The sequence below is a fragment of the Vigna unguiculata genome, chromosome 3, assembly GCF_037176805.1.
Source record: "Vigna unguiculata cultivar grain cowpea cultivar isolate G323 ecotype 2 chromosome 3, ASM3717680v1, whole genome shotgun sequence".
In the NCBI taxonomy this organism is placed as follows: Eukaryota; Viridiplantae; Streptophyta; class Magnoliopsida; order Fabales; family Fabaceae; genus Vigna; species Vigna unguiculata.
In genome coordinates this window covers 47,155,236-47,226,358 of record NC_140794.1, presented here as the reverse complement: position 1 = coordinate 47,226,358, position 71,123 = coordinate 47,155,236, and the positions used below count along the sequence as shown (strand labels likewise).

Here is a 71,123-nt window from a genome sequence, read left to right as displayed (position 1 = left end):
TACCAATTTACCTTGGGTCTTTATTTATAGTTTTTGATATGTGCCTGTGATTAGAGTTTCTTAATCATGACCCAATTGTTTTTTAAATTTGATTAGTGACTTGTATTATTTTAATTCATTTTTAACTTACTCATTCAGTCTTGGTGAGGCCGCCTGACCAGAGGATCGTGCGTCCTGGCATAAATGAGGATGTCTTCACAGAGGTGGAGACAAAGTTCAATTGAAAATGAACGTGGAGGTCGTTTAGTTGCAAGCTCCCTTAAAGAACTCCGGAGAGATTGCCACCTCAATATCTCAAGGAAAGGTCCACTTGTAGCGGGCGGCCTACGACCGCTTGTCCTTAGTCCGCCTGACCGATGATCTGGTGATAGACCATCTGATACACTTATATTTATAATTTTTTTAACAAATAATATTCCCAATAAAAAGTGCTACATACGGGTGTGACAAATTAATTGCACAAATTATAGATTTAAATAAGTTCCTTCATCAAACTAATCAACTTTTAATGATGCCGATTGATTGTTTTATTTTCATTAATTCCATTAGCCTTATATATAGTGTAAAAAAATAGAATAAGTTTTTTTTTCACTTTCTTTTATATGTCTACTTATGTTTATAAATATATATATATATATATATATATATATATATATATATTAAAAGGTATCACTTAGTTAATTTTGTCTCGTTAAAAAATGTTTCTCTTAATGATATCTATTTTTCTTTTCGTTTTTATAACAAAAGGTTAACATTTTTATTCAATCAAATAAAAAAATACTTTAAACTAATTTAGTGACGCAACGAAATAAAATTTTACTTTGACTTCGTCCTGTTTACTAGGTCTCTGAATCTTACTTAGTCTTTAATTTAGTCTAAAGTTACAAGAAACTTAATTTTTATTATAATATCCATGCTTCTCTCACTCTTCTTTGCACTTTAAAAGAGTTTGTCAATTCCGTTGTTGTAAAGTCTTATTATTTATTAAATTTGTTAGCGATCCTCGTGTAATCATAGTTATTAATTAAATGACCAATTTCAAGATATAGTATTTAATCATGATTTAAATCAAGGAGCAATGTTTTAAAAATTGAAAGGCGTGTTAAACAATCCATATGTATTTATTTTATTTCTTACTTGGTAGATAAATTTAGGATTAAAATATAAGGAACTCAGAAAACCTTATATATGTTGTGCTGCAAATCACATTTAGAACCTTCTCTTAACCCTCCCACTTCTCAGAAACAATAAAGAATAAACAACATGCACATATAAATATATAATGGTAGATGCACAAGCAATTTAAACTTTATATCATAAAAAAATCTTCCTAAGAAACCAAATTGACACAGATTTCTTTTTATGAAATAAAAAAAGAAAAAACAAATTGACGAAGACATGGGTTCTCAATAAAGCAAACTTAGAAAGGCAATAAACTATATCCTTTTGCTTAATGTGTTATTAAAAAGAAAACCCAACAACCCAACATTGAATAAAATACAATGCACATGTATGGGTTGCACTTATAAATTTAACAATTATAATTAATCCTTTGGTAAGATTAGAGAAACCTGAATTAGCTTCAACTTTTGAATATGGATGAGAGTCTTTAACTCTTTATAAGTAACCACCATCGCTTTGTTCATCATTGTGTTTGACTTGTCAACTATTGTGATCCATCCACAGTGCAAAGTTCCTACAAAGGCCTTCCCACTTGCATTCTTGAAGACAGTGCCTCACTAAATAAAGGTTATGGCATAATCTTCGCATTTAAAATGTTGGAGTTATGAAGATTTAAAAGTATAATGACATTGACAGTGACCTATCCGTTTTGATCCGGTTTGTTAATGGCCTGATAAAAATGGGTTGAGTTGTCAATCAGAAACATTTTAATAATAACAACACATTTCAGAATAGGTTATCGGATCAGACTCACTGATTGTCACCTTTTTTTTTTTTTTAATTTCTTTTCAATTTTTTAAATTTTTTATTTTTAAAATTTGTTTATATGGACATAAAAAATAAATATTAAAAACATATTTAATCATATAAAATATTTTTAAACTTTTAATTAATTAGTTAATGTTTTTAATCAGATAAATTAAAATAATTATTACATTTATGTGTTAAATTATTATATTATAACTAATAATTGGAATTTAAGTTGTAAGTGGTAATGATTTAAATTACAATATTATTAAATATTTACAATTTTAAAAAAATATAATATAAAAAGATTAATCTTTTAAAATATTTTTTATTTAAAGAAAAAGAACCAACAGATTGGGTTAGATTGACTCATATTTTGACCCTTCAACTTGATAAGTTGGATTGGCTTAGTCAAAACGACTCGTCCCTTTTAACACAGACAGACTTGTCTCGGTCTATTTTGACAGAGATAAAAGATACTCCTCTTGATAGAAGAAGTAACCTAGGACAATAAAAGAAAATAAAAGAGAGAGAAGACAACCAAAAGAATTGTGAGAAGGTGTGTTTTAGGGAAGCACAGGACCACCTATTTATAGGTATGAATGAGAGATGATGATGAGTTAAAATCTCATAGCTCACTACGAATATCTTGTAACAGCTCAACAACAGTCATATTTTGTTGTAATGACCAGATTGAAACTGATCCAGCTATAATGACCAAAATACAACTGCATATTATGTAATAAACAGATTTTACGACAAAAATATATTGATTGATTTTTAAGTGAATAAAGTCTCAACGTAAAACAATATGAAAGAAAAAAAAGAGAGTACACAACTACTATAAAAATCATTTATTTGATAGTTGTAATAAATTTATTTTATAGGAGGAAACTTGGACAGTTGTATGTTAACAAGGGTTTACAATTTTATCTAAAAAAAATTATTTGAGAAGGTTTATATTATTTGTTACAAAAATTCCATAAGATTTAGGAATTTTGTAAAAGAAAATGTATAAGAAAATTTGTAGTTTTTTTCTAAAAAAAAGTGTAGATAGAATAATAATACTTTCGTTAAGTAGTTGTGAACGTATAAAGGGAATGAATCACGATATACAATGTACTTTTATTTGTATTTTTGTTTTTATTTGGGGATCTACTCTCACTTGAAAAGATTATTTTATTGTAATTCTCACTAAAATAATATTATAGTTGATGATGAAAAATGAACAAACAGTAAAACATATTGATATGGTTAGATTACAAAATTTGTGCATTATAGATATATGTTATTCTCTTATTAATGTATAAAAAAGATATTTCATCTTTGTTTAAATAGATTTGTTGCAGGGTTTGTTAACGACATATTTTCTATTCTTGAGATGATGAAGATAACTTGAAAATAGTATCGGATTGTCAAATTGTGTTTTAATGGTTAGAGTCTAATCACTATAAAAAAATCAATTATTACCGACAAACTTTTACTGTTAAATTTAAATTTGTTGATAACAGCAAATTTTTGACAAAATTATCAACATATATCATTGCTTAAATTACTACCAGAAATATTAGTTGATAAAGTTATTTGTAGAATTATTGGCCAAATATCTATCGGTTAAAAGTAAAATTGTTACCAACTTTTCGACGGATTTTGATGGTCAGGAATATCTATATTTGGTAGTGAATACTTTGAACATGTGAGTTGGTAAACCATATTTTAATAGGTTTTAGAAGGGTTAATTTTGTTATAAATGTAGGTGATTTTATTAGTAAAGTTTGCTTTTGGTACTAAGTGTGCAAACACTTCCGAGATAAGAAAAAGAGTATATGCGACTGAAATGCTCTCATCACTTTCTTGACGAATATGCACTGGTGATCCAAATATTTTTATGAAAAAGTGAAATTTATTTAAAGAGTTCTTGAGACGAATTAGGGTTTTTCAATGAGTTATGGATTCTTTTGAAATGAGCTTTGAAAGAAATTTATCCGAGTAGCGTGTGAAGATTCTGTGGAATAAAACTCTTCGACGCTTCCATGGGAATCCTATTTGTTTAGGTAGCTTTTATCTTTTGGAAAAGGGTAAATCATAGTTCATCCTAATTCTACACGTTATGGACGTCTTTATTATTCCAACTAATTAAACGTTTCACAACTTCTCATTGCACAAACTAGATCACCATATCCTCCTCACGTTGAAACAAAACCTTAAAAAAAAATGTTATTTTCATCAAAAACTATTTTCTATTCCCACGTCAATATGTATAAACAATTTTTTAATTAACTTTCCAAAAACATACAAATTAAGGTAAACCTATTCATCTCATTTTGATCAGTTAGCTTTTACCTACTGCCAAGGGCCAATTTATTTCCGACAAATTTGGTCCTCCTAAATCTGCGCGTCATGCTTAAGCAAATGAAGTATTTATAACTGTTCAAATAAAACACTAATATATTTTTCTTTAAAATATTTTAAAATATTAATTTTAAATTATTTACAAATTTAATAAGTTTTGTCTCCATTTTTTATTAAAATAAATGTAATTTTAGTCTTTCGTGAATACTAAAGACATGTATTTTTAATAAATATGTTAAATTTCTGATTTAAAGTAAAATCAACATTCTAAAATTTGTTAAGGAAAAAAAATAAGTTATTGAAAACCAAATTACTGCAAACAATAAGGAGGTATATATGATCGACAAGAACATCTTGATTTCAGAGTATCATTTACAAAATTATAAATTTAAGACTTTAAAGCTTCCAAAAAAACTTGTTCATTGGAATATGTTGACTTAATATAAATTTTAAGACCTTAAATTATATGACTATAAAAAATAATTTTTTATTTTTGAAAAAAATATTTTTGGTAAGAATTAAATAAAATACGAATTAAATGGTGAGCCTCATAAAATTTTTATATTATGAAAAAATTGCAAAAGACCTTAAAAATAATACAATACACAAATATGATTTAAAATAAATAAATTAATACTTTATAAAATAAATATAACCTTCTTGTTACATCAGATATTTCATCAGAAGATGAGAATATCAATTGACGTTGAAAGAAAAAGATTAAGAAGGTATTTGGACTGAAAAAATAAATATAGTTCAAAATGGCAAATACTTGTTCTTTTGTGCAACCAGCATACAAGAAAATTGGTTTGCGTACATCAGGGTAAAAATTATCTTTGGTGTTTATAATCTTTCTATCAGACATATTTTATATATTTTTTTATTCCTATTTTTAAAATGTATTAAACAATAATTTACTTTGTCTCTTTTTATAAAAGCGAAGTTTAGAATGTAGACGAGAAAAGGAGGTTGAGTAATAAGATTATGTTAATTATAATTTTATATGGAGAGATGGTCAAGCCTGAATTATTTAAGGAAATAAAATTTACAACAAAAAGCATCCCTTAACTTCATTTTCCGTAAGTAACCAGCTTAATGAGTAACGTGGCGTATCATGTTCCATCAACATGCAAATTCAAAAGGAAAACGATTCCTAAACAACCATTTTGATGCATACATCAATAGAAATATAAGAGAAAAAAAGAGATAAATGTTCATGAATGAACTAAGCTGTTTTGCAAGATCATATTTGCTTCCAAACATTTGAGATATTTCCACGTAGTTCTTGAGTAAATTAGAAGGGTTGTGATATATGTAATAACTTTGACACTCAAATTAGTTAATATTTAAGTTGAAGTAATTTTTACTTGGTTGTGGGTCACTTTTATATAGCTTACTATTTGAATCCTTACGTGAACTTATCCTCTCCATTTTAAGAATGCATTTATTATAAAAAAGTTTAGATATTATGATAAATGTTCTATTAACGTTAAATTGACATATTATTATGTCATATAAGTCGAGATAATCTTGACCGGTCAATATAACATGATCCTCGTTTGCATATAAAGATTCTACCTATAGGCTAGATGACCGTAGTCCTATACATTATAATAAATAATTAATATGATTGATGATAATATAATTGTCATTATACATAATTATAGAATAAAAAGTTTGTTCAATAGTTTTATATTATTTACGAGTTAATAGTCAATAATAACAACAAGATATGAGCTTACACATGATAACATCACCTTTAACTTAAATTTTTAATATAATAAGTTTATGAATTTTTATCACTTATGTAATGCTTAACTTTCTTTATTTGATGTGAGATTTAAATTCATACTTAAATTATCAACATTAAATAACCCTAACGATTTATTTCAATGGAATTGAAATTGGATGTCATATGTAAAAACAAAAACAAAATTTCAAAAACAAACATTTATTTATAAACAAACATTTGTTATTCAGGAAAATTAATACTTCTTAATAATCTTTCAATCGAAAAAGTGAAAAAAAATTCAAATATAAATTATCATTTTCTTTATTTAAATCTCGACTAAATTCTTGTTTCAATAATAAACAATATCTCAAATATAACATCTTAACCATATCATCTGAATGAACTTAAAATCAAAATAGTTATAAAGTATTAAAAAGATAAAGATGAAGCTAACCATATGTTTGAGACATTTGTCTTGCTTACTAATTGGTTGAAGAAATTTGATATTGGATGGACACACTTGTTGGAACTATAAGGAAAAGAAGAAAGACCTAATAAAAACTAATGAATCAACGTTGAAGGTTCCATTAATTTGTGATGACCAGTATGTCATCTTTGGTGTTATATATTAAATTTACAGAGACGACTCCACAAGTGTCATTTTGATGCATTATTATATTTCTACAAGAATTTTTCAGCTCCTTAAAGAGCTCAGTATTCAAACCATTCAGTCGTTATTCTCCAGCTCCTTTTTTCTTTTTCTTTTCTCTGTCACTTGTTTTTCAATCGTTATAATAGGATTTGGTAACTGTGTTTATCATCAAAAATAAAATAATCAAATTAAAACATATTGTCATACTGAGACAGCTAGAAAAGAGATGAAGGAGAAGATGGAGATGTGTTGATATGAAAGTATAATAAGAATACTGTTTTAAATTAAAAATTAAATCCACAGATTTATCCCTTTGCGTTGGTTGGTACAGTAATATTAGATTTTTTTAGTCGGTGATTATTCCATTTTTGGTGTTCACTTTTAATTGAATTAATAAAACTATGACATGCGTGCTTTCATATTGGTCAAGTTGTTTGATGTCAGATCATATTTTTAACAAAATTGTGTCACTTACTCTACATCAGCAGCAGAACACAAATACGAATCTAAATCTGCGAGAAAAAAAAATGCAACTAAGATCCTCAAACTAAAGAAGATCACTAGATAAACTATATCTTTTCGGGGGAAAAACTGTATGTGATGTGATGATGAAATTGTATTGTATATTAATTATTTTGGGTAGAAGTTAAATGGACTAAGTTACCATTAAATTATAATATGTGGACTGTTACACTTTTGGAAAAAGTGTTCTTGCACGGATTATTAGTTATAACTTCTATTCTAAAATTAAAGCAGTAAAAATGATAAGAAAAAAAACAAATAGATCTTAAAATTAAAGCATAACACTAAAATATATGCTTCCAACAAATTTAAAGTAAAGAAAATAAAATATATGTTCAAGTATCAATTTGTTAATTATATATTAATTTTTTTGGTATAAAAATTTTTGATAGATAATATTAGTGACTAATTTAAATATTAATACATAATAAAAACTATTTTAGTTATTAATTTATAAATCAATTATAGTTTTTTATTTAAAATAAAAATTATTTTAGTTATCACTAATATTTAAATTGTTCACTATCACTCTAGTATAATTTTTCATCCAACCACCAATCTTAGTCATTAAAAGTTGTTAGTCATTACAATGACCAATTTAGATACCAAATTACAAAATAAAAATTTATTAATTACTAAAATCGTTATTATTATGAATACAAAATTATAAGTGATCACTAAATTAATCACTAATTAATTATAAACTAATTTAGAAATCAATTTTTTTGTAACAAAATCTTAATAGCTAATATTTAGTGACCAATTTTCGTTGATAGCTAAATTTTAGAAACAAATTTAAAGATCAATTATAATCTTTTATGCATAATAATGACTATTTTAATAATTTACAGTAATTATAAAACTTCGCTACTAAATCAAAATTATTAAAACTTAATAATAATAAAATTTTATTTATAAAATGCTTAAAGTAAAGAAACCGAATCAAAACAATCACAAAAATAATATTTAAACCTTATAACTTTTATTCTAAAAAAACAGTAAAAATGATAAAAAGAAAACAAATAGATCTTAAAACTAAAGCATAACACTAAAATATGTTTAAAGTAAAGAAAATAAAATTTATATTTAGGGATCAATTTTCTAATTATAGACAAATTTTTTTATCCAAAAAAGTTAATGTTATTTGCAACACCCCTCTTTTTCCAGAAATAGAGCCAAACCCACTCTCATTTTCTTCTTCTTTGCAAAGTCAACTCTCCCCTCTGTCTCCCTCTCTCTGACCTTTGCCTCTATCTCACCAACCTTGCTTCTTGATCATGTCCTAGAGAGGAAGCCACGCCTGAACCTTCTGCTGCCTCCACTCATAGCCTCTCATCTCCTAGGTAAGTCTTTCTTGCAGTTTAAAGTCTGATTTCAAAATTCAACTCGAAATTCTGCTTCCATTCAGAGTCTAACCTAGTGCTCATCCTTTCTGTGTGATTGGTGATGAATTCTTCTAGGTTGGACTGGGGAATTCTGCTCCCCTCTACTAGGTTGTCTTCACCCAAGCTTTAACTCAAGAATAGGTAAGGGAAGCTGACTCTTTAACTCATTTTGATGTGAATTGTGTTCGTGTGTGATTTAATCGCATGATTGCTTGTTAAATTGGTGTTTGAGACTGCTGGTGTGTGAATTTGAGTGGGGGATGATTTTGAGCGAGCTTGCATGTGAAGAACAGGGTGGATGTCCTGGTAGTTTCGCCTAGGCGAGTTGCTCTCGCCTGAGCGAAAATACCAGAAGATCACCCCTGTCACTGCGAGAAATCTCGCCTAGGCGAGCTGGAGTCGCCTGAGCGAGATAACATCTCGTCTAGGCAAGCCAGTTTAGCCTGAGCGAGAGTTCGCCCAGTTTTTTTTTTTAATTCGCCACTGTATGATGTCTCGCCCAAGCAAGATCAACTCGCCTAAGCGAGATAAACCCTCTAGCTTAGGCGAGACACTCTAGCCTAAGCGAGATTTCCTGCAGAAGTTAGTTTTCTCACTGTTTTGCTTACGGGATGCTATATTGATTGCTTTAAGATGATGATGGTTGATCTTTGTATGTGATCTTTATGCATGTTAGACTGTGTGATGGAATTGAGTGCGAATTTTATGTGAATGAGAATATGTTGGAGTTAGGATTTCAAGGGAAATCCTAAGGAATATGTTTTTAGTGAATGTAAGGGCATGAGGACTCAGATTGGTGGCATCTTGACGCTCCTAGTAACCACTATGACTCAAATAGAGTATGATGAATTACGTCAGGAGGAGTAGCAGGAGGTCCTGGTCTATGAATCCGATCCGTCATAGAGGTGATGGGATTTACCTTGGGAGTGGTTGGGTGAATACCCTTTGTGCCTAAAACTCTGCAGAGTTTGGGAACCATCTCAAGTGCAAGTCACCAAGAGTTCCAATGCCACTTACGTAATCCGGATATCGAGTCTAGAAGAGGTGTGTGGTGTATGGTTGGGATTGATTGAATGATTTTGATAAATTGCGTGATAAATCCTATTTTCTGCCTAAGTGTAACAATTGCATGAATTACTCTTGGTTTAAGTTAGCTTACCCTTCTTGTATGTTGTGTGTTCCTTGTGTCTTCTGTTTTTGCAATGATCGTCCATATTGAATGGCGTGAGCAAATATAGGTGCAGGTGAGGATACACCCTTCCGGGATAGGAGATGATTATGCTAGACATATTAGTAGTAGATGTACCCTTTACTTTTGCTTAACTGATCGGGTGTTTTGTAATCCTTTAGTTGTGTATGGGTGGTATTATTAATCAGTATAATTATGGTTATTTTGAGGATGACTGTATTATATATTATACTGGCCTACGTCATCACCTACTTCTGAATTATTAAAATTTAAATGTTTTGTTTAATAGTTTAAAAACTATGAAAACGGGATGTTACAATTTGGTATCAGAGCAGTGATTCCTTTAGGATTTGTAGGTGTGAGCTTGCTTAGTTTCTGTTGCGTGTTCCTCGTAACGTGTTTGGTATGGTTGTAGCACCTGTTGACTAATCTGATGGTTCCTTCCTTGTGTGATCAGAACTATGGCACCTAGACCTCCTCCACCTCCTATTCCAAATCCAGATAATCCTCATTTGGTGGGAGCAATTGAGGCAATGATAGCAGCCATGCAGCAACAAAATGCTAACATGGTGAATCAGCAGAATCTAGCCTTGCAATAGATGGAGTCTGCAAGACTAGCAGCAGAAGCGACTCAGTAGAGGCACTTGGAAGCTCTGCATCAGATAGGAGAAAACTGTTTGGCCGCTGGTTCTTCCCAAGCTTCACTGCCACGAGTGCAAGAGTGGAGTTTGGAGGATTTCCTACAATACCATCCATCCCGCTTTGATGGCAAAGTTAGCCCGGATGGAGCTGATCAGTGGATGCGGGACATGGAACGAATCTTTGATGCTAAGAGATGTCCTGCAGAGAACAGGCTGGCATACACTGAGTATCTTCTTGCTGGAGAGGTCGTGCATTGGTGGTCCAGCATGAAGATGATGTTGGGGGACAGCTAGGAGACCATCACCTGGGAACTGTTTAAAAAGAAGTTCTATGTTGAGTTCTTCCCAGTGTGAGGTATGCGAAGGAGGTCGAGTTCTTGCAGCTGACGCAAGGAGAAATGTCAGTGTCGGAGTACGCTGAAAAGTTCAAACACTTGGGTAGATTCCACACCCTGAAGATGGCAGAGGAATGGTAGTGTAAAAAATTTGAGAATGGGTTGAGGGGTGACCTCAAGCTCATGGTGGCTTCGCTCTCTATCACGGAGTTCCCTCCCTTGGTAGAGAAGGCAAGAGTGATGGAGAAGCTCAAAGCTGAAGTTGAAGCTCAGCAGAGGTCTCAGTTGAAGGTGGGAGGACCATCTAGGTCCATGAGTAGACACGATGACAAGAGAAATCCATACTCTAGGCCTCAGCCCTAGAGGCCCAGGAGGTTCTCACATCAGCCCCAGCAGTCCCAGCCTTCTAGGCCGCAGTGCTTCCACTGTAGGGGGCCCCATCTGAGGAGCGCTTGCCCCCAGCTTTCTGACAGGAGGGCATGCCATAGATGCGGCCAGGTGGGCCACTTCATCAAGGATTGCCCAGTTGACAGGAGTACAGTGCCGAGGCATTCACCACAGCCTCAGTGACAGCCGTTGAGGGGAGGTGCGAGACCATAGGCAGCGGGTCGGGTGTACGCTGTCACTGGTGCCGAGGTAGATGAATCAGGTAACCTTATCATCGGGTCTTGTGTGATAGCTGGTAGGAGCTTGCATGTTCTGTTTGATTCGGGGCCGACACATTCTTTTGTGTCGAAATCTAGAGTGGTGAAGTTGGGTCTTCTAGTGAAGGAGCTCCGGTATGACCTGGTGGTGTCCACACCTGCTTCTGGGTTGGTCAAGACCTCGACCGTGTGTGTTAGGTGCAAGATCGAGGTTGAGGGGCGCAAGTACAGGGTGAACCTCATCTGTTTACCCTTAGTGGGGCTGGATGTCATCTTGGGGATGGATTGGCTATCTGCCAATCACATTCTCATTGACTGCAACGAAAGGAAAGTGTTGTTTCCTAGCTTAGAAGATGAAGATTTGTTGGTGTCCTCACAGTAGGTGGACAAGGCAATGAAGGAAGGGTCTCAATGCTTCTTGATTCTGACTCAGTTGTCCGTTGAGACTGAGATTGGACCCTTGGAGGCGCCTGTAGTGGGGGATTTCTCAGATGTGTTTCCTGAGGATGTGCCTGGCCTACCTCCTATTAGGGAGATAGAGTTCTCCATTGACCTAGTGCCAGGAGCAAGGCCAGTGTCGATAGCACCCTACAGAATGGCTCCTGCTGAGCTAATGGAGTTGAAGAAGCAGATTGAAGAGCTGCTAGAAAAACAGTTTATCGGGCCAAGTGTATCGCCTTGGGGAGCGCCAATATTGCTGGTTAAAAAGAAGGACGGTAGTTCCAGACTCTAAGTGGATTACAGGCAGCTGAATAAGCTAACCATCAAGAACAAGTACCCTCTGCCAAGAATTGACGACTTGATGGATCAGTTGCACGGTGTTGCAGTGTTCTCCAAGATTGATCTGAGATCAGGATACCATCAGATTCGAGTCAAGTCTGATGATGTGTAGAAGACCGCTTTTAGGTCCAGGTACGGACACTACGAGTACATGGTGATGCCGTTTGGTGTGACTAACGCCCCCGCCTTATTCATAGACTACATGAACCGAATCTTCAGGCCATTTTTGGACAAGTTCGTGGTGGTTTTCGTAGATGACATCTTGATCTACTCGCGGACTCCGAAAGAGCATGCAGAGCATCTGAAGATAGTTCTGAGCATACTAAGGGAGAAGTAGTTGTATGCAAAGCGGTCGAAATGTGAGTTCTGGATGACTTCGGTTCAGTTCTTGGGGCACATGATCTCGGCTCAGGGCATATCAGTGGATCCGTCTAAAGTAGAAGCTGTGCTAAATTGGGAACGCCCTAAGTCAATGACTGAAATAAGGAGCTTCGTGGGGTTGACAGGTTACTATAGGAGATTCATTGAAGGATTCTCCAGGATAGCAGCGCCCTTGACCCAGTTAACCCGCAAGGATCAACCTTTTGCTTGGACCGACTAGTGTGAAGAGAGCTTTCAAAAGCTAAAGCAAAAGTTGACTAGTGCTCCAGTGTTGGTGATTCCTGATACCGGTAAACCCTTTGAGGTTTACTGTGATGCTTCTCATCAGGGATTGAGATGTGTTCTGATGCAAGAACGAAGAGTGGTAGCTTACGCCTCACGACAGTTGAAGAATCATGAGAAGAACTACCCCACACATGACTTAGAGTTAGCAGCAGTGGTGTTTGCACTAAAGATCTGGAGACACTATCTGTATGGTGCACAATTCCAGGTTTTCAGTGACCATAAGAGTTTGAAGTATCTCTTTGACCAGAAAGAGTTAAACATGAGGCAGAGGCGGTGGATGGAATTCCTAAAAGACTTTGATTTCGAGTTGTTGTACCACCCGGGGAAGGCGAATGTGGTGGCTGACGCCTTAAGCAGAAAGGCGGTTCACGCATCTCACATGATGGTCAGGGAGCTGGATTTGGTGGAGCAGTTTAGAGATATGCAGTTGCAGGTGGTTTTAGATGAGGGAGTCATTAGATGTAACCATCTCACTGTGTCTAATGATTTCCTTAATCTGATAAAGGAGAAGCAGCCATCGGACCCCAAGCTACAGAGGACAGTAGAGTTACTTGGCACTAAGAAGGCCAAGGATTTCTTGATGGGAGGTGATGGGGTACTGAGATTCAGAGGCAGGGTTTGCATACCTGAAGATTTAGAGCTGAAGGGTATAATTCTTGAGGAAGGGCACAAGAGTCGTTTTAGCATGCACCCAGACATGACTAAAATGTATCATGATCTGAAGGAATCGTTCTGGTGGTCGGGTATGAAGCAAGATGTCGCTCAATATGTATCGTCATGTTTAACCTGTCAGAAGGCTAAGATAGAGCACCAGAGACCAGGGGGAATGCTTCAACAGCTTGAGATACCCGAGTGGAAATGGGATAGCATTGTTATGGACTTTGTCACCCATTTACCTCGGACCGTGAGGAACCACGATGCTATATGGGTGATAGTAGACCGTCTCACCAAGAGTGCTCACTTCCAAGCAGTAAACTTGAGGATGTCTATGGCGAAGCTAGCTCAGTTGTATATCGATGAGATCGTGAGGTTACATGGTGTGCCATCGAGTATAGTCTCTGATAGAGACCCACGATTCACCTCCCGCTTCTGGCAGACACTACAGGATGCTATGGGTAGCAGGTTGGCTATGAGCTCCGCTTATCACCCTCAGACCGATGGGCAGTCCGAGAGAACCATCCTATCTCTTGAGGATCTCTTACGGACGTGCGTGCTGGACCATCTGGGTGCGTGGGATGAGGTCCTACCTTTGGTGGAGTTTACATATAATAACAGCTTTCACACCAGTATTGGCATGGCACCTTATGAGGCCCTCTATGGCAGGAGATGTAGAATGCCTTTATGCTGGTATCAGGATGAGGAATCAGTGGTGGTGGGACCAGAGCTTCTAAGGCAGACTACTGAGAAGGTCAAGCTCATACAAGAAAGAATGAAAGCATCTCAAAGAAGATGAAAATCATATGCTGACCAGAGGAGAAGACCTTTAGAGTTTGAACCACGGGACCATGTTTTCTTTAGAATTACCCCGACTATTGGTGTGGGAAGAGCCATCCACCAGAAGAAGTTGTCTCCTAGGTTCGTCGGTCCATACCAGATTCTGAGAAGAGCTGGACCAATGGCATATGAGATTGCCCTACCCCCTCCTCTAGCCAACCTCTACTCAGTGTTCCATGTTTCCCAGCTCAGGAAGTATGTGTCTGACCCTTCCCATATACTTGAGATGGAAGATCTACAGATTAGAGGAGATCTTACAATAGAAGTTCAGCCCGTTGGTTTAGGAGATGTTCAGATGAGGCAGCTCAGAGGGAAATCCACCAGACTAGTCCAGGTCATCTGGGACAAGAGGATAGGTGATTCCACTCGGGAATTAGAAGGAGATGTGAGAAAGTCATATCCACACTTGTTCTCTGGTAAGTCTCAATTTTCGGGTCGAAAATTTTTGTTGTTGGGGAGAATGCAACACCCCTCTTTTTCCAGAAATAGAGCCAAACCCACTCTCATTTTCTTCTTCTTTTACAAACTCAACTCTCCCCTCTATCTCCCACTCTCTGACCTTTGCCTCTATCTCACCAACCTTGCTTCTTGATCAGGTCCTAGAGAGGAAGCCACGCTTGAGCCTTCTGCTGCCTCCACTCATAGCCTCTCATCTCCTAGGTAAGTCTTCCTTGCAGTTTAAAGTCTGATTTCAAAATTCAACTTGAAATTCTGTTTTCATTCAGAGTCTAACCCAGTGCTCATCCTTTCTGTGTGATTGGATGATGAATTCTTCTAGGTTGGACTGAGGAATTCTGCTCCCCTCTACTAGGTTGTCTTCACCCAAGCTTTAACTCAAGAATAGGTAAGGGAAGCTGACTCTTTAACTCATTTTGATGTGAATTGTGTTCGTGTGTGATTTAATCGCATGATTGCTTGTTAAATTGGTGTTTGAGACTGCTGGTGTGTGAATTTGAGTGGGGGATGATTTTGAGCGAGCTTGCATGTGAAGAACAGGGAGGATGTCCTGGTAGTTTCGCCTAGGCGAGTTGCTCTCGCCTGAGCGAAAATACCAGAAGATCACCCTGTCACTGCGCGAAATCTCGCCTAGGCGAGCTGGAGTCGCCTGAGCGAGATAACATCTCGTCTAGGCGAGCCAGTTTAGCCTGAGCGAGAGTTCGCCCAGGTTTTTTTTTAATTCGCCACTGTATGATGTCTCGTCCAGGCGAGATCAACTTGCCTAAGCGAGATAAACCCTCTAGCTTAGGCGAGACACTCTAGCCTAAGCGAGATTTCCTGCAGAAGTTAGTTTTCTCACTGTTTTGCTTACAGGATGCTATATTGATTGCTTTAAGATGGTGATGGTTGATCTTGTATGTGATCTTTATGCATGTTAGACTGTGTGATGGAATTGAGTGCGAATTTTATGTGAATGGGAATATGTTGGAGTTAGGATTTCAAGGGAAATCCTAAGGAATATGTTTTTAGTGAATGTAAGGGCATGAGGACTCAGATTGGTGGCATCCTGACGCTCCTAGTAACCACTATGACTCAAATAGAGTATGATGGATTACGTCAGGAGGAGTAGCAGGAGGTCCTGGTCTATGAATCCGATCCGTCATAGAGGTGATGGGATTTACCTTGGGAGTGGTTGGGTGAATACCCCTTGTGCCTAAAACTCTACAGAGTTTGGGAACCATCTCAAGTGCAAGTCACCAAGAGCTCCAATGCCACTTACGTAATCTGAATATCGAGTCTAGAAGGGTGTGTGGTGTATGGTTGGGATTGATTGAATGATTTTGATAAATTGCGTGATAAATCCTATTTTCTGCCTAAGTGTAACAATTGCATGAATTACTCTTGGTTTAAGTTAGCTTACCCTTCTTGTATGTCGTGTGTTCCTTGTGTCTTCTGTTTTTGCAATGATCGTCCATATTGAATGGCGTGAGCAGATATAGGTGCAGGTGAGGATACACCCTTCCGGGATTGGAGATGATTATGCTAGACGTATTAGTAGTAGATGTACCCTTTACTTTTGCTTAACTGATCGGATGTTTTGTAACCCTTTAGTTGTGTATGGGTGGTATGTATTAATCAGTATAATTATGGTTATTTTGAGGATGACTGTATTATATATTTACTGGCCTACGTCATTGCCTACTTCTGAATTATTAAAATTTAAATGTTTTGTTTAATAGTTTAAAAACTATGAAAACGGGATGTTACATTATTGACTAATTTAAATACTAATTTATAATATAAACTATTTTAGTTACCAATTTAGAAAGCAATTATAATTTTTTCTTTAAAATAGAAACTATTTTAGTTACCACTAATATTTAAATTGTTCACTTTCACTACAAGAAACTGTCCATTAACTACCAATTTTAGTGACCAAAAGTTGTTAGTCACTGTAATGATCAATCTAGATACCAATTTACAAAATAAAAAATTATTGATTACTAAAATAATATTGTGAATAAAAAATTATAACTGGTCACTAAATTGATCACTAATTTATTATAGACTAATTTAAAAATCAATTTCTTTGGTAATAAAACTTTAATGACTAATATTTAGTGACCAATTTTCATTGGTAACTAAATTTTAAAAACAAATTTAGAGAACAATTATAATTTTGTATCTTATTTGACTATTTTAATAACCCATACTAATTATAAAGCTTTGCTAACTAAATCAAAATTATTAAAACTTACTAATAATAAAATTTTATTGATAAAATGTTTATCGTAAATTAAATTAAAAGAACATAAAATTTCGTTAATAATTATCTATGGTCTAAGATTTCATTAGTATATTAAACGTATTTTAATCATTAATAAATTTTATTAATAAATATCATGATTTTATTTATTTTTTCTTATTATCCTTTTTATTTTTTATTTTTTTTCATTGGTGACTCTTATTCCTTCTTCTCCTTTGTCTTCGTCACCTTGACTGTTGCCGCCACCTTGTCTTCCTTTCCTCCTTCTTATTATCTTTTTTTTTCCTTCTTCTCTTGTATGTAATAGTCTCCATGGCTCCATTGCTTTCATTTGAATCAAGAGAAAACAATCAAAACATCACTTAGAATATATAATATCTTTTAAGAAAATAAACAAACACCCTTTATAATGCATAGACCCGTACATCTATTAAAAATAAATTTCTTAATAGAAACTTTCTTTTATTAAATACTAAATAATAAAATCATACATTGCAGTCACGTGATTAAATGTCTTTAAGGTATTCTTTTATTAATCGAGTCAGTATTGTTACTCTCGCTAAATTTTGTCTTTTTTCAAGCCTTATGTTTCAAGAAAATTGGGGTGACACCAACTTGTGACCATATAAACGCCATAGTTTCTGGCTTATGGTAGCAACACACAGGGTTGCAATTTACACAGACTCTTCAAACTACTCTCCTTTACTTCTTTCCTTCCCAATCATAATCATCACAGCACAATACCAGATAAGATTTTGTAACCAAAATCCGACACCATGGATTTACTCCTGCAACTGAAAACCGTACTCCAACCGTTCCACACGACGATCTTGTTCATAATCCCGGTGACGTTAGTGCTGTGGTGTTTACTGTCTCGAATCCGCAGAAAAACGGCGCCGTATCCCCCGGGGCCTAAAGGCCTTCCCATCATAGGGAACATGAACATGATGGACCAGCTCACACACAGAGGCCTGGCCAAACTCGCCAAGCAATACGGCGGCGTTTTGCACCTCCGAATAGGGTTCCTCCCCATGGTTGCCATTTCAAACGCGGAAGCGGCGCGTGAAGTGCTCCAAGTCCAGGACAATATATTCTCCAACCGCCCTGCCACCATAGCCATCAGGTACCTAACCTACGACCGCGCCGACATGGCTTTCGCTCACTACGGTCCCTTCTGGCGCCAGATGCGCAAAATCTGCGTCATGAAACTCTTCAGCCGCAAGCGCGCCGAGTCCTGGAACTCCGTCAGAGACGAAGTCGACACCATCGTCCGCACCGTTGCGGCGAACGTGGGCAACCCCGTTAATGTGGGGGAACTGGTGTTTAACCTCACGAAAAACATCATCTACCGCGCCGCTTTCGGGTCCAGTTCCCGACAGGGACAGGACAAGTTCATTTCAATTCTTCAGGAGTTTTCCAAGTTGTTTGGGGCCTTCAATATTGCGGACTTTGTGCCTTGTCTCGGGTGGGTTGATCCTCAGGGTCTGAACTTGAGACTCGTCCAGGCACGCGCCGCCTTGGATAGCTTCATTGATAACATCATTGAGGAGCACGTGGAGAAGAAGAGGAGCGGCAAGTGCTGTGAGGATGAAAGTGACATGGTTGATGAGTTGCTGAATTTTTACAGCCAAAACCAAAACCCCAGTTTCAGTAATGAATCAAACGACTTGCATAACTCCATCACACTCACCAAAGACAACATCAAAGCCATCATCATGGTACTTTTAACTCTTCTATTATACTTATATATAATAATTCCAATCATTTCTAAAACTTCTCTTATTAACGGGTATCCTCCTGCAATTTCTTTTAAATTTTCTTTCTGTCTATAACTATTATTTATTTGAGGAACAGTATTATTATTTCAACGGTATTATTTGGGAAACAGTATTCAAAGATAGGTTTATAGCGGGGCATTCATCCGTTTAAATTCAAGTTATTATATATATATATATATATATATATATATATATATATATATATATATATATATATATATATATATACTATTTTTTAAACATTTTTCACGGATGAAAAAAATGATTTTCAAATGGAGTGAGTATTGGTCATTTTTTTTAAGCCTGTATTTAGTTGTAGAGAAATGCTGTCTTTCTAATTTTAATTATTTGTCTCTGAAAAAGATGATAAACAATTAAATCTTTTCTCTTTGTTAAAAACAGTTTAGCGAAAAATTTAAAAAACCATTTTGCTAAAAATGTTTTCCGGAACTATAGTTCCTTAAATAATGAACTAAATACGAAAAATATCCGTGTTCTATTTTATATTTTTAAAATTGTGAAAACTTTATATTTTTTTTAGCAAACGCTGCCTTGTATACACGAAAAGTTTTTGTGATAGAATAAACTAAATATGAAAAATATTCATTTTCTGCTTCATATTTTTAAATTTCTGAAAATTTATGTATTTTTAAAAATTAGTTTTTATGAACATTTTATTAATAAAGTTGACAAAATTATTAAATACAATAATTTTTTATAAAAATTAAGTAATAAAATATTAAAAAATATTTATCAAAAGTTGATTGTTTGTATTGTCGAACCAAATCTTTTAAAGGATAATGATACTGTAATTTGTATTTTTTTATTTTCTGACGTAATTTAAGGTTACGGGAATGGAAGATGAAAATAAAAAATTGAGATATTTTTTTGAAAGTATCATTTCCCATATATACTTTTTTTAGGAAAGGCGGCCTTGTACACACGAAAAGTTTTTGTGATAAATAATAATCATTAAATAAGATTTGTACTTATTGTACTTTACTGAGAATCAGAATCTATCACCTGTTCCTAATTTTAGCTTTCAGTCTATAACAAAAAGATTAATAAGTTGAAAGTGCATGCATAATTTTCAAAAGAATAGCACGTCCATGGCCTCCAGCATTTCAATTTCAAGTTTTCAACCCAAAATGGAAAACAAAAAAATTGATAACAATGGAAAAACATGCAGGACGTGATGTTCGGAGGGACCGAAACGGTGGCATCAGGAATTGAGTGGGCAATGGCGGAGCTAATGAGAAGCCCAGAAGACCTACGGCGCGTGCACCAAGAACTAGCCGACGTAGTGGGCCTGGACCGGCGCGTGGAGGAATCGGACCTCGAAAAGCTCGTCTTTCTGAAATGCGCGGTGAAGGAGACGCTGCGGTTGCACCCGCCGATTCCGCTTCTCCTCCACGAGACGGCGGAGGAAGCGGTGGTTTGCGGGTACCACGTGCCGAAGGGTTCGCGCGTGATGATAAACGCGTGGGCCATTGGAAGGAACGGGGACTCGTGGGAGGAGCCGGAAGCGTTCAAGCCGTCGCGGTTTCTGGATCCGACCGTGCCGGATTTCAAAGGGAGCAACTTTGAGTTCATTCCGTTCGGGTCGGGTCGGAGATCCTGTCCCGGAATGCAACTGGGGCTTTACGCGCTGGAAGTGGCCGTGGCGCACTTGCTTCACTGCTTCACGTGGGAATTACCCGATGGGATGAAACCCAGCGAGTTGGACATGAGTGACGTGTTCGGACTCACCGCGCCGATGGCGAGTCGACTCGTGGCGATTCCATCCAAACGTGTGTTATGTCCTTTATAATGTTTTGTTTTGCAAAGAAGAAGAAAAAGTAGCGAAAGTGTAACATCAAATGAATATTATAAAAACAATGGTGGTGAAGTGTTTGGGGACTTTTATTTGTTTTATTGAATGTTTTTATTCCCCGAGTATAGGTGGAGGAATGTTTGGGGGATATTATTACATTTCGTGACAGTGTGGATTAATGTAAAGTAGAATTGAGGATCTACGTGCCAAAACGTCATTGTTGCTGATTCAATCAGTTATTGATTGTTTATTGATACATGTGTTGGTTGGATGATTATATCTGTATGGAGATTAATATATGTATCATTTGGTATGTTTTTGGAACATGATTAGAAGTTTTTAACTTTTGAATTTAAATTGTTGTAAAGCTTGATATTACTTAAAGTGAGTTATCACTTAAATGACGATCAAATTTATATAATGATTACACTCACGTTTTATCTTAAGCAAAGTGCTATTTGATAATTTAGATAGATTGAATACAGAATTTAGTAAATATACATGTTGAAGCTTTTGACTTTGAATTTAAACTCCTCTCAAGCTTGATATTACCTCAAAGTGTGAGTTATCATTTAAATGATGTTCAAACTTAATGACTACACTGATATTTTACCTTAAGCAAAGTGTTGATGATGTGGATGAAGTTCTAGATTCTTGAATACTCTTGTATCACATGGAGGTGTTTAAGAAATGAGGTGTCAGTAACTTCATAATTGTGGAATATTGACTCTTGAGTTATGTGGAAGTTGGAACTACTGGGAGGAGTATGAACAAATGTAACTAATTTTGTATTTTATTATGTATGTTAATGATCAAGTTTATATATAGGGTTAAATATGTTTTTAGTCTCTTAACTTTGACGAAAAAAAGAAATTTGTTCCTATCCAAAATTTTGATACATTTTTTTTCTAAACTTTAAAAATAAATAGATATAACCCTTTTAACCTAATTAAGTTAAATTCTTTTGACGTGTCAAACACACCTCTCAGCTGACATTGAAGTGAGAACGTGTCAAATGATGTAAATAACTCAAATGCTAGCATGATATGTGTTTGACGTATTAAAAAATTTTATGTAACTGGGTTAAAAAGACTATATAGATTCATTTTTAAAATTTTAAAACTAAAACATATAAAAGTTTAAGACATGAAAACGAATTTCAATTTTACGTAAAATTTATGAACTAAAAACATACTTTATATATATATATATATATATATATATATATATATATATATATATATATATATATATATATATATATATTTTTCATTTCACTCACTTAAAGTATCTTTGGATTACAAATACTGTGTAGTGAATGCATCTTCAAATAAGATTATTTTTAAAAAGATTTAATTACTTTTTTTGTCCCTTATTTTAGGAAATTTAATAAAAAAATCACATTACATCAAATTTTTAAAAATCATGACCAAATTTTAAACTAAAAAAGATTGAATGACCAACTTGATATTTTTAAACAAAAACAAAGACCAAAATAATAATTAAACCTTTTAAAAACTGTTGATTATTTTGAAAATATAGTTACTGATTAAACTTTAATTTTAATACAATTATTCTTTATGATAAATATAACTATATAGTTTGTATTAGAAGTTAATAAATAGTTTACTTCTACTTAGCAGAAGGAAGTAATAATTGTTGCAATATCAATCAATGGTTACTCTTCGTTTACAGACTTTATTTAATCAAACGTTAAAATATTTTGTTTTTTATCTTCTTCAAATTTGGTGTGAATTGTATATTATAAAAACGTCATTTCAGTCTACCGTCACTTAAATTTAAGTAATTTTATCGTGTTAAATTGAGTGATAATATTTTTGGCATCTAATGAAAGAAATATACGTACTTAATAACTAAAAATATAAAAAAATTATTTTCTTAACTATGTATACGTATTATTATACTATTAAAGCAAGTTATTAAAGGAAGTATGAGTGATTAAAAGAAGTAGAAAATGTTAATTTTAATTAGTATGGCACTTTGAAGTTATAGAAATGACGAAAGGTGAAGTTGTTGTGATTACGTAATTTACTTATAGATTTGGATGAAGAAGTTGGAGAGGTGCATAACACAATTGGTGGTTAATTAATTGAGATGACATAAGGAGGAAACTTAGAGGAGAGGAAAATAAAGGGGTTTAGGTCAGATTTCAAAATTAATATTTGAAGGCAGTTGAAAAGTAACACTATTGTGGGTCCTCTTTATTCTCTCATGCTGGAGACTCACGTTAAGGAATTTACCACACTACACAAATTTTATTCTTTTATTTATTTATTTATTTCAAGTATATATACCAAAATGATATTTAATTTATCATCAGTTAAGTTGGATTTAATTCTCTTATACTTACAAGTTAAACGAGTTTAAATAAGATTAAAAGTGAGTTGACTTAGAACCTACCAACAACAATCATTTATTAATTTTTTATCATCTTCTTACAAGTTTTTAGTATAATTATTTATTATTTCTAATTATGTAGGTTAATAATTTGATTTTTTTAAATACTAAAATAATGTCCAATAATGTTTAAATACTAGAATGATATTCAATAATGTTTAAATAGTTAAGATGTTTAATTTGTTTGTTTATCGAAGTTATGTAAGTTAACATTTTAACTTTCAACTACTATCTATAATAAGTAAAATAGGTGAACACTTTAGTTGTCCTGTTATAAAATAATGGTATAAAATAATAAGTTGAGTAAATCCATTTTGATCGTATTTTAATAAATATATAAAATGAATTGGAAGAACTAAACATCTTTAAGTAGGTCAACCCACCAACCCATAGCAGGTCAAACTAGGTTGCAGAATTTTTGCTTTAGCAAAAAGGAAGTCAAATTGAGCTAAATTATTTTTAGATAATTCTGTAGTAAGTGAATCTGTGTGATATTGACTCATTTTGACATCACGTTAAGAAAATGACAATTATAAATATATTTTTGTTTAAGTATTTTTAACTAGTGTTTAACCCATCCTATAATCAGATATTTGATTATAACATACTTATAGGTATTTCTTATTTTATTTGAATAATTTGTAAAATTGAATGAGAAATTTTTATTTAAACTATCTTTTTTATTTTATTTTAAAATGCAAAATATAAAAGTATTCAATTATTTTACAACTATATTATTACTACAAATAAATTTTATAAAAACATCTCCATAATTAAATTAAATATAAAAAAGAAAAGAAATTATTGGAATCAAATATTATCATATAAAGGTTACATAAATTTTCTTGTGATATGAATTAGGCGAGTCAACTATAATCAAGTCAAATTGTGATTATAGTTGTATACGGTGTTGTGGAAAATAGGAACTACCTTTAGTGTGATAATGAAAAAATAATAATTCCTAGGATTGTATGGACTATATGTTTTACGTGTCTTGGTATTTGTATTAGTAGGCAAAGGAAATAAATATTGTTATAACTTTCATTTTATGAAGTTAAACCCTTGCAAGGAACTCTTATTAATATTCTCTCGATAAGAATTAATCCTCAATTTTCATTTGTTTGTAGTTAGAAAAAACATCAACAAAATATTTGAAGTTCTTGTGACAACACATTGGCTTATAACATTACGTATACAACTATGCCTAAAAACCGATTGTAAAATATCCCCAAATTGAAAGCAAATTAGAGATCTCCTTACAGGAGTCATTTACGAATAGAAGCATTATTTCAATCTAACTTTTATACATTTAGGTCCAATCTAAATACGTGGAACCTATACTAAAGTAATATTTTTATTCATAAACAACTTTGAAGATGCTATAAGAACATGCATTTAAATTCTTCCGCTTAAGCATTTATAATCCAAGATGCTTGTGTTGTATTGATACCACAGCCACGCACAAAATGCACAAAATGCACAAATATCCCCAAAGGCATGGCAAATAAATAAACAGAAAGAATATGGAATGGGGCTTAAAAAACAGGCCCAATTCGTTCCTACTTGGAGCTAGGTCCTTTCTGCTCCACTAGTACCGACCAAAGAAAAATAATGGAAAAAAAAAAGGTTGAACCAGAATTGTAATGCAACTGTTTCTGAGAGAAGACAGATCTTCAAAGCAGCTAGGTACCTTGATTCTTTTCCACCTCTTTTTTAATCTCATAGGAATACAATTCGTTTACATCAAAATACGTAATACTGCAAGACCAACGGCAGAGATCGAAACCAGTGTTCCTATGCAGTATTTTATGACATCATACTTGGCTGCTTCTAGCTGTGCTCTTAAAGAATGGATCTCCTGCATATAAATTAGAGCAAAGGGTTTTCAGAATGCAAATTGCTAAATTGGCTTTGGTTGAAAATGGCAACCTCTGAATGTCACATAATTGCTTACTCTATCAAGTTTGTTTGTCAGGTTGTTAGTTTCAGCATTCTGGTTAGACAATTCCTCCCTTATTCTCCTGCATTTTCAGTGACTCGTCAGGAGTAATAGGAATTTCAATCTAATAAAAGTTCTGTAATCTTTAACAATCACCAATTTATTCTGAACTCTTACCCCCTTTCAAGGTTCAAATCTAATCGCTGCCCAGCAGTGACTTTATCAATCTCATACCTGCATCGCAAAACTTGTGCTTGTACCATAAAATCGTAACAAAACAAAAGACGACAATAGTTTGATCATGGCCAGTTGCTAAAAGTGATAAAAACCATACCTCAACTCACTACGCATCTTCTCTATATCATTCCTAAGCTTCTCTGTCTCATGTTGTAAAAGAGAGAAATGGTGTCCCTGAATTACAAGTTTTTCAGCATATTATAGCATCAGTCAAACAAAACCAATCTCATCAGCATCAATCAATGTAACATACAATTTGAGGTAAATAAAGTTACAAGGATAAAGAAAACGTGAAATTTTTAAGACCTAGGAAAAAAGGTTTCTAATATAAAATTAATGCACTCCCAGCATAAATGTCTCAACAAAATGCAACAGAAACAATCATAAATGTTTTGCATGTAATTTGCCAGCACATGAATTATGATGCAACCATTTCAATTATTCCCCTAAAAATTATGGTCAAATGGAGAACCAAAAGACATTCTCCACATATCTATTGAGTATTAGCAGTATCGACAATTTACGGAGCATGAGTTGGACCTTTCCATTTGGAAAAAAAACTAAGGGCCATTAGTTTTTTCGTTTTCACTTTCAATCACAAAAATGCCACATTTGCATTTGAAAGCAATGTTCTCATGTTTCCTATCCTCTAAACGAATATTTGGTAACAAGAAACAAATTTAAAATAAGGTAGAGATTTTGTAATTAAAAGTGAAAACAATAAATGAAAAAGATAATTATTTCTCAACCAAACATTTTAGAAATTAACCTTATGGTTTCCCATTAATAAATGAGATAAAACTGGAGGAGGATGACAATCATTATCCTATCACCGTTGTCAAACTCTCATGTTAACTCAAAACTCTTAGAAATTTATGATTCTAAGTAGGAAAAATGAATTAAATCGCTATCAGATTTACTCGGATAAGTTCATATAAACTTAAATTCTTGAATCAAGAAACAAGTAAATGATTTCAAAATCAAATGCAATTTTTGCACGATATTGACTCCAAAGTGACAGTGCTCTATATAGCTCATGCATTGTTTTTGAAGCCAACATAAATATAACATTTTCCGAGGGCCCAAATGATTTGAAGAAATTAACTCTTTTGAAATGTTTTCACTTAAAGAATATATGTTTTGTGAATCTGTGGATGATGTGATTATTTATGTAGTTTGATATTATGTAGTAGCTATTACTATCACAGACTATTGTAAGCTGGTAATTTGCTTTATAATGGAGTTGAAATTTTTAATTCTTGCATTGTTAAAAGGATTATGTTATAAATATGTCAATAGTAGAAGTTTTTATGTTATCTTTCAACCGCATGACTCAAGTCTTTAGAAGCTTTACCAGTTTAATACACTCTTAAGTTCGATAACCTTGCATCCTACCACAGCTAGAAAACCATGAATAATTTCAGAAACACAGAGCCCATTTAATTTAAAGATCTTCAAACATATAGGTTAACCGGACAAAGGGACTTCATAAGTTTATCTTAAACAATAAAACACTACAAAACAGATGTCGAAACTTAAAAAAATAACCATTTTAATAAACAATGGATAATTAGTATATCATCTTTCTTTTCTGTCTCTAAATTAAAATTTGTGTTTGCTTTTATTCCTTACATTTTGTAACAGGGTTTACAAACACCATGTTAGCAAGCTTCCCCACAGAAGGTTGAACATGTCGCTGACTGACCATCTTATGCGGCGAAGTTAATAACTACATAAATAATATCATTATGAAATGTGACAACATACTACCAGATCATAAGTTTCTATAAAATCCCAAAATCAAAGTGCTTCTAGAAATCCAACAATGAATCATTGACCATGATCACACCAATTGCAAGAGGGACTACTAAGAAGGTACATTATGCTTCAGATGCTAGACACAACTGAGAAGATCATCTACAAAGAAGAATAGAACGGAAAGAAGGGGAAGAAAAGAAAAGAAAGTGAACTGCTAGCCCAAAAGAAAAGAAGCACAGTGAAGAAAGTTTGTGATCAACTTAATCTTATATCTTCATTCTAACTACTTTCAGCTTCAGAGGACATGATCAAACAATGTCATAAGCATGTTTTATTGTTGCATTTGAAACAAAGTCAACAACGGCCACTTCTCAATCCTAATAATGGAGAAGCAGGATGCACATATTCACCAAGAAAGTTTGTGATCAACTTAATCTTATATCTTCATTCTAACTACTTTCAGCTTCAGAGGACATGATCAAACAATGTCATAAGCATGTTTTATTGTTGCATTTGAAACAAAGTCAACAACGGCCACTTCTCAATCCTAATAATGGAGAAGCAGGATGCACATATTCACCAAGATATTCTGGAGGATCCATGCTCGACGCTTTATAAATAAGCAAATGTGCAAGGTATTTCTCATCCTGAGTTATTATAATCCACGGAAGTCAAATTTATGGCAGTAAAATAGGATGCCGGCATGAATATAACCACCACACAAAATCCTTTCTTCAATCCTACCATGTTAACTACCAGTAGAACCAGGCCCTAAGACATCCACATGCACCAAAATCATAACCGTCAAAGTTTACACACAACATTCCACATATTTAAGAAATACCTGTGAGCTCTGCACCTCTGCTTTAAACTTGGACAGATTGGATTCTTGCATCATCTCGGTCTTAAAAAGAAAATTGACCAAAACAATATTAGTACCAACTGTATCGTTATAAAATTTATAAAACTGACAAGGGATAAAGTGAAGGCGAATTTTAAATCCACAAAAACAAAGATTATGGTCGGCACTAAAGGATCTTACTCTCTGCATTTCTCCTTTAGATACTAACGATTGAGACACATTTTCGAGACTGTCATTCAAAACTTCGGTTATGGCAGCGGTTATTGCCTCAGCTTGTTTCGAGGGCAATCCTTCCCCCTCTAGTTTTCTAACCTGTACGCAAAAAATCAAACAAGCAAATCAAGCCAATAAATTGAAGAACACAATTTGCAACATCGCAAATCATTCACCCTTGTTTAGGATCGCAAATAAAAGTGAAATCCAAACAAGGGAAACAAATGAGAGGAAAACTGTAAATTATTACCAGGGCTAAAGTGTCAACGAGAAACAAGTGTTTTCCGTTGGATTTCACCAATTGAGAAACATGCCTTGTCCCCGAAACAGGAAATGGATGGAATATTGCTCTTTCGAACGACGACGACACTTTGGATTTGGAAGCCCCAAAAGCTCCGATTCCAGATAACTGCCACATCCGCTTACGAACCGCGGCCATTTCCGATTCCACGAGCAAACCCCAAAAGCCGCACAACAATTTTCAACCTTGGCAGCAAGTTAACTACAAATCGAACAGTTAACGAAACCACAGATTTATATCGCACGAAGAGAAGTTCGTAAAAAACCACGTTTCTGGTCTCTCTCTCTCTTATCCTTTTTATTTTGAGTAATGAATGAAATGGGATGGGAATAGAAAGGGTGAGAAATAATATTAAAAAAGAGGAAAAGGTAAAGATTGATCGACCTGGGGAAGTGTAAAATGGACGGTTACCTCAACCAATGACCAATGGGAGGAGGAGGATGAGAGAGAAGCTGCTCCACGTCGTTAATCAGTGGTGGTGCTGTGATGAGTCATCAAATCGAAGAAACTAATACTAATGGTGTTCGTAAACAAAAGCAGTTGTTTTTCTCTTATCAAAGAGAACCAAAATAACGGAGCGAATGTCTTGGGGTTCACGACACCATCCTTCAAGTGCAAAAACGGTACGGGTTATGACAATCACAATTTCACGTTGTATTTTCGAATGTGGATTTTGATTTATCAGTTTCTAAAAAATAAATAATTGGAATTTCATATTATTAGAGTTTAGTGTATTGAATTTTAAGATCATTTTCTTAATCTTTCATGCTTTAGTTAATTGCGTATGCACCAAAAGTAATATGAACTACAATATCAGCTAATTTTATATCTTAATTTTTATTTGTCAGTAAAACCTTAGGCCTTTGTCGTATATTAAAAATAATACGAGATTTGGCTTCATTTTTAGGGAATTCCATGTAATGAAACTGCTATCAGAAACACCTTTCAGAAAACTTCACAAAGCTTTTGAATTTCATTATTTTATTGTATACATAATAATGACAACAAAAATTAAGTTTACAACCTGTTAAACTCTGTTAAGCCAATCTTAATGGGTTCCTTTTGTTATCCATTATTAAATCCTATTTTTCTCCTTTTAATTTTTAATTATAATGTGTCTTCATGCATTTCGTGCTGTTTTCTATAGTAACAAAGAGCATTGCCCTTTAATGCTATTAGGACCCGAATGAGATTATGCGATGAAGAATAACATTAATAGGTAAAGAAACCTCCATCCAATTAATAAATATACCGAATTTATTTATAAGAAAAAACAACATAAATACAATTTTTTACATTTGAAACTAAAAAAGTAGTACATCCTTATAGTATCGCTAATAAATTTGATGCATAACTTCTGAATAGTGTCATACTTAAATTTAAGTGTATGCAAGAAAAGCACCGTCATGAAAACTTCACCCTATATGCAAGAAATGCTGTTATATACAGGATAGTATGTTTCCAATTGAAGTTGGTCTAAGATCCTTGGGGTAGCCCACAGATAAGACGAATGGCCTTCAATCTGATCTGTCACATCGACCTGCAAACCAAGAACACTTATTAAAACATAAATATTCATAACTTTAGAATGCAACTTAGAAAACTAGTTTTGTACGTCATTTTGTATGAAGAAACATCTTACATTTTGGATCCCAGGAATATCGACAGGTTGGATTCCAGCTAATCCTTTCGTAAGTAGACTGCACAAATTTAAAAAATATATATAATGCTAAATAATTATTTTGATTTCTGTCTATTAAGATCAAACCTTTTACATTTTCCTAAAAGAATGGCAAGGCAAATAATCACAACAACTGCGAACTGTACTGGTTAGCCACACATAATAAGTAGAAAAATTATCGTGATACAGTTGTAACACCTCATCTCCAAAAGCATCGGTCCTAGTGCAATGAAATATCTAATCAACAAAACATATACTTTTATAATAAAATATTTTATATTTTTTTTATTTAGACAATATCCAACTAATATAATTTTAGTTTGGATACTCACAATTACAATTACAATTATATATTTATCATGTTATAAGAGTTTGTATACATTTTTAAATATATATCTATCTCCTTATACGTTATAGGCAGGCAATGACACACCCGACATAATCATATACAAGAAACGCAGTTATCTGCTCATACTTACCAACTCCCACTTCACGTATAAAAATACAAACCAAAAAATTTACCGATGAGCAATGTAGTGTGAAACTTCTCACGTAAAAACAAAATTATGCAATTTCATGCTATGGGCTTCTTTTATCAAGTTTATAGGTCCTGAGGTCATGGTAGTGCGAGTCAACTTGAAATACATAACTTTACGAATATTTTGCAATTATACTTCAAGATACCTGGCACGGAAGGCCACTCCAAGCATCCAGTCATTCCTCGAATAAGCATTTACAAATCTTCCTGATACCATCTACACAATACCGTGACGTTAGAAAGATTTATTCTCATTATACGGATAAGAAAGTTGTACTAGGAAAATTAAATGCCCCGCAAACCTTTCGAGCTGCTTCCCAGTTCTCGTCCATGATTGGAATGGGTGCTCCAAGAAGTATAACTCTTTCTACTAGTTCAGCTGCCAATAAGCAGGGCAAACAATAAAAGTAATAAGGTAACATCATTCAATGAATAAAGATGGCTAGAGTACCAAGGACATAAGTTATATGCAACCACCACTGGAATTAATAAATGAATAAAAGAACAGGAAATTATCTGATGTGTAGTCAAATAATTTAAACACATCAAGGATGAACAAATGAAAGGGGTGAAACTTGAAATACCTACCACTGTTTTCAGTTTTAGCCAAAAACTGTAAGCACTTGAAAATAACTCTCGCCCCTAGTGAGTAACCTATAAGTGTCACGGGTCTGAAATTCAAACATCAATACGAATACATTAATCTACAATTTTCTTGGAGCGGGACTAAAAGAAACTCTGGAATTCGTCAAATACCTATTTCCCTGCAATCCTCTTAACAACACGTCAGCAAGCAGCTTACCAGCTTTGTTTGATCTGAAAATCAAGACTAACTCAGCACGTAGATCTAAAACTAATCAAAGAAACAAAACTGATCATAACAAATTTTTCAGAGTTGGTGAAGCCATCACATGAACAACACCTTTTATCAAGAAAAAAAAAACACTAGGTGCTCCTTCACATGCCAAATCCAAACCACCTTGACATCAGCTTTCAGATTTGCATATTAATACACTTAATATTAATGATCAATTGAATTGACACTTTACAAATAACTTGTACAATTACCAAGCTAAAAGAAAATCAAACTAAACTTGAACATGATGATCAAATGACAATACAATCGTCAAATATAATTTTCTAATATCTTTAGTGGTGAAAAGGGGGCAACTTCAAATCCCTCAGAAATTTAAGTCAGATACCAGGACTCGGTTATTCAAGTCAGATTAATTCACTAATTCCACAATCCAACAAAAACAGTTGAAACCTTGAACTGAAAATCTGAACACTGATATTACATGTGATATGTTTTTTTAAAAATTCACCTTATCCACCAATTTATAATAACACTCTAGGATCAGTAACTTTAATAGCCCAAATAGTACAAGCATAGCCCAAACAATAAGAATCATAATTCCTGAAATTTTAACCATTTAGCACTTTGAATTGCATACATGATATTCGTAACAAAAGAAACAGGAAGAAGCTTCTTCCCACACTACCAAGCAACGTTCTATTGTAGACAGAATCAGGAGACAAAACACACCTGTCGATAGCAATTGTCCATTTACTGTCTATAAAATCGGTTGCTGAAAGCAATGCAGCTGGCCAAGCCAAAGCGGTTAAGAGTGAACTCAAAACAGTCATCATAGCCCCTCGTTTCATCAGCTCCATCGCAAGTTCTGATGCAAGTCACAGTAATATAAACATCATTGAAAGAGATACTTATGTACTAATAACTTAGTTTTATTAGAATCCCAAATCTCAAAACCCACTTGAAGTAAGCCAGTCTTGAATTGCAGTGCTCACAGCAATCAGATTCTTGGACTCCCACTGCAGCGCATACCTAACAAGAAAGGTCATTTCTGTTGGCAAGGATGATCACCATCAATCATAAGAATATTAACACTACAGTTCCAAGATAAACTGAACTACAAATAAAAGCTGATTTCAATAGAAGAGTGTAACTTTCTATCAACATCAAGCTTTCCAAGGTATCCGTGACCATTGAAGGGTAATATTCACTATGTACCCCTCCAAGTTGTCATTATGACCTTCCCAGGGCCTTACAAAATCTTCCTTCTCAAAGACAAATCCAGATACTAAGATCTCAACCCCTAGCCTCTGCAAGCAGAAGTTCAACAAGAAATTAATTTCAAAAATTAACCCGGTACAGATGTATTTTTTGGTATTATAAGAAAGGTGGGGCAGAGTTCATACAAATGCACACAGAAGCAAAGTCCATAACTCAATTTAAGCAAGCAAAGTCAGAAGAAAACAGGAAGATGAAAGATATAAAAACCTACGCCTTGGTTATGGTTTTCTCCAATAGTCTTGAATTCAAACTCATCAACTCCCCCAACTCTCCTAGCCATTTTGCTTCCAGTAAGTCCTGCTCCTGCAGCTGGAAGAAGTAGAACAAAGAGATACATAAAAATTTTCATTGTTTAAAAAAGAATTTGACTGACATAATAAAGAATAAAGAAATGCAAGATCAAGGAATCAACCATCCTACAGATTGCCACTTTTATAACAATAATAATATTATTTGTTAACACATAAGAACCACTGTGTACTTTGAAGGAATCGAATGTACTGTCATCGCAAAACAGGACATATTAGACATTCTATAGGCCCGCATGACTCCTCCAGGCTCCAGTTAGTTACAATCTAAAGTAAACACAAACTCTCATGTAACATTTGTACTTATGGCAATCTAAGAGGAAGTTATCCTATTTAAGCAGTTAGTGTAAGCATGTAAATGGATAATTATAACAACAAAAGTCTTAAACTACAAACTAAACTTAAAAATAAAATGAGAGAAAGGAAGCCACAGAAACGGGACATGATTGAATTCTAGCAAATCTAATAATATTATTGGCAAATATAAACCTCCAAATGATGCAGCAACAGCAACAGAACCAGCAACAGTTCCTGCAGCGCTAGCAGCTGCAGCAAATCCACTTGCTCCAATTACAGGGATCAGAGTACCCAACGTTGGAGCCAAAGCACCTAGACCTGCAGCTATGGCAGGTGCAGCTAACCCTGTTGAATGGTCAAAATAAAAACAATCATAAAGAGCTGGTTCATGTGGAAATTCTATATTTCATAAACAGTTACAAAAGATAACATGATCTCCATACCACCAGTAATAGCCAACAAAGCTCCACCAGTTATTGCAGCAGCACCAATTATACCACCCCGCTTTAATTTAGTCCACTTAGTTTCTTTTGATTGAGTTTCTTCTTTCTTTGACTCTTGTGCCTGAATAAAAGCCATCGCAGAACAAGCAACCATGGTCTCGATGGCCTCCTACAAAAACCAATACTCATCTTAGTCATTAAAGATACAGGACCAGTAAATATGAGATTCTAATAACTAACAATACAAAGCAAGTTTATAACATGCAAACATTTGCAATCACATTCAACTTGAATTACGGTAGATTAGAAATCAAGGCAAACATATAGGCAATGTTCACCACAATTCATAATAGTAAGTCACAAGACAAGGCACTCATCTAGCGATTTCCAATATATGACAAGTTATTTAGAAATCAGGCAATCATATAAAGTTCCATTCAAAAATCTCATCAAACAAACCATTTTTGTCCACTTGACATCAAGCCATGTTGCGAGCAACCGCAGAGCCACACGATGTCGAGCATCATAGCCCTTCCTTCTCTGGCCTATATCTTCACCTAAATTTGACAAACAACCAGACAGAAGTTCATATAGAACTGTCACCTTCCTCTGATCACTCAGCATCATTACTTCCTCAATTGGTCTCTCATCAATCTTCCAATTAACAGACCCATGTTCTGGCTCTTTAGAGTCAACTAAAGGAGCAATATCCATTACCTCCTGAACTTCCAAATGATCATCTACCTCTTCACCATGAGGCTGAACCTCATCAATTGCGAACTTCTCACGACATTGATGCTCATATTCGCGAAGCTTCTCCCTTTTAGACTCAGTAGACTCCAACTTTTTCTCCATTTCACGTGTGATGCCATTAACTGCAACTGACAAAGCAAGTTCTTGATCTGAAGTTTGAGAAGAACCACCGTCCGATTCTTGTGAAAGTAATCTCAAGAACTGTAACAATCACGAGCATTATTATTCTCTATTAGCAATATATCAAAATGAAGAAAAATAAATTGCCAGTTACACACTCTCTAACAAACGATTTCCACCACAACTTCAACTGTTAATTGAAACTCGTTAGAAATCACAAAAACTGTGCAGGTCTCACTCCTTATTTAAATAACGAAAGCCCACTAGTGAATGTACAGTTTTCAATATAATAAAAGAAAGTGTTTGTGTGTTAAAAGAATATATTGCTAACACTCTTCCATTTGAATATCAACAAAATTAATGCGTAATCTCCTTACGCATGACAACGAACTAGTGAAACGTACCGGTCCCACGTGATTCAGAGCTGAAGAAGAACCAGCGGTTTCCTCTAGCCCAAGCCACGAAGCGGAATCAATTTCAAGAAACCTGTTCAAATTCGGATTCAAATTCAGAGATTCAAAATAACTATCAGGATTTGCCCTGAATTATAACTAACACGTACTTAAAAACGGGGCGGAGCAAACCCGAATTGTTGTTGACCCAAAGATCCGGGTCCTCGGAAACCGAGTCGCTGCTGGAGCTAGTACTGGTTCGCTCCTCGGAGATAGAATCCTCAGAAACGGGTAACGGCAACGGATTGGTTTGGTTGAGTTGAGCCTCGTGCAGGGCCAGGCCGAACAATGCGCCGGCAGCATACCTCTGCGTCGGCGACAAAAGCGACGGCGGCGTCGTCGAGGGTGCCGCCATGTGCGATGCGATGATTGGGAAGATGAAGTGTTGTTTCCTTCTTACGAAGGCTAATCTCAGAGAGAGAGAGGAGAGGAATCGACGTCGTTTGGAAGTGGAAATTAGGAACGCGCTTCAACGGAAGGCGAAGGGAAAAAGCCTTTAATATGTTTCCATTTTAAAGTTGGGCGTGTGGGATGACGTGGCGAATCGGACCTTTTAAGAATTTTAATGGCGGACAAATATATAGTGTTTTTATAAGTTAATAATTCAATATTATAAATAAAAAAAGTAAAAGAAAATTCAAGAGCACACCAAAAATAGAAAGTCAAGCTTGTGTATTAAAACATAGGATTTAATTTACATATATCGTTCTATTTTTCTATTGTAAATAGGTAAAAGATTTGATAATATATATATATATATATGTAAAGATATTCAGTTAAATGAATCTTAAACATATGTAACAACATTGAATAGTCTGATAAAAAAAAAATCATTGCTAATGGCTGTATTAAACTCTTATTAAATCACTTCTGAGAAGTTATTATTGGTGACCCTCTAAAAGAACAATAATTGAAGAGTCGTTTATGAAAGAAAAGCAAAACTGTACATATAGATGTAAATAAACACTTCTAAAGAAATATAGTGAATATTAAGTTTTTTATTGAGTTTCGTTAAAAAAAATAAGTTAAATAAAACTTAATTAGAGTTAAAAAATAATAATTTATTGCAACTTCCAAATTAATTGAACTTTGTGACTAAATTTATTTCTAACAAAATTTAAAAAAATGAAGTGTTAAATATGTAAGCACAATATTAAATAAAAATAAAAAAGTGATTTGGATTTTTAAAAAAAATATTAAAATAAACATATCTTTAAAGGATAGAGTGAAACATGATTTTTATTTTTCAATCAAGAGTGATGTTGTGTTTGGTTTTAGGGATTTATTGTTTAATAGGATGGATAAGGGCGGATAAACTTTGTTTGCTTGAAATAGTTCAGCAATATGCATTTACCTAATTTTTTTTTTTTTTTTAAATTTTCAACTTAAAAAATATGCTTTTACTTAATAATAATAATAATAATAATAATAATAATAATAGTATTAACTATAATAATATTAATAATAATACCAAAACTAATAATAATAATTATATTTTATTTTATACTAATTTTAACAGAGGATAAAATTGTAATATAACAATTTTATCTATTAAAATATTATTTTATATTTATAATATCTATCAAATTCTTTGAAAGTTTTCATTACCTTTATCTTCAAACCCCTTACCTTTGACCTCTTCATCCCTTCAAATAAAATTACTTTCTCCACTATATTTCTTCAAATTCATTCACTCATTTTATTTTAAATCCATCTTTGAAAACAAACACACCCTAAATAATTGAATTACATGTCATTTGTTTATATATATTAAGAATGACACAATTTTATATTAGTTCATCTTAACTTTTGTGTTAGGTTCAATTTTTTTATGAAATTCTTAACCAGTTTCACTAATTACAATTCGATTATAAATGAATACATGAACTTATTATCAACAAATATAAGTATATAAGTCACTCTTAATGAACACTATGTTCATTAAGAGTATATATATAATTAAAAAAAAAAAGATGCAATACATAATGCACAAAAAATCTTCTTTCATTTATAACATCACATGATATAGACACTCTTATTGATTAAGTTATATTCATTCAAATATTATGTTGCACGTGTACATGTGTGGATGGGTGTGAGTGTGAGTGTGTGAATATATATATATATATATATATATATATATATATATATATATATATATATATATATATATATCTCATGTAATGGTCATGGCATTGACATCTAATCTAATACAAATCACATTAAGAATGGATTGTAGAAAGTGTCTATAAAAATGTAGTTTTCCACATCTAAAACATTCTAATGGTACATGACAATGAGGTTAGATCCATCGTTTCTAGATGTTTAGAGTCTACCATAAGGTTTCCTTTGATAATATTTGCCTTTGCTTATTAAAAATCTCCTAACATGGAATTTGAGCACTTTATTACTACTCTCCAAGTTCTCCACCACCTTTGTCTTTGACTTGAAGGCGAATATTACTTGATAGACATGAGAACTATCATTTTTTTATCACTTTTCTTTAAACCATACTCAAACTCTCTACATATTCAAGCTTCAAACATGGCTTACGTGTGAAATCCATGCTTAGTCAAATATGAATTTCACTACACTAACTACATAAACTTCATATTTTTTTTCTTTTATCTCACATTGTCAAGGAATTATGTTTCCAAAAACCTAGTGTTGAAACTATCCAAGTGATAGCCTTTCCTTAGCCTTCCATTATTTGTCTCATTACTATCCATCAAAAATCAATCTCCTTTATTAGATAGCGCAAACTAACTATTTGTCTTTAAGGCTTAAAGTAGCTTCAAATATCCTTTCTATATCCATGACCCATTGGTTAACCAACTATGATACCATAAATATAACACTTGATACACATACACATACGAAGCAAAAGATGTACACACTATATAAACTATAGCAAAGTTTTAATGTACTATATAGTATTACCCAACAAAGTGCTTGTAAAACATAATCTTTCTAGGATACATATAACAACAACAACAACAAAAATGTAAATATGCATATTTAGATAATCCAACAAAAGATGTTGATATGGAAAATATTGATCTGGTACCGCCTTCAAACCATGCATTAATACTAAGTGGCATCACAACAAAAAATCAAACAATCATTAAGTAGGTCAACTACTTAACCATTAAAATGATTTACAACTAAAAATAATTAAACATATTAAAATAAACTCCAAACCAACACATTTATTAACAATCAACTACATTTTAATCATTTTCGCACACTATAGATTTATAATTGATATACAAATAGTTAGACACAAGACAAACAACAATAGGCAAACCTCTTCAGTAAGACTTATATTAAGTATGTTTCACCAAATACCAACATCTGATCTAATCTATCACTTTGATATCCAAATGAATCAACAAAAATCAAGGATTAACATAAGTTCATTACAATTAATATTCACACATATCTACAAGTGTGTAATAACTTTCCTTCAGCTTATTCCACTGGATGTATAATTTATATAATATAGACCATCGATGAATTGAAAGGATTTTTGTAATATTGTAGATTCCATTATTTAATAATCACAAACACAACTAAGGTAAACACGTCATCTACATGTGTGACTCAACCGATCTGATTCCAATATAATCATACCACATATAAATCACAACTATCATATTATCATCCATTTATAACTCATCATAACACAAACAACTAATTCAATACATGAAAAATCACAACCAAGCTCCTTAGTTAAGGAATTTATACGTAGAACTTAATTGTATTGAGTTGATTCACTTATGTTTGTTCAATAGCTTATCATTTGTTTGATGAATTTAGTTTGGAAAAAACTTTGCTATGTAATCAAGATTCACTCACTAAACAAATTATACAAAACAAAACACTTATATAACATTTTCTAGAATTAATTTCAAGTCTTTTTACACATTCACATCAATTTAGCAAATATCAGAGATGTAGATTTTATATAATGGCTATTATTATTATTATTCAAAAGGGTATTACAACCTAGATTCAAGTGAAAAGTTAATAATTACACATAAAATCACAATTCAATCTAATTATATTTTGTTTAAACAATTAATTCTAACTCTATTAATAAGTCTTAAACTCTAATGTTAATATGTTTTTCATTCTAATTGTATATATTTCAACTTAATTAAAACGTGACTACCCATAATTAAGTAGCCATTGAAAACCTAACCTTTAAAAGCAATAAAAAGACACTTACTCAATTTTCAGTTTAACAACACATGAAATAGATTTGAAGCTAAAACAACTCCCTTGTCTAATATTGTTGAAAATTGCCTAAAATCTAAAACTCCAAAATTTATTCACTTTTTAAACTTGTAATACGAAGAACAACCAAAACACAAATTTAAAGAAATTATAAGAATTAGTTGAGAGAATCCATGTTCTCAACAACTAAAATTGAGAAAGATTATGAAATATCCCTATCGAGAGTAACGGGAGATAAAAGACATGAAAAAAATTAAATTTACAAAATTCAATCAAATTAATGTGTCCTTGTTAGAGTCTAAAATGTTTTAAAAGGGGTAAATGTTAAAAGTCAAAATCTAAGACTAAAAACGTAAAGAGAGCATAAAAGACTCATTTTACTTTATGTAAAAACAAAGAAAGAACAATGAGATGAAAAAGAAAAAGAAAATAGAAGGAGAAAGTGACACTTTTAACCTATAAATCTTACCATAGTTGTAAATTATAAAATATGCCTTTGAAAAGAAAATCGTAACCTTCATAACTATTGCATTGATTTGGAAGAGAAAACCATTTTATCTAATTATTTCGATTCTTTTAAATGACAATCCCATTCAATTGGTTTAATAAAAAAATTATTTCAATCAGATATAATTTACATTGGCTTTATTGAAATTGATTTTTATTTCAATTTTACTCTTTCCTTTTAAATATTCAATAGATAGTAAGTTGCATGATAAATATAATAAATATATTTTAAAATGCAAAAGATTTCCATTTACACGTCATTATATAACTATTATTAGTATACATTTCTAGATATATACACTGTACATTTTTTATACAACAAATAATTATATGCCTGCATTACTCAAATTGTTAGCAAATTGTTTTAATTAAATACATTCTTATTGAAAGCCATAAATTACACTGCAAAGATAAAGTCATAAATAAAAATATAAACAAAGATGATATTAAAAATTACTGAAATGTTTATAGGTAGGGGTGAGTTTTTTCTTTTTTTTTTCGGTTTCTTAACATTTTTACTTTTATTGTTTAAAATTGTTGTAAGAGTGTAATGACAAAAGAGGTTGTTGTTGTTATTGTTTTTTTTTTTTTTTTTTTTCACTCACTGTGACTGATTCACAAAATTGGGTGGAGCAGGGTTTTGGTATTCTCATAAGCCTCTCTTCTCTTCTTGCTCCTATTGCTATCCGTTATACACACACACTCTCTCTCATGTTAAACCTCAACGAACCCAGCTCCATCTGAACGCCTTTTGCCCCTTTCATTTTCTTACACCTTTCACTGGTAACGTGCGTATCAACTTCTTCTTTCGATTCAATTGAATGTATATGCAATACTTCGATGTTTTATTAACTTAATTTCGCTGTTCTGGAATACTATTTGATGATGCTTATTTCTTTTCTGAACGGTTCTTACAACGTTCTAGTCTGTGCCCAGTTGCGCCGCTATTATAGTTCAATTTTTTTCTGTTTCTCCTTACAGTCCCTCACGTGGCTGCACTTTTTTTTTTATAATTGTTCTTTTTGTTATAATGAACTCCGGTTGTATTTGCATGAATGTTTTAATTTGAGCTTGAAATTGTGAAAAACTGAAGGTAAATGATTAAATGTGGCCGGAATTGCGATTGGGGAGATTTTTGAAACCATGAATTGTGGTTAGGGGCTGTATGGGAGTAATAGGTGTGTATGTATATTATGTTATCTTTTTGAGGTTAACTACTAGATGTGCTGAAGTTGGTTTATGGTAGTAGTAATAGATGTATGGAATTGTTACCTTGGTATTCGTGCTGAAGTTGCAATGTGGATGATAAGATGATTACAGGTGTTTATATCGAATAACTCGAGCTAATTTTTTAGTTTATAACAGTTAAGTTGGATCTACGTATCCGTCAAGAAAAAGGGGGAAATGGTTATATATAGAATCAGAAATTTGTAAATTAGATACTAACTTTAGGAATCTAAGAATTGATGGATTAATGATATTATGATAGCAATTGGTTTGTATCTGTAATATGCTTATAATTGTCCTAGTTGTCTTTTTGTATCTGAGACTGCAATCTTTGTCCATTGATGTTGATTTTTTTTTATCTATTTTTTATTTCTTTGTACATTGAAATATCAAGTTGTGATCTCAATTTCTCACAAAGCATAAACAGGTAGGTCATATTGCCTGAGGATTTTAGTAACAATGACTGTGTCTGGGTTGAGTAGCTGTCCCTCAAGATGTCCCCAGCTACCTTTTAGTCACCTGGGATCACGCCATGTCAGGGTTATGGCTTTCTCTGTGGCTGGGAGATCTAAACAAGGAAGAGAGTTTCTCCAGGTGGAAAGGTATGCGCTATTAATCATTACCTCATGAGTTTGGAACTTCATGGCAAGTTAAATGGTTAAACAGTTCATTGTTTCCTCACCTTTTCACTTTACAGAACACGTTTTTTTTCTCCTATATTAAAAGGCAATAGACGACAAGTTCAGTTGGTCAGAAGTGCCATGGATGCTTCATATGGTGATATGGCTAATGATTCTGCTGGTAACATTTCTTTCTTGAAGAAGCTCAATCCTTATATGATATGATACAGAAAGTTTTACTGTTAACGCATTGATAATGTAAAACCGGTATGTTAGGTACTAGGTAAATGGTGCTTTTCCCTGGAGCAAAAAATTAGTATAAATAAAACTAAAATTGAAAATGATTATTTCATCTTCGTGGATGTTTGGTCCTCTCATAATGGTTGACTAGGAATTTAAGCACATTGTTCATAGCTCTTGGGGTATTTTTGAGAACTAGAACTGGAATGTGATATATAAATGCTATGATACCCTACCAACTTGGGAGGCTAGGTTGACTAACTGTAGGAGATTGAAGGTGGAAAACTGTTTTTAATTTTTTTGATTGAGGGTACAAAATCCTATTTTTTGTTTTTTCAGTTTTTTAGTTGCTTTAGGTAATGGATTATGCTTTACTGTTTACCCAGAATGGCTATTTCCTTTCTTCCCCACGTCCCCACCTTGTTAAAAATTGAAATATATATTAGTTGCTTGTCTTGATGATTTCATTGTAATTAATTCTTTCATTAATTATTTTTCTCCTAATGCATATGAAACTTGAATCTCTTACAAAAGAATCAATCAGGGTTATAGCATGCTCTAGTGGTGGAGCAGTTGGGACTGGGAGCAGCCCCATAGCAAGGTGGCTGCAGTGGCAAACTATTGATTGTAGAAACTCCCTTTGAACAAATAAGTTAGGATTTTTGGGATTTCAATTTCCAAAATGAAATCTTCTGCTGTAATAGAACGTGGTATTTGCTATATCTTTTTTTGAGGTCATCAGCTATCCAGGACTTGAAACTATGAAACCAGTAATATATTGCATAGCTTATCATTTTTCTGATCCTTTGCTGCAAATGCAGCTGTTTTTCCAAGAATTAATGTGAAGGACCCATATAAACGACTTGGAATAAGCAGGGAAGCTTCTGAAGATGAGATTCAAGGAGCAAGGAATTTCCTGATTCAAAAATATGCGGGACACAAGCCAAGTGTAGATGCTATTGAATCAGCGCATGACAAAATAATCATGCAGAAGTTCTATGAACGGAAAAACCCAAAAATTGACATTAAGAAGAAAATGAGGGAAGTTAATCAATCCCGATTTGTTCAAGCAGTCAGAGGCAGATTTCAAACTCCATCCACAAAATTCATTATAAAAACATCACTAACGTTCTTGGTACTTGGAGTTTTAACTGTCCTCTTTCCAACTGAGGAAGGACCAACTCTTCAGGTGGCAATATCTCTGATCGCTACAATGTACTTTATACATGAGCGGCTAAAGAGCAAGATTCGAACTGTACTATATGGGTAAGTGCACAAATGTGTTTTGTTCTTTCATATATGTTATTCTGTTAGCTCATGGTATGTTATTTTTCATTTAGAAGCATCACATTCCCATGGTGTGACATTCTGATGTTGATATCATTGCGCCTATCTCTAGAATTTGATGGATCTGTGGTTTTCTCTTCGGATTTATTCTTATATAACGTGGTGCTTTTATGCAGGTTTGGAGGCTTTGCTATTTCGTGGCTGTTGGGAACCTTCTTGATGGTGTCAGTAATTCCTCCTATCACCATACTTAAGGGACCAAGGGCATTTGAAGTGATCTCATCATTGATTACATATGTTTTATTATGGGTTTCATCGACCTATCTTAGGTGAAGAGGGTTTTAAAGCAGAAGACCAGTTTTTGCAGTTGAAGTTCACAAAATATTATCGCTTACCTTATTCAGTGTTCGAATTATAGCTCAGAAAAAAAAATGAAATACCTTATTTGTTGGTAAGCAGTTGTTTCACTTTCTAGATTCAATATTTGAATGAGCAAAGGAACTTAAGTTCTTTTAGAAGGGGAAATGAGTGAGTTTTGTTCAGTATGGATATTTTTAGCTTTCAAATTGACATATCTCTTTCAAAGGGAATTTTGTCTCCTTGAACGAGTCTATCTAACGTGATTCGAATTACTAGAGATCTAATGTAATTTCTAGGGATCAAGGGTCTAAAATGTTTACATTGTTACTCAGAAATGTGTGATCAAAGCATTTCTGATACCCTACAAGGATCGTCTTCTGGGTAAGCATTAATATAATTCATCACAAGTTTCCTTGCGTATAAAAAACAAAACAAAATTCTTACAAACACAATCATGCCCTCCAAGCAAGTTCATTTCCTAAAATACACTAGTAATGTCATTTCAGTCTTGAGAGTAAAAATAATATTAATCTCAGGGCGTGTTTGGTGTTTATAATTTTCAGTTTCTTAAATTTTAACTTTTCATCTTTTTGAATTATATCACTTTTTTACTTTGTGCCTTTATCTGATTATCAAATTTTAAATTTCCATAATTTTATCCTCTTTTAATTAATTTTCGTAAGATACCATTACACAAGTAAAAATAAAGAAATTATAATGGTAGAATATGTAAGTAAGTTTTAATTTTTAAAAGTCAAAACTAGTGTGTAGTTTTTTTGTTCTACTTTTAAAACCTTCCAGTTAATCTTATAATTTTTCTTTAAAAGGTTCATTGGTAAGATAAGACACTTCAGGTGAGGCAATGATAAAGATCTCAGAGTTATGATAATAGAATTAGTCAAGTCATCAACTTAGTTACAAACTGCGTCACTGGTATAGCTTTTAGTTTGATTTAATGTATACGTGAATAAATCTTACGAGAACTTTCTAAATAAATAGTCAAATGGATTTTAATTTGAAACATAAGTTCGGATATCAAAATTGGATTTTCATAATTAAAAATGCTAAAAAGGTTATTCATTGCATGGAGTTTTGTATCAGGCCTTGACCTTATACAATATAAACATTTTTCCTCAAATCCTTTGTGGTCACAGTCCAGTTGTAAATGAAATAAAAGTACCTCAATTGAATTTTTTTACAATCAAAACTCAAATTGAAGTCTGAATTTCAATCTCTTTAAATTAAGATATAATTTGATACCATATCAAAAAATATATTTTAAATCTAATTCAACGTTCCCAAACCAATTTGTAAAGAAAACTTTACACCTAGTTATATAATGTAATCTGAAATCTCGCATGCATGTAACAGATAAATACATAAACATACAGTGCATACATATATTTTGCTTCATATTTGGTCATGTCGTACAAAGTCACTTAACAAAATATTGCAGGGTGTACACATTATCTTTTTAAAGGAAAGAAATTCAAAAAGTAATGTAAAGTTATAGTGCATCGTGAAACTGGTGTATGTAAATAATCATATAAAACTTCTGCCTGTGTTCACGCACTCAGATAACCACAAGTCCATATTTTCTGAAATCTTTTGCCTTACTTTGTGAACTGCATCAGGAGAGGTGCAGTTTTTCTCGCTACCTGTAAAAATAAAAAAATTAAAATTTGGCTGATATTATAGCATGACTATGCAAGTTGGATATGAATTATCAGTTTATAAAAACTCAGTCATTTATTAAAAACATAAGAGTTGTGTTTGTTTGAAAGCTAGAGAAGATGTGACTATCATTTTATTAAAAACAGAATAAAGGTGAATGTTTATTTAAAAACTAAAAGATATATGAGTATTATTTAACATGACTTAGGAGAGGTAAGTGTAACTTTTTTTCTTATATAAAAAATTATTAAACTTTGTGCAAAGAAATCCAACTTCTCTTTTAATAAGCAAGATATTTCTATAGAAAATGAGAAACATTGTGAGCAATATGTTGCAGAGGAAATGAGACAGTTACCTTCAATGGCGAAAGGAGCTTGAGGACATCCTCGATAGTCAGAACAGTGGCCACAGTTAGAACATGAAACAAGGTAGGAAGGCACTGAAAGGTTTAATAGCAATTGTCAGCATTCAATTAATAACAGTATTGTTTGCATTGAACAACCAAGGCAGAATAATATCTACTTTTACCAAGTTGCTACATGATTCGGAATATTTGCTTTTCCCCCTTTATTACTCAAATAAATAATACCAGATAATGTTTGAGCTGTAGGCTAAGATCATGTTGCTAACATTCAAGCAATTGAACAGGGGAGATTACAGATTACTTAATGTAACTTTTATGGGAAATGAGCCACTCATTTGTCCTAGATAACCATTGAATAACAATGCATGTAGAATTCTAGAGAAATAGGGTTCAAGAATACCCCTACAGAAATAACAAGGATAACAAAAGTTACTGGCTAAATTCATAAAAATGTAACTGGCAACTCACTATCAGGAGATGAAGTTTGTTTGGAAGCATGGCGCCAAGGATCTTGGGAGCCGTTTGTAAATATTATTTTGGAACCTGTTCATGTACATCAGAATAGAATACATAAAATCAGGTCATCTTCAGGAAATATTTTGCACAGCAAAACCATAAGATGACATAAAAGATTGTACTAAAGAATTTGTTTAACATACTAACTTATAAATTTCAAATATGAAAACAGAGAATATAATTTTTTTCAAAATGACTACTTAAGCTCGTGTTCAGGATAACAATCATCAAGGTTCACTGGACATCTATGAAAAAATAAAGGATAAATAACAACCGTATATATAATATAATCGAGAAGTCAGAGTCATGTAAATATATTATTTATGAATTTGTACAAGTGTTGTTAAAATGACTGGGGTGTTTGAGGGGAGGAGAATAACATAAAATTCAGGCATAGGCAAGTTTCTTTACCAGCAATTTTTGTGCCACCGTAGTATAAATTAGTTGCATCAACGTCAGGAAAGGTGCCCTTTCCAAAGACATTTTCGCAAAGGTCCAAGTGGTATCTGCATTGTATGAGAGACCACTTAGTACAAATTAACAACATTATAAAGAAAAAAATTCAATAACTACAAACATCAAAAGTATAGTGGTGACAGAATCCTGTCAATAGAAGTATGTAAAGCCAACAGTAAGGATAAGGAACTTGCTTTGTGTCAACTTTTGAGGAGCGAATACTATCATTTGAGGGAGCCACCTGAAAGTATGCAACTTCAGTGCAAACTTGAAACCACCATAATCGAGCTGAACTGTCTTCATTAATATCTGTTCTTTTCAAGTACTTCTGATCATAACTCTGCACACTAACACCAAAAGTTCCAGCGTAGTACTCTTTAACATATTTGGCATAAGCATCCTGCAAGTTAAAATAATTGTTTACATCAGATGCATTAAACCACAAAGACAACTTTCTAATGAATTTAAAATGGTGATCCCATGCACAAGGCTGCCACCAGGTGCAGGTAGGGGAGGGTGCATGCGCACAACCTAACTCACAAGATAGAAGAAACCTTGCTATTGTGCCAAGACTTGCCCTCCAACAAATGAATGTAAAATAGAATAAAGACAACCACTGACGGATTAAATGCACTATCTCTTGCATATTACTTAAGAAAAACAACAAGTGACAAAATGAAAAACAAAACAGAAAATCATTTCAATGTGATAAGAAAAGAGGTGGATGGAGCTAATGACAAGACACTCAAAATCTAGAGTATTCCTATGTGACAAAATGCCAAATTACAGTTTAGTTATGAAGATTGTGATTAAGGGGCTGAATACATCAGCTAGTGTGGCCATAACGAAGTAATTGTAGTTAAGAAAACTAATAAAATAGATATGTGTAAAAAGGGGCAGCATAAACGAACATAACGAAGTAATTGGAGTCAGAGAAAACTAGTAAAGTAGATATGTTGAGAGTAAATATTTCAGATAAAAGGGGCAGCATAAACGAAGAACCACACCTTATTACAGTGTACATCATATTCAAAATTTAGACTTTACACCCCACCTTTTATGCAACGTGAGGAATAGAACAAATCTAGACTGAGTTGTATAAAATGACCAATAATCTTACATACTATAAACTATAATTTAGAGAGGCCAAAGGAAAAAGGAACTATATAAACTATTCATTTGCAAACAGGGTTAACAATTGGACGGGGTGAGAGCATCAGGTTGTCAGTAAATTATACTAAATCTCCCACCAGTACACACACACACACACATAAGGAGAGAAGAACTCCATCAACCAGTTTCATAATATTTGGGAAAAGGAACTAAGATGAAAAGCATACCACCAAGTCCTCTCCGTCCTTCTTAGCTTTAACTAGAGGTTCGCATACTTTATCTGGATTTCCATATTGAAACTGAAGGATTCAAAGATCCAGAAAAAAGAGAAGACTGTTAATGAAATTTAAATACACGAAAATGCAATTAATAATAAAACCAACATAATCGTAATACTTACTGCTGTAACAGCAGCATCAGCCAAATAATAAAAAAAGTCTCCATCTATTTCAAGCTGCAAAACAGAGGGAAATAATCAGTGCACAACATGACAAGCAAACTGGTAAGCCTAGTGAGCAAAATGTCCTGTGGCAAATTAATAATATGCTTTTGCAAGGAAAGTGTAACAAAGGAACAAATCATACATCATCTGCATCAAAAATGGCCTTCACTTTGCTTCCACTGCTTGCAAGCTTTTGTTCAACGAGTTGAGTAATTTCTTGCAGCACAGCTTTACATTCAGGACCTGCTGACACACCAATCTGCACGTGAAAAATAAAACCAATAACTCAAAATTTAGTGGAAATTAAATAAGATAAAACTTTATGCTCCCTTTATTTCCTTTTATCAATAGTTAAAAGAAAAACAATAGATCAACAAATGAAGAGAAACTTTTTGCTAAAATATTCTTACTATCTTTTCCATTTCATTCCTGGTAATTGTTGAGCATTTAAACATATAATGGTTACATTACATCTTTCTGTAAGCAATACTCTCTCTCCCTTTTAACATTGGAATACAATTGCATTGAAAATGACCATCAATTTAAAAATTATAAAAAAGCTTAAACAACACAAAGTGAAATGGAGGGAGTCAATGCTACAAAAGAAACAAAATATCTTCACCTGCTGATCAAATTCTGTGAAGTTATAAACAGCAAGAACAACTGCTGAACTTGCCAGACTTCCACATGTTAAATGGGGAAATTTAAGACGGAACCATGCACTGAGTGCTCCAGAATATGAGCCACCAAAAATGAACCAGGGGTTTTCAATTTTTGTTCTATTAAGCTTGGCATTTAAGGACTCCTGCATGAAATGACAGAAAAAAATCAAACAAAAAGGACAGGAAATCTGCAATCTAATAAACAATGAACACCATATCTAGGAATGGATTATTTAAAAATTTGACTCATGCCATAGACAAACCTGAAGTACAGTGAAAAAAAAATCAAACAGAAGAGGGAAATATGATTAATTGATATCTAGAAAGTATCCCAAAAATTATTAACACAAATTACTTGATTGGTTTAATAAAAAATACCTGAGCTATAATCAAACATGTTTGCAGAAAACTGTAAAACTAGAAATTGAGGCTTGGATGTTGGAGTAATGTACATGCAACTACAACTCTAATATGACGGAGAATGAGGCAGACCAAACCAGTAGACCCAGGAGGATTAGTAAACAGAATAAAGATGTTGTATACATCTATTTGTAGGATTGGCATTCTGTTTTGTTGAGATGGCATTCTGTTGGTGCATATTAGAATATTTTCAGTTAAAATATCTTAGCACATGGACCAACCTTCTACCACGTTATTTAGCCTTTCATACCTTGGATATGAACAATCTAGTCAATACTTCTTTTCTCATATCTTATCCTAGGAACTGCTTTTGACCTCAAACTCAGGAATATGTACTCTATCATTTGGTGCTTTCACCGGGAGTACCTCACTCCATTCTGACCATGGTTGGCATACTCGACCAAGAATGCAAGCTCTTGAGCTAATAAGTTGGAGGATATTGTTTAACTGTTGACTCATCTCCAACAAGGTGGAGAGGGTGGTCAACTGAATTGTGGCTTCCGAAGGGCGTTCTCCTATTGCTTTGCATGACTCAGTAAAATTTTTACACAAGCATTTTTTGAAGCTTGATGTCCCTTGATTTGATGGTGACAACCCTCATGGTTTGATCTTTAAGATTTCATAGTTCTTCTATTATCATGGAACTCCAGAAGAAGATTGAATCACAGCAGCCTCATTGCCTATACGCACATGGGGTTAAATACCTCTTCTTGTTGAGTTTCATGTACAGAAATCAAACATGAGGTGTCGACGCAACAGCCTAGCAAACTTACCCTTGTCACACCTCACAGGTTCACATTAAGATAAATTGCAAGATCATTTTTGCCTTGGTCACCAATGCCCACCATCGTCTATAACAACTCCGCGATTGACAAGAATGTTCACCCTCATGACTCACCATGCCACTCCCGTACTATCTCTCATATATCAATGACCTCCTTCACTACTTTTGGCTCCTCCACCAAAGGCTTGATTTAAGCATCTCACTAAGGTCGAAATAACAAATCCAAGTAAGCATGGTCTTTGCTTCAATTGTGACAAACAAATATGCATAAGGCCACAGTTGCCAAGTGAGATATATGGTGGCAGAAGAAGTTGACTTGTTTCAAGGAGCCTTAACCTAGAAGGCATTACACCTCAATTGTCTATAGAAGCCCAATCGGCCCAATTGATCCTTAATGTTTTGTCCACTAAAATTGCATCAAATCAAACGGGACAAATTCCCCACCATCCAGTAATGATCCTTGTTGATGGTTGGACTACCCATAACTTCATTAAAGATGCAACAACCTATGCTCTGGTCCTCACTTACAGCCCAACTTCATTGTTATGTGCAATGGTTGGGAATGGCGAACAATTGACATGTAATCAAGTTTGTAAAATGGAACAAGTATTGATTCAAGGTCAACAATTAATTGTGAACCTCTACCTCTTGGAAATGGGCAGCCTGGATGTAGTACAAGGAGTCAAATATTTGAAACAGCTTGATCCTATCTTAGAAGACTACCAAGGTCATCATCGTATGTGGAATTGAAGGGTGATACCAATTTTAGCACAAATCCACTCAGTTATAACCAAATATGTAAGATTGCACGAGATGACTACATAGCCTGGTTCTTTTCATTGCAGCATGGTAATTAGTATTGCATGATACACTATATGATACTATTGATTCAACACTATATGAAATCTGCAGCAAATAAGCATCATGTTATCTTATTTTTGAGGTTCATTTATGGGCTTATGTGGAGCTTCAACCATAATCTTTCTAAGCATTTTTATGGTCCTTATAGCGTGCTTGGCATCTAGGCCTTGTGGCTAACCCTTAGAACTGCCACATTAGACAAAGATACACATTTTTTTTACTTCTGCAACTTGAAGGCACGTGCAGCAGGTCCACCTACTACTAACGTAGATCAGATTCCATCATTCTTCATTGACAACAATCCTGTGGTGTTTCCTTAAGCAATATTGGGCCAAGACTACTTTTGCACATGACTCTCCTATCAAATTCGCCTTGTCCAATGGCATAGCTTATCCCCTGATGATGCCATGTGGGGGACTTGGGATGAGCTACTAGCTGCTTACAATCTTGAGGACAGGGTTGTTGTGGATAGGGTGATATGACGGAGAACAAGGCATCCCAAACTAGTAGGCCCAAGAGGATTAGAGAACAGAATAAAGGCATTGTATGCATCTATTATGAGTAGATTCTGTGTTGCTGAGATGGCACTCTATTAGGTATTCTGTTTGAATATTGTCTGTTAGAACGTCTATGCACATGGACCATCATTCTATCATGATATTTGGCCTTGTACCCTTCACTATTTTGGACATGCAGAGTCTAGTCGATATTTCCTTTCTCATATATTATCCTAGGACGCACCTCTGACCTCAAATTTTCAAACTCCAAGTACAATCACAATATATTCCGAGCGCAAGTAAAGTACAAAAACAAAAAATTGCCAAGGAGCAATCCGATTTCCGATTCTTACCATGCAAAATCAATTACTTCTTCTTTGAAACAATAAGAATATCCAAGATATCTTATACTGCATTCAATGCAAATCAACTTATTTTAAATAGATGAAAGTTAGGTAATCTGTGTAACAGAAAACATCATTCAAGAATCATCTCAATGCCACTGACCGGTGCCTTAATCTATATCCAAATGTCAATCAATCACACTAATCAATCTATATCCAAATGTCAATCAATCACACTAATCCTTTCTGATGAACGTTTATAGCTTTTTAAAATTTGGTTCTTTGCAACTTATATGTGAACAATGGCTTGCATGATTCATGCTCTTTTAGTCATCTAAAAAACTTCAAACAAAGAAATACCCACCGTTTTTTTCACCAAAATTTCTTAGGCCTACTATTTTAGTTGCGTCACTTCTACGAAATTGCTATCAACTATAACAGCAAAACAATGTAGCTTACCTGATAATACTGGCGAAAAGTGGCCAAATCAGAGAGTGCCTGCTTGGATGAAAGATATTTCAAATTTTCTGTCTCCAAAGAATTAAACGGAGAACTCTTTCCATAGTAGCGATGTTCCAGAGAAACCAAAGCTGCTCCAAACTTCTTTGCCAGTACCTAAAGACAGAAAAAAAACAAGGAAATATGTTTGTATTATTACGTTTCTTCAAAAAAAAAACATAATTATTTATTGGAACAAAAGAAAAAATCAGTCTTGTTGGGGAGTGGATCCTAACTTTTAAAGCGCTGCCATGCTTAAAATCTGTGTTTACCTCTCTCCTCAGACAGCCAATACAGCGGCCAACCCAATATTTGTTAGTACAGATGAGTACCCTTTTCCAACAAAAAAGAAAATACTCTCTCTCTCTGCCTAATTACAAGACTCAATTACCTAATTTATCAAGATTAAAGAAAATGGTTTATTGTTGGATGTAATAAACCTGTCATAAATTTATATATAATTTAAAACCACCCTTGTTATTTTCTATATTTTAATCAGTACAATTTCTTTCTCTTTTAATTATGGTTATTTTAGTCTAAAAGCAATTAATGCAACAGAAATTATAGATTGGGTATTAGGAAAATGAAACCGCATTTCATAAATAAAAAAAAGGAGAGTGCAATGCAAATTTGGACCAAGAATTTCGACTTACAGCTAGATAGTCATTTGCTATGCCATTGGCTGTGCCTTCACCACCGATTAACAAAAATATTGGTCCATCGGGAATCCGGAAATAGTCTAGGAACTCATAGTAACGCTGCCGGAACTGTCGGTGATCCTACAGGGAAACAACCAATTTTTTAGCACACAATTAAAAAAAAAAAAAACATATAAAGAACTATAATGCACTAAAAATTTCGCTTCTAATTTAGCAGTGAGAGAGAGGGGGCATACATAGGGAGAGAAGTGATCGAGGGTTTGGTCGAACCAGTGCTCCTGATTGGTGAGATATTTGCCCTCCGACAACTTATTGAGCAGCGTGCGAGGAGGAACAAGTCCGTAACTGAACGCCGGAAAAGAAACAAACAGCAACAACGTTAACGCTGTCGCAATCACCCAATCTTTCTGTTTCATCGCCATTGATACTCTGCTTCCTCGTGCTTCAGTTTGTGTTTTCTTGTGGGAATGGAATGATGTGGAGAGTCTTGTAACCTCAAATATTAAAATATATGCATCGTGTTACATGAGATCAAAAATAACAAAAAACTTCGTAGAAGGTGCATATTGCGTGACCCTTGTCCAGTGCTATTGTGTGACCCGTGCCCAAAAGGTGCATGTTGCTTAATCTCTGCACACATTGAAGGTGCTTATTAATGAAGTTTTGATTTTGATTTATTTTGAAGGTTTGAAGTTCTTGATAAAAAAATTTATTATTAGGTATTTCAGAAATTTTTTTAACATTTGTAGAGCTAAAATTAGTTTAAAAAATAAAAATTCATATTTAAATTTGAAGAGACTAAACAATTTACTTTTAAATTTTGAATTTTGAAATTAAAAGAAAAAATTACTTTCAAATTTAAGAAGCTAAGAAGAGGTAGGATATTTATGGATAAGATCTCATGGATCTAAATCATTTTAACTCTATTCAAATAGTTTGACTTAGATATTTAAGAACATGGATAAACTCGATTCATCTATTTTAAAATTAATTCACACCCACATATTATATATATATATATATATATATATATATAATTTAAATTATTTAATAAGAAAACATATATAATATACATTTAAAATTTATATAACAACGCATTTGTAAAATATATAATAATATTTATTATTTGGTATCCATTGATCCAAATCATTATTGATTGGGTTGGTTACAGATTTAGTAAATAAATAACATAGGTCTCATCCAAACTTTGTATTCAAGTTACCAGAAATTTCTTCGCTGAAATTTAACTTATGAACATTCCTAAAAGGTCACTTCTACTTTTAAGGACAAAAATCATTTTAAATTTGAAAAAGTAAAATAGAATTTAAACGTGAAATACAAGAAAAATGCTTTAGAAAAAATAAAATAAAAATGTCAATGTATTGGTTGTTATTTAATTACAGGGTTAACATGGATGTGATGTGAGTTCAGTCAATTATTTATTTATAACAATGTACAAAGGAGTATTTTTTCACATATTTAATTTTTTTTCCAACCGATGACTTTGAATTTTTTATATCTTAAATTTAAATATATTAAATCAATATCTTAAAAATTAACAAAAAATGTATTAAAATATATTAAATTTAAAACTAAAATACACATCAATATGTAAAATACAAAAAATATTAATATAATTAAATTTAAATTCAATAAAATGAAATAACACAATAAGAATTCAGAGACCCATTAACCTATGTGTTTTCACAAGTGTCTATTATAACAGTATTCATGAGAGATTATAAGACAACTTTTAAAGACTTTTTTTTTTACTTAGAACACTAACAAGAAAAATACCAAATTTAAAGAACTAGTAATACTTAGACCATTGTTGAATATTTTAGTGGAATATTTTGAAAGAGTTAAGGTGAAAAATAAATGTGGTAGAGAATGATATTTTAAATGTAAGTTAAAAATAATACATTTTTTACGATAAATAACCATTTTCAAAGAGAAAATTAGTTATATTATGTAAATTTAAAATCTTAGATTAATTATGTAACTGTGAAACCTTTAAATATATAAGTATTCATAATTCAAGAGAAATTTACAATACAATATTCGTGTATGCATCGCACAACATAGAAAATAGTTAATCATAGAATACTTGGTGACGAACACCATGAAACCTGTTTTCTTTTTTCAGAATTTTTCCTTACTTTTTAAAAAATTATTTACATGACAAATTTATAACTATTCATATATTATGATTATTTATATTCTTCATATATTCAGATTATTTAATGATAGTCCCAAAACCTATATGCCAATTTTATTATAATCTCATTCAAATATCTCTAATTATATTATGATAATAATCGTATATCAAATTGTTATATGATAATAAAAATATAATAAAATTATTATATATTTAAATATAATATTATCTCATGTATTAATTTGTTAAGAAATAAACTTTAAGTCTAACTCAATCTTACAAAACTGACATGTAAATTAAGGTTTGCACACACCCTCGAGGTATCTTAATAAACCTGATATTTGTGTATGAACAAATCATTAATACCTCGTGAGAGTGAATGCACATAAGTGGAAATCTTGAGCAAAGAGGAAAGAGAGATAACGAATATTATTGAATGAAGAATAATCGGTATTTTTCCAAAGAGAAAGGATTGCCATATATAGGCACAAACAGAGAGAGAAAGAAAAAAAACTTAAGTTAAACTGAAACAACTAATTGTGTAACAAAAATACTAGAAATAGGCTCTTCTTGATCGTTGGGAGGGAATTTTGGTTGTATATTTTGACAAGGTATATATATATATATATATATATATATATATATATATATATATATATATAAAACGTAAAATTAAACATTAATGGGTTCGATAGCGGGTGATACAATAAGTTTAACAAACAACCCAATTTCTTGATAGTAGGTGACTTAATAAACCAAACAAATAATAAATCTCTCTTTGATAAACTCTAACCCAGGAATATGATATTATATTAAGAGGTAAATTCCAAACCTAACTCATCCTTACAAAACCGATTTATAAGATAAGGTTTGCACTCTTTTATATAATTTCGTTAGTCAATTTGATATGTCCAACATAATTAATAATCAAAATATGAATAGTTAAACAATAATAATAATTACAAGTGAATTAAATGTTAAACAATGTGAGCAATCCGAGCTCCAAAATAATGGTAAATGAAATTACATATCTAAATAAAATAAAATAAAATGCTCTCACTAACTCAATATATCTAAATTCTTAAACAAACTCATATGAGTCACATACAAAAGCTCAAAAACTTAATATCTTAGTAGATCTACTAACATATTAGTATTGGAAGTCTCATATCAACTAAAGATAAAGTCAATTTAAAATATATAAGTGGGTGCAAATCTCACTTTACAAGTCGATTTTGTAGGATTGAATTAGGTTTAACAGTTCACTTCTTTACATGGTATCTGAGCATATCCTAACAAGATTTATTGTTTGTTGGACATATTGTTTCACCCTCTAATTGGATTGTAATTGGAACACCCATTAATATTTAGTCTCACGCCGAGTGAGGGATGTGCTAGAAGTCGCACATTGACTATAGATAAAACCAATTTAGAATATATATATATATATATATATATATATATATATATATATATATATATATATATATATATATATATTATAAGTGGGTACAAACCTCATCTTATAAGTCGATTTTGTAGAGTTGAATTAAAATAAAAGTTCACTTCTTAACTATTAGTTTCAATGTGTTTTGCCTTATAGTGTGAAAATTTAACTTCAATAAGCCGATATTTAATGTAAAAAATGCTTTTAATAAGACATTTTTTTATTTCAATTATCGTAATATATCATAATTGGACATATTTTTATAATTTAAAAACAATATATCAAATTTTGGTCCTTGTAGTTGGTTAGATTTTGACAAAGACGAGAGAAAAAAAATGAAGCAATAAGAAAACACAATCTACTTTCAAGAGAGAGTTTTGTTTAAAAAAATTCCTAACCAACTACAATATACTATGTATAACTTGTATCACCAAAATTCTAATGATGATAACATACGATAAATTGGTTAAGATAAATAAAGAAAAAATACACTGTACAATAAAAAATCACATTCACAACAATATATAAATATAACATAACTATTATTGATTTAATAATATATTTATATATATATATATATATAATTATTTATTTATTTATTGTATAGCTAACACATAAATTCATATTATTTTATAGGTAGAGATGTCAAAATTGGTTCCAACTTATGAGCCAATCCGGCTTATCACAGGTTCGAGTCAAGTTGGGTCGAGAAAAATTCAGTTATTTCAACAGTGGGTTGAACTTAACCCACCAACATTTTTTTACAATTTTTTAAAATCTTTTTTGTTATAATTATTTATTACTTTTAATTATATAGGTTCATAGTTTCATATTTTTAAATAGTTTAATGTTTAATTAGTTTTATTTGTCAAGTTATATATGTTGATACTTTAATATTTGATTATTATCTTTATAATAATATTTCGAGAATTAGGTAAACATTTTGATTCTACTATTATAACATATAAATTAAGTCAATTCACTTTTATTATAATACAATAAATATATAAAATAAATTATAAGAAAAAAATATTCATAAGTGAGTCAACCCACTAATCCACCAACCCGAAGTAGTTTGAGTTGGAGTGTCAAACACCATGAAGTAAAACAAGCAAGAAAGAAAAAGTATGTGCACAAGTGAATGATAATTTATATGACGCATAATTATAAAACATAGTCAAATTAATTCCTCAACTAAATCATAACACCATGAAGTATTATGTAAAAAAAAAAAAAAACGAGTAAGGAATTATTACAACTTTGAAACTCAAAACCCATTCAAAGCATGATATCTTGCATTTAAAATATAATTTAAGAAAATATCAGGATAAGTTATTACGTGATAACAAATATGAAATTAAATATGACAAATTATTACTAAATCCGTTTTACAACTAACCATATATTTTGCATATTAAATTAAGGATATTTATACTATTTCAGAATGTAATAATATATAATATTCAAATAGGTAATCACACTCTTACACTCTTACATGTTTCCATACTAATATTAAATAACTATGATATAGTAATAAATAATATCTTGAACCTTTCAACATTAAATAAAAGAGTCTATCATTTACCCTTATATGTAAAGTTCATAAGATTTAATAACTCAATGAAAACCCTTAACGAAATTTGCATACAATTATTGTATATCACAAAATCTACATAAACTCACCTCGTTAAAATTACAATTATATTTGGATATAAATGAAACCCAATCATATATGTCCTATAAATTTATCTTTAAAATTATCCATGTTAATAATCCATCCTTATATCTAAAAAGTGATTTTAATAAATATTTAAATGTAATGATTATACTAAGGATTAAACTAGTTATTTTTTTTCTTACATTTTCTTATGGAACATTATTATGTGCATGATAAATGAATAATAAAAATATAAATTCTTAAATAAATCGTAATTAAATATTTCATATTAATTAAAAATAAGATTAGTTTATAATATATAAGAATAATTCTCATTTTCAAAAAGATTTATTTTTTGAAAATGAATTATGCTTAAACTCATAATTTTTGTGCATATTTAGTTTCACATAAGAGACATTCAAAATATTGTGATGTACTTGTGATTATCAAAATCATGTTGATCAGTTGTTTGGTTGTTTTACAAAATCAATTTAAAAATAATAAATTCACGTTGGAAGAGAAATCACTTTTGATGATCACTTAAAGTTTATATATATATATATATATATATATATATGTTTGTAAATATATAATAGCTATGGATGAATATGAATTTGGGTAGCATATTTATAAGTCATAAGTCATTTGAGTACATACATACGCAAACACATTGGGTGAGTGCATGGTGAAGATACTTGTAATCAATCACATAAAATTCTTCCCTTCATCGCACTCAGATAGCCACAACTCCATATGTTTTGAAATCTGTAGCCTCACTCTGTGGACTGCATCAGGGGAGGAGCAGTTCTTTTCATTACCTGAAAAATATAAAAGAGTCGTTATCATCATACAATTGACCCATGTATGACAACAATTGGAGTACAAATGTTATGCATACCTTCAAGGGACAAAGGAAACAGAGGACATCCTCGTAAATCAGTGCAATGAGCACAATTAGAACATGCGATAGTGTAGGAAGGCACTGAAAGGTGTAATAACAATTAGATAGCATTCACTGAACAAATCAAAAGCTCAATGGCCATTGCAAAATGAAGACAGAACATTATATATATTCCATCACTGTAATAGGCGATGATGGTTCAGCACTCTTCTTAAAAATCAAGATGCCAAGAAGAATAATAAAGAGTGTTATTAACCCACGATCTGTAGATGAAGTTTGTTTGGATGCATGACGCCAAGGATCCTGTGAGCCATTTGAAAATATTATCTTTGAACCTGTTTATGTACACAAAGATGAGATCATGTCAAATTCAAGAAATAATGGAACCATGAGGGTCATATAAGCATATTCTTTATAAATTTTTGCATGCATTATTTGAATGAAGGGAAAAAAGAGAATAAACATCGAGGCATAAGCAAGTTTCTGAACCAGCAATTTTTGTGCCTCCGTAGTATAAATTAGTTGCATCCACATCAGGGAAAACGCCCTCTCCAAAGACATGTTTGCAAAGGTCCAAGTGGTATCTGTGATGTAAGGGGAAAGAACCCACAACCACAATGTTAAGATGTGTTAAATAAGAGCAAAGAATCGTGTCATTAGAGAAGTATATGAAGTGAAGAGTGAGGATAAAAGAACTTGCTTTGTGTCAAGTTTTGAGGAGCGAATACTATCATTTGATGGAGCCACTTGAAAGTTTGCAACTTCAGTGCAAACTTGGAACCACCATAATCTAGTGGAACTGTCTTCGTTGGTAGAAGTTTTTTTTAAGTAGTCCTGGTCATAAATCTTTACATTAAAACTAAAGGTTCCAAAGAAGAACTCTTTGACATACTTGGCATAAGCATCCTGCATATTGAATTATATAGTTTCCATCAGATGTGTTAGACTAAAAACACATAACTAGCCCCAAAGTGTGACAGAGGAAGGGGAAGGAATATATGTCATCACAACAGACATAGCAGGCTTGTAAGATGATTTTCATGTCGAAGCATTTAGATTTTGAACGTAGGATTAGCCACTAATAGATAGTAGAGGTGGCCATGCGAGCCGATCCAGCCCACTTAGGCCTAAACCACATAAGGTCTGCACATCCCGGGCTGGCTCGTCCCGCAATACACAATTTATGTGGGCTGCAATCACAGGTCCGTCCCGCACATCACTTGGTCCGTGGACCCGCGGACTCACCCCCCCCCTTTTTTTTTTTTAATTCTTATGATAAAAATTTCTATGTTTAAAAATTGGGAAACTTTTCAGCCACATGGATAGTTTAATGTGCTCATCGGCGCCTAACCCTGAGATGTGAATCATCCAAGGCACATTAGCATGGCGTACTTCTCCAGTTTGAACCGGGGTTTGAAACCAAACTTATCCTCAGGAGGATAGATGGGGCGATTCAGGTGAGATCCAATGTAGATCCAACTTTCTCTTCACTCGTGGGATCCGGGCGATCCGGGGGGACCACTACGGCTCCTCTCTTCTCGAGAATTCATACATCCCTTATCAGTATATGGACAATTATCTCTCGAGCACAGGTTTAGGTTTAAGTTCAAAAAATTAAGTAAAGACTTTGGGAAGTTTGATGATAAATTGATAATTAACATTTTCATCATATTCATATTCATATTATGACATACACAATGCATTCTTTAAATTTTAGCGCATTACAAAATATATTATACTTGTCTTTTCTAGTTATACAAAAAGTTGGAACGTTAATGCAAGAGTTCATAAAAAAAGTAACTAACATGCACAAATACAAGTTTTTTTTTTTTATACGGGCCGCAGGCCAACCCGCGCGGGCTTATGTCGGACTACTGCGGGCCTACGGGTTCACTATCCTAGCCCGTCCTGCATTTTTTTCGCGGGCCTACGGGCTGGCCCGACGGACCAGACTCATATTGTCATCCCTAATAGATAGTCTAATAGCAAGTATAATAATAGATTTAACAAACAACAAATTTCATTAAGATAAACTCTAATCCATGACAGTGATACTATGTTAAGAAATTGACTTTAAACCTAACTTAATCCTACCAAACTAGCTTGTAAAATAAAATTTGCATATTATAAATTAGTTTTATTTGTAGTCGATGTAAGACTTCTTTTAAGCAAAGTGAATTACCACCAAGTCCTCTCTTGCCTTCTTTGCTTTAACCATAGGATTGCATAATTCTTGAGGAGTTCCATTTTGAATCTGTAACATTCAAAAATCCATAAAAGGAGAATACATCAAAATGAATCTGAATACAAGAAAGGGAAATGACCAAGAGTAACAGCTAAAGTCATAGAGCTTACTGCTAAAGCAGCAGCATCAGCCACTAAATACATGAAGTCTCCATCTCTTTCAAGCTTCAAAACAGGGAAAAGGTGAAAATGCAACGTGAAAATCATACTAGATAGTCTACTCGGCAACGTGATTCATTAAAAAAAAAAGTAACTGAGGAACATATCATACACCATCTGCATTAAATGATGCCTTCAGTTCCTCTCCATTGGTTGCAAGTTTGTGCTCAATGAGTTGAGTAGTTTCTTGTAATACTGCTTTACATTCAGCACCTGCTGATGCACCAACCTGCATGTTAAAGATACAACTAAAAAATGGACTGAAATAAAATAAAAGGGAACTTCAAATGATTCATTCAGCATCTAGAAAAACTGGACATCAAATAAAAATCACTATCCTCTTCACCTGCTGATCATATTCTGCGTAGTTATAAACAGAATGAAGCACTGCAGAACTTGCAAGACTTCCACATGTTAAATGGGGAAACTTGAGACGGAACCATGCACTGAGTGCTCCAGCATATGAGCCACCAAAAACGAACCAGGGGTTTTCAATTTTTTTTCCACTAAGCTTTGCATTGAAGGAATTCTACGTGGAAATCACAGTAAGAAATCAAATAAAAATGAAGAGAAAAAACAAACAAAAGATGTATGTTAAACTGACAGCTAAAAAAGTATTGAAGAAATATTAACACAGAAATTGCTTGAAGAATTACCAGATATGCAGTAATCAAACAAGCACGCTGGAAACTATAGAATTTGAAACTATAATGAAGAATAGTGTTCTTGCAGTGATCTAAACAACTTCAAACTTGCCTGATAATAGTGACGAAAAACAGCCAAATCAAAAAGTGTCTGCTTGGATGAAAGATATTTTAAATTTTCTGTTTCCAAAGAGTCAAATGGTGAACTCTTTCCATAGTAGCGATGTTCTACAGAAACTATTGCTGCTCCAAACTTCTTTGCCAGTACCTATACATAAAACAAAATAAGGTATGAAGATTTGTTTATAATATTATCTTTTCATGGCAAAAGCCGCACCATTGTTCACAAATTTACAAGTAATGCCCTTTGCCAGTACCTCCATAGTGCCTATTTAATAAGTCTCAATTTCATAATTTTTACCAGTTTTCCTATTTTATTGGGAAAAGCCTTTGGGAATCAACCCTGATGCTAAAATGAGAAAATAAGTCAACAATACGGTATAAACAATGATACTTTCACCTATTTTTTTAATTCATTTTTAATTTATTATTTTAATACGCTTTTCAATTATTTATTTTGATTTTTTTAATAATATAATATAATCATTTAAAAATAATTAAAGTGACAAGTTAAAACTGAATCATAATATCGTTCTCCATTTATTTCCTACTAAAGTCCATGTGAATTTTGTATATCTACCACCTCATAAGAAGTAAATGCTCGGAAATAGCTAGTTTTGAAAACAGAATTTTTTATTTAACTTTTAAAATTTTAATAACATTTTCCTTCTATTTATGCTCTTAATTTTTGCATTAATATTTAAATAATTTTCACATATATTTATTTACTATACTAGATAGAGAAAGAAATAAATAGAATCTCAAAATAATGTTAAAAGACATATAAAATGGAAGAAACCAAAAACAGAGAGAAAAATAATACAACACAAAACTATATAACTATTATATTAAAATTATAAAAAATATTAAAAAATAAAGTAGCTAGAATAAAAAAACAGTGACTAAATAATGCGTCATGAATGCATGCAATAAAGATGTGGACCAAGATTTGCAACTTACAGCAACATAGTCATTCTCTATCCCACTCAATTCACTTTCACCGCCGATTACCAAGAAAATTGGTCCATCAGGAACATCAAAATACTCTACAAACTCATAGTATCGTTGCAGAAACTCACGCTGATCCTGCAGTGTAAATCTCATCACAACTTAAAGCTAAGAGATTCAATTCTACTTTGCATTTGCAGAGAAATAGAGAGAGAGAGAGAGAGAGAGAGAGAGAGAAAGAGAGAGAGATACATTGGGAGAGAAGTGATCGAGGGTTTGGTGAAACCAGAGGTCCTGAGTGGTGAGAAAAGTTCCCTGAGACAGTTTATTGAGCAGGGTAGGAGGAGAAACAAGTCCGTAACTGAAAGCAGGAAATGAAACAAACAGCAACAACGTTAACAGTGGTGTTGTGATCAACCAATTATGTTCTTTCATCGTCATTACTACTTTCGTTCTTTCCCTGTGAAAGTAGAATATTGTTGAAGGCGATGATATTTAAGCGTGTGGGGGTACACTGAAATCCACTGTGCATAAGAGAATAAATAATGAAAGCCAAAATGATATTTGAACACATTTTTTACACGCTTTTCACAGAGCTTACGTGGCTTTTTTAATTGTCATCGTCATTCTCATTTCTCTGTTGTTTTTTTCTGAACAAAGCAAACCTACTTTTTTTCTGAAGTGAAACATTCTCCGATCATTATCATTCTCATTCCTTCAATCGACATTTTCTCTTGTCTTTGACGGAGGTTCTATGTGTGGTGACGAGTTGGTAGATGTTATGAAGTTGTTGGTTATCAGTATATTTTGTTGTATTTGTTCTATAATATCGGTGTATTTTGTAAACTTTTTGTGGTCCACCAATGATTTGTAAATTTTGTTTGGATGACTAATGTGACTTAAAATTTTATTTAATCTACCATGAATGTGATTACAATTCACAACTATGAATCCTAATTACTTCCATAGGATAATGCACAATATACAAATAATTGGGATAATGCACAATATACAAATAATTGGGCTACATGGTATGACTTTTTATACAATTTTTTTAAATTTTCTCTCAATGAAACTTTTTTGAAAAATTAATGGGTTGTACTTCTGATCTATCACCAATGTGATTACAACTCAACCCTAAGTGCATCCATAGGATGATTATTTTGCAAAAATAAAAAATAAAGGTTTAAATATCTTTTTCGTCCTCATTTTCGTAATGTTTGTTGTGGATGGTCCTCATTTTTACCAAATGTTTAAAATGATCCTCATTTAATACAAATATTTGAGTTGGTTTAAAAATAAGACTTAATTAGTGATTTAATCCTCTAATTTATTGGTTTGGTTCATTTTAGTCATCTTACTTTTTGGTTCAATTTGGTCTTTTAATTCTTTAGAAATGTTCAACTTGGTCTTTTCTGTTAAGTTGACGTTAACGACTGTACATGTCACGTGTCATTTTGTAACATTTTCATTTTTAAATTTTTTTAATTTTTTTAAAAAAATTTAATTTAAAAAAAATGTCACATGTCACATCATGTCAATTTGTGAAATTTTTAATTGTTTTTAATTTTGATTTTATTTTTTAAAGGGTTAAATATATTTTTGATTTCTTAACTTTTCGTGAATATTTAAATTAGTCTTAGTCACTTTTTGAAATTTTGACCCAATTTAGTCCTCAAACTTTAGAAATGTGTGAATTTAGTCTTTTTAACCAAAATTTATTAAGTTTATTTGACATTTCATACATGTTTCATGATAGTATTTGAATTAACATTGAAGCGAATATGTGTCAAACAATGTAAATAACTTAAATACTATCATGAAATATGCTTGAAACGTCAAATTAACTTAACAAAATTTAGTTAAAAGTACTAAATCCACACATTTTTAAAGATGGGAGACTAAATTAGTCAAAAGTTTCGAAGAGAGACTAATTCTAATTTTCATTGAAAGTTAAGAGATCAAACACATACTTAACCTTTTTTTTCTTTTAATTTAAAAAATGTGCCACATGTTAGGCTAACGATGTCTGTTCTCAATTTAGTTCCTTTACTTACCCTTTTGATTCAATTTAGTCCCCCTATTTTTTAAAATGATTCAATTTTATCCTCTTCAATTTTAGACCAAATTAGTAATTACGCTTAATTACGGCTTATATATACATGTTAAAATAACTTTTTATAATTTATACATTAAATTACTCCACTTAATATTCAAATTATTTTGGTTTTTACAAGTGTAAAAAATTCCAAGAGTAAAAAATTACAAGTGAAAAGATGTAAGAAATAAAATAATGAGTATTTAGGAAAGGATTTTAGTATAAATCATAAAAAATTATTTTAACATGAATATATAAACTGTAATTAAGCTTAATTACTAATTTTGTCACAAATTGGAGATGACAAAATTGAATTATTTTAAAAAATAGAGAGACTAAATTGAAGACAACCACAATTATTCTAACACATGACATAATCACGATTTGCCACATGAATGAATTAAAAAAAATTCAAAAATAACAAAAGTAAAAAAAATTCATGAATTGATACGTGACACGATCATAATGTGACACGATCATAATGTGACACGTGGCAGTTTAATTTAAAAAATATATAAAAAAATAAAATAAAATAAAATTGAAAGTTTCACAAAATGACACGTGACATGTACGGACACGGTATTACCATCAACTTAATAAAAATGATCAAATTGAACCTTTTTCAAGAATTCAATGACCAAATTGAACAAGAAAATAATGAGAGGACCAAAATAAACCAAACCAACAAATTAGAGGACTAAATCACTAATTAAGCCTAAAAATAACAATGATATAAATTCAAATATAAAATTTTAAAATAAATTTAAATAATTTTATAACATTTAAAACAAATAACTTTAAAATTTGAAAATAATTTGAAATAAAGTTGAATGTGATGTATAAATTTAAATAACCTTAATTTGGTAAAAAATATATAATAGCACTATCAATTTGAATAAAAATATAATAAACATATTTGTATAAAATTTATATAAAAAATAAATTTTGTTTCAATTTAAAGAGAGAAGAAATTGCCCATTTTTCAAAAAAATTAGGACTAAATTGAAACAAAATAAAAATGAAGAGACCAAATTGGGACTGAGAAAATGACATATGGCGTGACAGTGACACGTGGTCTTGTCACTATCACATTGATAATGTTAATTTTTACCATTATTCAAGCTATATTTTATTAGCAAAATCATCTCTTCCAAAGCTTTTAACCTACTTAATCCTCAATTTTACCTTACTTTTGTAAATAAGTACATTTTGGATTAAAATTGATCTAAATATACCACTAATCCCCATTTTAGTGTTCTTTTTGTAGATGGGAAGCTTTGTTCCAAAAACCCAAACAAGTGAGTGATCATGAGTAGCAAGAAGAAGCCAAAAAGACATTAAATGTAGAAGACACAGTAATCGCCTGACGCCACAAAGACATCGCCAGGCGACACATTCTTCTAGTGCCAGGCGCCAGCCAGGCGCAAATCAGCTTTCCAGCAACTCACCGCCTGGCGGCAACTGGACACCGCCGGGCGGTACACGCAAAGTTTCAGCACTGTTTGGTGGCTTGTGCCTGGCGGTGAGAGGCTTCCGCCAGGCAGCAGTTTTCGCTGATGTGTCAAGTTGGCCCTTTTTCTTCTGTTTTCGCGAGAGAAAACGAATCTTGGACATTTTGGAGCTCGAGCAACGCGATTTGGAGCACTTGGAGGTCTGCTAGGGTTAGTGGGAACTACCCTTTCTTCCTCTTTGTAACTCTTCCATTTCCATTTTGTAAGCTTGAGCTCTCCATGACAATGGAGAGCTAAACTCATTTTTGTTGGGGTTAGATGTAGCCACTGAACTTTCATGTATTTTTGAATGATTTGAATATATAAATGTTTTTTCCATTGATTGCTAGTATCTTTGTTGATGTGCTTAAAGCTTGCTTTGTTTTGACTATTCATTCCATGATATTTGGGTCATTAGGTATTGGAAAATATCTCTTGAAACCTAGAATTGGAACAAAATACCTAATGAAACTTGTATCTAGGAATGGAACTTGATCCATTAGTTGTCTTAAACCCTAATTTGTAAAGCGGGTTTGTTTATTTAGGGATTCAAGGAATTGGCTCTAAATAAGGAAACCTAAGCTCATTCAACTAAGGGATTAGGGTTTGAGTAAACTTGTGGGTTGACATTATTAATTAATGGAGAATCATGAGAATGAAGTAGGTGAAGTCTAACTCCAACAATATCAATCCATTGCATTTCTAGTCTTTACCATTTTCTAGAGTCTTCAAATATCCAAGTTCAATTTTACTTGTTTATGAAATATTTACTTTCTTGCATACAAAAGCCCAAATTATGAATTTATTCATTAGTTTAAATTAGTCACTAATTACACAATTATTTAGTATATACGATTCTCTTGGGAAACGATATCCCGGTCTTACCGGTTACTACTTGCGCAACTTGGTACACTTGCCAAAGTCTTAACATACATCACACTGTCACTGCCACATAACACAACATCAACTTGACACGTGGCAAAATTTTAATTCTCTTAAAAAATAAAAAATAAATAAATAAACCACAAAAATATTGGTAATAATCCGAACCATTCATAAACATCACACCAAATATTATTAAAACATTTATAGCGCCCACATAATAAGTAGCTATGAGGCAACTACTAAACGAGAGTTTGAAAAAATATAGAATAAAAATACACAAACAAGAACTAGTTTCAACGAAAAAGCAGAAAAAATCGAATTCGTAAAGAATACTACTCCTAGACTTCCTAATATGAGACCTGATCCAAGAAAGATTAAAATAAAATCATGTAGCGATTCAGACAAATCCATCATATGTAAAATAAAAAATAAATAGAAATTTCATGACCTTATTGATATGACTAAGAAAAAACTTGTTAAATACACTCAGGGTCTGATTACATCAAATCTCTTAAATAGGGACAAAATTGAGACAAATAAAGAAAAAAAAAACCAAATTGATATTTTCTAACAAAAAGGGAACCAATAACATAATTTAACCAAAATTATATTTATAAAATTTGTTTATATATATATATATATAAATATTTAATCATATAAATATTTTCTAAGTTTTTAATTGATCAATTAGTATTTTCAATTGAATAAACTAAAATAATTATCATATTTAAATGTTAAATTACTCTATTATAACTAATAATTGAAACCTAATTTATGCATATTTTTAATTTTATTAAATTATTTTTAATAAAGTAAATAAAAACGGATCAATCTCTCGCTAATTTGGTGGCCTAAGTGGGTCGAGCTTAACAGGTTGGTAGGTTGAAAACCTCAACCTGATCTGCCTCAGATTGACGTACTGACCCTAGTCCAATTTGCCTCCCATACTTTTTACATTAGTATATTCTAATAATTAACAATGTACATTAATAGATTGGAACAAATAAATCTAAGACCTGAAGTACCATTTTCCTATGAATATTGTCTTCGTCAATTATCATACTAGAACGGACTCAACTGTCACAAAACCACGACACCAAAATATTTGACAAAGGTTGAAAATATTTAACTTTGTTTTACTTACATTGGTGTACTCAAACATATGTTTTTCCTATGAATATTATCTTCGTCAATTATAAATATTATCTAATCATACTAGAACGAACTCAACTATCACAAAACCACGACACCAAAATATTTGACAAAGGTTGAACATATTTAACTTTGTTTCTTACATTTGTGTACTCAAACATATGTTTTTTCCATTATGTTTCGAAATACAATCCCACAACTCAATAATCTCACAATCATATCTGCAACACTCACACAACCATATACATACATAATTAGTTCAAAATCAAATATATATATATATATATATATATATATATATATATATATATATATATATATATATATATATATTTGTTCATGAAAGTCGTGCCTGAAAACACGATCTTTGTTAATGAAGAAGGTTTTTTCTTTCTGTTATTCTATTACAGTATATTACAATGACAATATATATTTTATGTCATGCTTATTATTTTTAATTTCCTTCAAGTACTTTTCGTGAATATAAATAACTACATTTCCTTCAATTATTAAAATCTTAAAAATAAAAACAACAAAATTATAACAAAGCATTTATAATTATTATACACTGAAATCGTATTGTTAGTTAAACACGACTTTACTTTTTGACAGAAATAAAATCCTTCTCAAGAAAAATCGTGTTCTCAACAAAAATGTAACTTATGTTATTTGAGTTTTGAATCCATTACTTTGATAACGATGTTGTTCACTATTTTGAGCATTGATTATATATCCCTTGGAACAAGTATAATGTGTTATATATATTTTAAGCGTTGAATTATAAGAAAATTTGAATGAGTCAAAAATATTATGTTCTTAGTGATTAAACAATGTATTCACGATTCTTTATGCGAAAACTAAGTGACAAATAATATGCATTAGATATATATAATATTTTATGTGTTATAAAGCGTTTTGTGTCTTAATTACTTGATCTCAGATAGTTTTTGCCAAGGTCCATGTGTCATAATACTAAGGATAAATCCTCCTAGGATGTTACAATAATTAGCAGGGTTTAGGGTTTGCTAACTCATCAATGAAGGTTTACCTATATCAGTTTATCATTAAAAACTCAAAAGCTCTTCATTCAAGCTTGCATGTCACAACTATGGTGATGAAAACTTACTCTTTAAACTTCAGGCACCAACAGATAACAACACCCATCAACAAAACTCATCTCACCTCGTTTTAGGGTTTCTCCTCCTTCAAGTTTGTGACACGACAACACCTCACACATAATGTCAATTAGGTTTTCTTCTCTTTAAGGTATTGTTCTTTTCCTTCTCTTCTCCTCGCTGGTTTTCAGTTTTGTGCTATTGCTAAATATGATGTAAGAATGTAGATATTGTTTTGTGTTGAAATTTCAAATTTTGTTGTGGATGAGTTGTGATGAAATGTGTATGAGAATGAGTTTTCTTTGAAAAGAAATGTAAGGTTAGTTTTTAATGGCTTGTTGATGGGTTTCTTAACTTCAGGAAAGTATTGGCTTGTTTATAAAAAAAAATATTTTCATTTTTTTTTATAAATGTTATGACTGACTGACATATTTGCAGTTATTTGGAATAAATCAAAATAAATAACTCACGAATATTATAAAAGCTGGCTTATTCCGATTAAGTCAAATGTGAAATTCATTTTTTATGATGTTTTTACGAAGAATAATAATATCTTGTATCTTTAAGTTTTATTATTGATTATATATATATATATATATATATAGAAATTTCATCATTTTTAAGTGCCTATAATATTTTTGAATAATCAGATCAAATCCTGGAAGCGATTCAATCCATGAAAACAAGTGCTTTCTTGGAAAGATGTTTGACAAAATCGGAATTTCGAAGAAAAATATTATTGATTATGTTGTTTTTCTTTATTACTATATATATTCTTCCAAATTATCAGATATGGTCCTTTTTTTTCTCAATATTTCCACTACTTCAATGCATTTGACCGTGTGTTCATGATTTTTGAACTTGTAACCAAGATTTTTCTTATCTCTAGTCCCTTAATTTACTAGTTAACCAACATGGAAAAATAGCTCAAAATAACACAATACAATGATCTAAATCTCTAAAATATTTGTTATTTTCTTATCATGTATTTATTTTCTTGTCATACATTACTTCATGTGACAATATCATTGCACAAAAATATGAATAAAATATTAATTGTTATCTTTCAGAAACTTAAAATTGTCATATTTAATTAGAATCTTACAATAATTAATTCTTCAAAGTTTTTCTGTTTGTCCATGCCTTGAATCATATAGTTTCAAGAATTTCAGTTGATAGGTTATGTTGCTTAATACTTTTCTAATAAATTATATTTGTTTAAACTTTGTGTTTTTTATTAGAATTTAGCCGATTAGTATTGTCAATATTATCTATAATTAATTGTTCGCTAAATTATTCATCAA

General features: G+C 32.4%; 7 protein-coding genes across 13 annotated transcripts; 3 read left to right on the top strand and 4 right to left on the bottom strand.

Moving 5' to 3' along the window:
• The first annotated feature begins 10,920 nt into the window (after window positions 1-10,920).
• LOC114175463 (uncharacterized) lies at window positions 10,921-11,763 on the top strand. The gene is made up of 2 exons (XM_028060221.1): window positions 10,921-11,028; window positions 11,338-11,763. Exons 1-2 carry the CDS (start codon window positions 10,921-10,923, stop codon window positions 11,761-11,763), a joined length of 534 nt encoding a protein of 177 aa, XP_027916022.1.
• Window positions 11,764-17,627: 5,864 nt separating this feature from the next.
• LOC114176860 (cytochrome P450 84A1-like) lies at window positions 17,628-20,901 on the top strand. Its single transcript, XM_028062041.2, has 2 exons — window positions 17,628-18,743; window positions 19,993-20,901. The coding sequence occupies exons 1-2, from the start codon at window positions 17,802-17,804 to the stop codon at window positions 20,611-20,613; spliced, it is 1,563 nt and encodes a 520-aa protein (XP_027917842.1). The 5' UTR covers window positions 17,628-17,801; the 3' UTR covers window positions 20,614-20,901.
• A 3,510-nt stretch (window positions 20,902-24,411) lies between these two features.
• Window positions 24,412-29,001, bottom strand: LOC114175751 (protein FMP32, mitochondrial-like). 2 transcript variants are annotated; one of them, XM_028060540.2, is made up of 8 exons: window positions 28,756-29,001; window positions 28,294-28,545; window positions 28,011-28,142; window positions 27,813-27,872; window positions 25,308-25,384; window positions 25,151-25,207; window positions 24,989-25,055; window positions 24,412-24,892 (listed from the first exon to the last, which is right to left on the bottom strand). In XM_028060540.2, the coding sequence occupies exons 2-8, from the start codon at window positions 28,480-28,482 to the stop codon at window positions 24,773-24,775; spliced, it is 702 nt and encodes a 233-aa protein (XP_027916341.1). In that variant the 5' UTR covers window positions 28,483-28,545; window positions 28,756-29,001; the 3' UTR covers window positions 24,412-24,772. The 2 variants fall into 2 exon arrangements, with proteins under 2 accessions (XP_027916341.1, XP_027916342.1); XM_028060541.2 differs by having other exon boundaries at window positions 28,729-28,942.
• Window positions 29,002-29,583: 582 nt separating this feature from the next.
• LOC114179139 (transmembrane and coiled-coil domain-containing protein STS1-like) lies at window positions 29,584-35,518 on the bottom strand. Of its 2 annotated transcripts, none has more exons than XM_028065368.2 (15): window positions 35,142-35,518; window positions 34,984-35,065; window positions 34,166-34,660; window positions 33,707-33,875; window positions 33,456-33,608; window positions 32,870-32,967; window positions 32,596-32,687; window positions 32,339-32,409; window positions 32,110-32,245; window positions 31,320-31,379; window positions 31,152-31,234; window positions 30,866-30,942; window positions 30,710-30,780; window positions 29,987-30,044; window positions 29,584-29,884 (listed from the first exon to the last, which is right to left on the bottom strand). In XM_028065368.2, exons 1-15 carry the CDS (start codon window positions 35,384-35,386, stop codon window positions 29,765-29,767), a joined length of 2,010 nt encoding a protein of 669 aa, XP_027921169.1. In that variant the 5' UTR covers window positions 35,387-35,518; the 3' UTR covers window positions 29,584-29,764. The 2 variants fall into 2 exon arrangements, with proteins under 2 accessions (XP_027921169.1, XP_027921171.1); XM_028065370.1 differs by having other exon boundaries at window positions 35,164-35,300.
• Window positions 35,519-40,389: 4,871 nt separating this feature from the next.
• Window positions 40,390-43,676, top strand: LOC114175017 (DnaJ (DUF3353)). Of its 3 annotated transcripts, none has more exons than XM_028059771.2 (5): window positions 40,390-40,560; window positions 41,432-41,606; window positions 41,702-41,805; window positions 42,686-43,130; window positions 43,328-43,676. In XM_028059771.2, exons 2-5 carry the CDS (start codon window positions 41,464-41,466, stop codon window positions 43,482-43,484), a joined length of 849 nt encoding a protein of 282 aa, XP_027915572.1. In that variant the 5' UTR covers window positions 40,390-40,560; window positions 41,432-41,463; the 3' UTR covers window positions 43,485-43,676. The 3 variants fall into 3 exon arrangements, with proteins under 3 accessions (XP_027915572.1, XP_027915573.1, XP_027915571.1); XM_028059772.2 differs by having other exon boundaries at window positions 40,390-40,565; window positions 41,423-41,606; XM_028059770.2 differs by having other exon boundaries at window positions 40,391-40,565.
• A 1,211-nt stretch (window positions 43,677-44,887) lies between these two features.
• LOC114175253 (putative serine protease EDA2) lies at window positions 44,888-53,412 on the bottom strand. The gene is made up of 12 exons (XM_028060024.2): window positions 53,038-53,412; window positions 52,796-52,921; window positions 52,104-52,259; window positions 48,699-48,881; window positions 48,219-48,335; window positions 48,035-48,088; window positions 47,862-47,933; window positions 46,716-46,921; window positions 46,477-46,571; window positions 46,018-46,092; window positions 45,541-45,624; window positions 44,888-45,169 (listed from the first exon to the last, which is right to left on the bottom strand). The coding sequence occupies exons 1-12, from the start codon at window positions 53,221-53,223 to the stop codon at window positions 45,054-45,056; spliced, it is 1,470 nt and encodes a 489-aa protein (XP_027915825.1). The 5' UTR covers window positions 53,224-53,412; the 3' UTR covers window positions 44,888-45,053.
• A 5,256-nt stretch (window positions 53,413-58,668) lies between these two features.
• Window positions 58,669-63,612, bottom strand: LOC114176174 (putative serine protease EDA2). 3 transcript variants are annotated; one of them, XR_014993367.1, is made up of 12 exons: window positions 63,332-63,606; window positions 63,092-63,217; window positions 62,124-62,279; window positions 61,714-61,896; window positions 61,480-61,596; window positions 61,320-61,373; window positions 61,147-61,218; window positions 59,665-59,870; window positions 59,454-59,548; window positions 59,221-59,299; window positions 58,962-59,045; window positions 58,669-58,881 (listed from the first exon to the last, which is right to left on the bottom strand). XR_014993367.1 is itself a non-coding variant. In XM_085670561.1 (12 exons), exons 1-12 carry the CDS (start codon window positions 63,518-63,520, stop codon window positions 58,769-58,771), a joined length of 1,398 nt encoding a protein of 465 aa, XP_085526687.1. In that variant the 5' UTR covers window positions 63,521-63,612; the 3' UTR covers window positions 58,669-58,768. The 3 variants fall into 3 exon arrangements, 2 of the variants coding, with proteins under 2 accessions (XP_085526687.1, XP_027916924.1); XM_085670561.1 differs by having other exon boundaries at window positions 59,225-59,299; window positions 59,665-59,798; window positions 63,332-63,612; XM_028061123.2 differs by having other exon boundaries at window positions 59,225-59,299; window positions 63,332-63,604.
• Between the last annotated feature and the right edge of the window lie 7,511 nt (window positions 63,613-71,123).

Bases quoted from the DNA above. Each gene is read 5' to 3' on its own strand.
- LOC114175463 (XM_028060221.1), top strand. From the start codon at position 10,921: ATGGTGGCTTCGCTCTCTATCACGGAGTTCCCTCCCTTGGTAGAGAAG. The intron at 11,029-11,337 runs GTGGGAGGACCA...GCGAGACCATAG, and splicing joins AGCAGAGGTCTCAGTTGAAG to GCAGCGGGTCGGGTGTACGC.
- LOC114176860 (XM_028062041.2), top strand. From the start codon at position 17,802: ATGGATTTACTCCTGCAACTGAAAACCGTACTCCAACCGTTCCACACG. The intron at 18,744-19,992 runs GTACTTTTAACT...AAAAACATGCAG, and splicing joins ACATCAAAGCCATCATCATG to GACGTGATGTTCGGAGGGAC.
- LOC114175751 (XM_028060540.2), bottom strand. From the start codon at position 28,482: ATGGCCGCGGTTCGTAAGCGGATGTGGCAGTTATCTGGAATCGGAGCT. The intron at 27,873-28,010 runs GTAAGATCCTTT...TTTCTTTTTAAG, and splicing joins CTAAAGGAGAAATGCAGAGA to ACCGAGATGATGCAAGAATC. The intron at 25,056-25,150 runs GTAAGAGTTCAG...CTGAAAATGCAG, and splicing joins GATTTGAACCTTGAAAGGGG to GAGAATAAGGGAGGAATTGT.
- LOC114179139 (XM_028065368.2), bottom strand. From the start codon at position 35,386: ATGGCGGCACCCTCGACGACGCCGCCGTCGCTTTTGTCGCCGACGCAG. The intron at 30,943-31,151 runs GTAGGTATTTCA...GCTTATTGGCAG, and splicing joins GGCTAAAACTGAAAACAGTG to CTGAACTAGTAGAAAGAGTT. The intron at 29,885-29,986 runs GTAAGATGTTTC...CTTGGTTTGCAG, and splicing joins ATATTCCTGGGATCCAAAAT to GTCGATGTGACAGATCAGAT.
- LOC114175017 (XM_028059771.2), top strand. From the start codon at position 41,464: ATGACTGTGTCTGGGTTGAGTAGCTGTCCCTCAAGATGTCCCCAGCTA. The intron at 41,806-42,685 runs GTAACATTTCTT...CTGCAAATGCAG, and splicing joins TATGGCTAATGATTCTGCTG to CTGTTTTTCCAAGAATTAAT. The intron at 43,131-43,327 runs GTAAGTGCACAA...GCTTTTATGCAG, and splicing joins ATTCGAACTGTACTATATGG to GTTTGGAGGCTTTGCTATTT.
- LOC114175253 (XM_028060024.2), bottom strand. From the start codon at position 53,223: ATGGCGATGAAACAGAAAGATTGGGTGATTGCGACAGCGTTAACGTTG. The intron at 46,922-47,861 runs GTATGCTTTTCA...TTTAACTTGCAG, and splicing joins AGGACGGAGAGGACTTGGTG to GATGCTTATGCCAAATATGT. The intron at 46,093-46,476 runs GTAAAGAAACTT...GTACATGAACAG, and splicing joins CGGTGGCACAAAAATTGCTG to GTTCCAAAATAATATTTACA.
- LOC114176174 (XM_028061123.2), bottom strand. From the start codon at position 63,520: ATGACGATGAAAGAACATAATTGGTTGATCACAACACCACTGTTAACG. The intron at 61,597-61,713 runs GTGAAGAGGATA...TTTAACATGCAG, and splicing joins ACGCAGAATATGATCAGCAG to GTTGGTGCATCAGCAGGTGC. The intron at 59,046-59,224 runs GTGGGTTAATAA...TACACCTTTCAG, and splicing joins ACAAACTTCATCTACAGATC to TGCCTTCCTACACTATCGCA.